The sequence below is a fragment of the Camellia sinensis genome, chromosome 3, assembly GCF_055761805.1.
Source record: "Camellia sinensis isolate YWXY chromosome 3, ASM5576180v1, whole genome shotgun sequence".
Taxonomy (NCBI): Eukaryota; Viridiplantae; Streptophyta; class Magnoliopsida; order Ericales; family Theaceae; genus Camellia; species Camellia sinensis.
The window spans coordinates 11,029,719-11,101,340 of record NC_138963.1 but is presented as its reverse complement, the minus strand read 5'-3'; the positions used below and the strand labels follow the sequence as shown (position 1 = coordinate 11,101,340).

The following is a 71,622-nucleotide window of genomic DNA, read 5'->3' as shown; positions in this document are numbered from 1 at the left end:
TAATTTTGAAATTTCAATCTCAATCACATAACCCTAAGGAGATAATTTCAGCGTTTCGTTCATCGGGATAACAGGTACTGTGCCTCTAATTTCATAGTGCAGGAGTTTCGAAATTGGTCCAAAAAAAAAACAGAGTTTTCAAATTGGTCCAAAACAGAGTTTTGATCCAATTCACATCGCAGGAGTTTCGAATACAAACCTGGGAAACAATTATGGTTCACGAAGCAGCGAATAGTAGGACTGGTCATCGCCGGTGCCGTCTAGGGGACAGCTCGCCGGTGAGGATGGGTTCGGTGGAGGAGGATGGCTTCGTGTGAGGCTGAGTGAAATATAGCTGAGTGATATAACTAGCAACGGGCGGGATTTGAATAGAAATTTCAAATTTTTTTTTTTTTTTAATCTCAACTATTGAATGTGCATCGACTAATCTCAACCGTTGCAAGAACGCTCGCACGTATTCCTTGCAAGGAGAGGATGTGCACTCGTTTCACTTTGGAGGAGTGAGGATTATTTTAAAACTCCTTGAAAGTTGAAAGTAGTGAAAGGAAATAATTAAAGTGGGATGTATGATATCATTGTCCTTGGACTCAGTTGTGTAACTCCCAAGTAACGATGCTTACACTGTTTGATAAAAATGGTCAATGGCACTGTTTGATAAAAATGGTCAATGGCACGATCTCAATAAACTATAAAAAAAGGGGAAAATATTTATTAAAAAAACTCAAGGAATTAATATCCTTGAAAGTTGAAAGTAGTGAAAGGAAATAATTAAAGTGGAATGTATGATATCATTGTCCTTGGACTCAGTTGTGTAACTCCCAAGTAACGATGCTTACACTGTTTGATAAAAATGGTCAATGGCACAATCTCAATAAACTATAAAAAAAAGGGGAAAATATTTATTAAAAAAACTCAAGGAATTTAATATCTTTAGTAGTGGACAAAATTATAAGAAAAATAGTTGAGAGCACTAAAAATGGTACTCTAATAGTATCATTAATGATGTGACAGTAAGTCTTTTTTATTTTTTATTTTTATTTTTAACATTCTTGATACATTAATGTTATTAGTGAGAACAAAGATTTGATTTGTCTTCCTGGTATGCAGGGGGTTTTTTTTTTTGAGAGTCAATGGAAAATTGCAAGTTGGAGACCTCTCTCTCTCTCTTCAAGTAATGCATATCTATTTTATTGAAAAATTTTTAAAGCACAAAAATAAATTACAGTATCATATATATATATATATATATATTTTAAATGAATGTGACTCATTCTCATTATATCTCATAAAAATAAGTTGTCTGATTCTATATTTAAATTTTTACACTTATAAATATGTATTTAGAAAACAGCGGATAATAAATTGTAAAAAAGATTAAAATTTTTCAAATTCACATAATGTATTATAATTTTATTATGAATACAAAAATAAAATGCACAATCAAACATAGAATGAACAAAATTTTAATAAATTCATTAATTATGTTTACTTGTTAACAAATTTGTCCATTTATATAGGTCCAACACGGGGAGGAAAAACTAGTGTCCATAGGATTGAGAACGAATGGCGCCTTTCAATGGTCTCATCGCAGCCTCTTAAATAATTTTTTATTTTTAATTCCGACTCAAATATAACATTATCATCTGTATTTGTGTGTATATGTACATAATGATATTTCATTGTGTGCTAGCAAGGAGAAATTTGATTGGCTATTTGTTAGTGGCACACACATGCTTCCTTTAGTGTTGATTTAAAAATTTAAAAAAATGCTATGTATTATTGCTTTTGTGTTATTATTTACATGAATATTTATGATTGATTCTTTTATTTAAATACGATTATTAATGAATTAATGAATGAAATTAGATAATAATTTTGATACATACTTTGGTAATATAAAAAGGTAAAGAAATAGATAATACATAACATTATTAAAAAAATTAATGAATATCAAATTGTGTTTCAATTTAATTTGTATACATTTCAAGTCGATTTTAAATGAGTTTAATTGAGTCAATAAAAAGTTGAGTATTTCAAATCAAATAATAAGTTGTTTAAATTTAACTTAAAATTTTAACAAATCAAACAATAAATTATTTAAACTTGATTTAAATTTTAATTAATTTTAAGATACGCTCAAATTTAATTTATTTAGAGTGAACTCAAAAATATAAATATATATATATGGACAACCACTAACCTTTTTTTCCCCCCCTAAATTTAGAGAAAGTGTGGGTCTACAATCTCCTTTAAAGTTTTAAATGTTAATTACACTAAATTCTCTTTTAACTATTAATAAATATTATTTTACATGAACTTTTCAACTATAAAAAATTGTATAAATACCTCTATTTTGAAAAATTTTTTAACTGTTAAAAGTGATATATTTTTATAATTGAAATATTAATATATACGAGTTTATATATAGAAATAGGTTGATATTCACTAATAATTGAAAGAATCTTAATATAATTAATTCAAATTTTAATTCACATAACATTTATTTCATTTTCATTATGAATAAAAAAATACTTTCATTTTTTTCACTATATATATATTTGTTTTTTTTTTTTAGAGAAAATTAGAAAAAATTGGTGGAAAGTCCATCCCAAAAGGGTACAAGGCATTAAATTCAAGGTAAAATCTTATTTGGTGATCAGGACATGCCGGAAAAGTCACCGCTGCCAGGATGAGGTAGATAAATATGTGATATTTAACAGATAGGGGTTGAATAAGGGACATGTGGAACATTCAACAAATAATTAGTTTGGTGAATTTCAATGAATAGACAAATTGATTGACTTCAACAAATAGACAGATATACAAATATTTAACAAATAATTATCCTTTTAGACAAATTGCATCATTTTGGCTCAAAGAGATTAGAGTATAGGTTTAATGGCCTAAAAGATTTAAAAATGTACTTATGGCATAAAACCTCTTATTATTATTATTAGTTCTTATTATTTTAATATTAATATAATAATAATCAGTGCTACATTTATACAATTTTTGCCTTACAAATCTCCCGTGGTAAGATTGGTTAGAGAGATTTGAGAGAAGAGAGAAGTATATAAGCATGAGTTATTAATTAATTAATGCTAGATACTCAAAAGATTTTTTTTTTCAAAATATTAGTCCATTATTTTATTCTTTATTGTCTTAAAATATTAGTCAATTTTAAAAAATTAAAAACTAAAATATCATGAATTTCTTATTTTGCTTTTCTTTTTATATACTTAAAAATATAATTATGACAATTGATATTCTAAAAAAAAGTCAAAGAACAATATTTTAAAATGTAATAATTATACTATTAAAAAAAGTTAATTTTTTTTATCAAATGTCTTACTATATAAGTTATTTGATAAACTTTTTAGGTCTCTAATAATATTAAATTACATTTCTATTGCCATGGAATTGGTGGGGGAAAAGAATTTGTGTATAAATTATTTTTTAATAATAGAATAAATTATAAATACACTCCTAAGATTTGATTAAAATATAAATGACTTTTGTAATTTTGAAAATTACATTTTGTGGGGACATATTTTTTGAGTACCAACACGTGGCTGAGGTGTCACCGAAATACCAGCCGAGGTGCCACGTGTCCTGATCATGACGCCGAGATAATCTCGGCTAGGCCGAGGTTATCTGCAGAAATACCGGAATTCGGGATAAGCGGATAAGGGACAAGAGTCCTAGAATAAGAGAGGATTTCAGTTTGGATAAAGATAAGACTCTGAGAGAGTTTATCGCAATCCTACTAGGAGTCCAATATTAGCAGTAATCCTAAGTCTATTAAAGCTAGGCTTCTATTGAGACTAGGATTGTGTTGGCTATAAAAGAGAGGCAACCCGGTTTAAGGTATGCTTTTTATGTCCTGAATAGTGAGTTAAGTACTTTTACTATCTTTAAGAGATAATTGATTTGATCGTCGGAGTGCCCCGGATGGACGAACCATCGCCGGAATGGACGAACCATCGCCGGAATCTCTTCTTTTTGTGACAGGTCGTTCGAGCTTAATCTATTCTACCAGTGTTCTCAAACTGAGTGTGTTCTCAAATTGAGTGCTTGATTGGCAGTGTGGTCGGAAATTCACACACACACATTTCACTCCTTGAAATTTTTAATTTCATAACAAATCGTCTCTTTTAATTATAAATTATGAAGTCAATTAATAATTTTTAATAATATTAAAAATATAATTAATAATTTAGATAATTTTATTATTATATAAAAGGATAATTATAAATTTCATTTTTGTAATTAATTTTATTAAATAAAAAATTTTAACAAAAAAATATTTATAATTTTTAAAATTAAAAAAAAAAACAATTTAGGTTTTAAACAAATCTCAATGATAGTGTTTAGTTTAAGTTTTCTGAATTAAGTTTTTTGAAAATTGAGTTTTTTATTTTTCGTGTTTTTAGTGAATATTTTTAAAATTTTAAACATTTTTTTAGTTTTTTAGATGCACCTTACTTAGATGTATTTAAAAAATAAAAAATTTGTGAAAAATATTTTAAAAAATTAATAAATACATAAAAATACAAAAAATATACTGAATTTTCATATATTTTTTATATTTTTGGTATTTAGTGAATTTTTAAAAAGTTTTTTTCACAAATTTTTTATTTTTTAGATATATTTATGTTAAATATATCTAAAAATTAAAAAAATTACTTAAAATATTAAAAAAATTCATTAAAAATAAAAAAAACACAAAAAATAAGAAGGCAGCAGAAAAACGAAACCAAACGAGCTACCACTGCTATTAAACTTGGCAGGAGCCATTCAAACGCCACTCTTATTTATATCACTCATTCCCCCACACCATTCGCTATCCCCATCTCTCTCTCTCTCTGTAAAAATGGCCGGAACCGGAGTAGTAGCAGTGTACGGAAACGGCGCAATAACAGAAGCAAAGAAATCCACTTTCTCCGTTAAAGTCGGCCTCGCCCAAATGCTCCGAGGCGGCGTCATCATGGACGTCGTTAACGCCGACCAAGCCAGAATCGCCGAGGAAGCCGGCGCCTGCGCCGTCATGGCGCTCGAGCGAGTCCCGGCCGACATCCGAGCCCAAGGCGGCGTGGCTCGGATGAGCGACCCTCAGCTGATCAAAGAGATCAAGAACGCCGTCACGATTCCCGTCATGGCCAAGGCTCGGATCGGCCACTTCGTCGAGGCTCAAATTCTGGAAGCGATTGGAATCGATTATGTTGATGAGAGCGAGGTCTTGACTCTCGCTGATGATGAGAACCATATCAACAAGCATAATTTTCGAATTCCTTTTGTATGCGGATGCCGGAATCTCGGTGAAGCCCTCCGGCGGATTCGCGAAGGGGCCGCGATGATTCGCACCAAAGGGGAAGCAGGTAATCTCAATTACAATGATTGTCTTATTTTACAGATTGTTTTTGTGTGGATTGAGTGATTTTGGGAAGAAAAGAAAAGAAATTTATTTATTATGTTAGTGCTAATTACATGTTTGATTTGTTAAAAACAGAGTAATGAGAAGAAATAGGGAAAAAAAAAAAAAATTAGGAGAATTTTTTATTTTTAGCGAACTCGTACAAAATTTTTAAAAGTATTTTCGATTTTTACATTTGGTTTGAACGAGACGAATAGAAAATTTGAAAAACTTTTAAAAAATTCAGAAAGACAAAAAGAAGTAAAAAATAGTAGATTTTTTTTTTTTGGTTGGCTTATTTTGGTTTCAATTTTGTTTGGGAGTTTTTTTTTAAAAAAATTATGTTTTAATTCGTCTCCGCAAGACAAGACAACACAAGATGAACTTGAAAAGTAAAAAAAATTGATATAATTTTGAAAAAAAGTCACTGAAGATAAAAAAAAATTGTAAAAAGAGGTCGCTTTTTAATGAGATCAAACACCCTCTTAGAATGGTGTCTTATTTATTTTACAGCTTGTTATTTCGATTGTGTGACTTTGTTTTGACTAAAAGAGAGAGAAATGAGGAGAAATAGGAAAAAAAAAATGAGAGAAATTTATTTCTTTTATAACTTGTGTTACATGGACTCTTCTATTTTCTTCATAATACTACCGTGTTCACATGATATGATATGACATGGATAAGGGTGTGAGATATGTGTCTAACACTTATATCTAATTTAGACACTAAAATCCTTTAATTTGTTAATATATGAGAAGAAGAAACTCATATTTGCTAGTAAAGTAATATTTTTAGCTCTCTCATTAATTAGATATAAAAATTTCATATTTTTTCCTGAATTCTATTCAATTTCAAGTAAATTTTGATATAATTTACAACATTTCATTTGAGAATATTATATAATATGTAATATATACGCATATATGACACGTCTCCGTACCCATATCAAATTTTGGATACGTATTTCAAATTTATGAGGGTCTGACGCTTGGATACACACTCGCACTCAATTTTGGATACCTATCTCAAGATCCTAAGATTAAAATTTATGAGGGTCTAATGCTTGAATACGCACCCGCACTTGATACTTGTACCTGAATTCATGTAACATAGCTTATAACTCACTTTTGAATATTTTCCAAAATTGGAGAGCTTGGGAAGAGAAAAGAAAAGAAATAATTGCAAATTTTATATAATACTAAAATTGTTCATCCATGCATTTAAAAAATAGTCTTAACTAATTTTTATCCCCTAAACTATTATTATTTTTTCTATTTCGTCATTAATTTATTAGTTTTGTTTATTTAATCCTAAAGATTCTGATTTTTGTCTATGCGATCCAATTGAATATATGATTGTACAAATTAGTAATGCTTAAATCCTAATTTGATGAGTAAAAATATAATTTAAAATTTTAAAAACTTAAATGATATAAACAAACACTCATCAAATTGGTTGTGGGGTGTTGATTGATCTAAATTATAAGAAAATGAGTGTTTTGTTGTATGATTTAAAATTGTTCAATAATCTTTGTTTTTAAATTAGGCTAAGTTTGGGAAGACTAAATAAGTGCACTTTTTGACTTTTTATGAAATATGGGTTGGATTTGGGTTGGGTTTGAAGTGATGTGTTAGAGAGGTGATGTGACTTAAATAAGATGATGTGACTTAAATAAGATAGTGACTTTTTGACTTTTTGAATTTTTTGGAGGATGCCAAACTATTGTCTCTAATTGGACCAATTGCATCACATGAACTTAAATTTGAAACTTTAGGCACCAAATAGAGGAAATTGATAGTTTATGGATGAAATGAAAAATAAAATAAGGGTAATTTAGTGGATAAAAGTGAAATTAATCCTTAAAAAATTGGAACTTTCAACAATAAAATCGGTCTTGAGTGACCAATTAAGTGGCCTAATGATTGAACCATCTCTGCAGGTACTGGAAATATAATTGAGGCGGTGAGGCATGTGAGGTCAGTGATGGGGGATATTAGGGTTTTGCGGAACATGGATGATGATGAGGTTTTCACCTTCGCTAAAAAGATTGCTGCACCATACGATTTGGTAATGCAGACGAAACAGCTAGGGCGGCTTCCCGTTGTGCATTTTGCTGCTGGTGGTGTCGCGACGCCAGCAGATGCGGCTTTGATGATGCAATTGGGGTGTGATGGAGTGTTTGTGGGGTCTGGGGTGTTCAAGAGCGGTGACCCGGCTAGGAGAGCTCGAGCGATTGTGCAGGCTGTCACGCATTATAGCGATCCGGAGGTGCTTGCTGAGGTGAGCTGTGGTTTGGGTGAGGCTATGGTGGGTCTGAATCTGGATAAGAATGTGGAGAGGTACGCAAACCGGTCTGAGTAGTGGAAATTGATGCGGATTGCTTGGAGGTGAGGGTAATTGAAAGCTCTTGTTTTTTCAAAAAAACATAAGACCTTTGATAGTATATGCTAGTCCACTCTATTGGAAGTGTGTTTCCAATGAGTTATTTAGGTTTTTTTTAGGTCATCTCATGCTGTAGAGAGTCAATGTTGTGATGAAATTAGTTTGTTTCAATGTTATGTTGAAAGTAGTTTGTTTTATGTCATATTATGGTTCAATGCAATTGGAGAATTTGTTACATTCATTAAGCTTTGGCTTCTCAATAAGCACAAATTATACTCAATTGAAGAATTTGTTGTATTAATTGTAGAATGTTGTGATCTTATTGTTTGGTGATGCGGTAAAGTTAAAGATATGTTTGATTGTGATGATTTTAAGGAACCACCTTCCCTGTTTCTTCTTTCATATTGTCAGGAGCATATACCATCACCAAAAATGTTTCAAGAATAGGTCTCTGGTCCATCAGCTGACAGAGCATCATCATCTAATGAGTTTTGACTCTGTGCAGTAAGAATGGAATGTTCTGATTAATGTAATAGATGTTTTGTATTCAACAATTTCAAATAGGTTGATTTTCGTAGGCCTCATCCCTCCAGTTAACCATTTGAATGGCAAACTCCCTACCTCCATAAACTAGGCTGAGCTGTGGTAATCATACGTCTGCTGATTCGGATTTTAGTTTTTACTTTTCTTTCTTCACAGGCTAAAATTCTGCATCAGCACCCCCCAAGCCTACATTTTTTTTCTCTCGTGTACTGAACAGCCAAAATGCATGTTTAGTCCAACTTTGTAGAGTCCGCATAAATCTACTAAGAAGCACAGATATAGATACGAAGATGGATATATTATAGTACTGATATGCCGGCATGACAATTTTAAAAAATCAGGACACAAGATATTATTCCCGATCTTTTGATGCTTATGGTCTTTTTGAGGTGTATTAAATGCTTGGGGGATGTTCACTGCCATGCTACCAGATGATATCCAAAATGATCCATGTAATTGTAGAAGATTGGTTTTCTCAGGAAATGGTTTCTCCTTTGAGGTTTTTTTCACAACTTTGTTAGATTTTCCTTTTTTTGGTTCCTTCCCATACAAAGTACAGTAGGCACTTCCTCTTGCTCTTGGGCACAAGTATTTACCATCCATTTGTGCTATTTCTGAGGCTTCAGAATGGAAATCAGCAGGAATCCATCATCCCTATGTTCCTTGTTCATGCAAACAACTCAGCGGCTCCATTCACATCTTTTCATTATTGAGTTGCAGACTTGCATTCATGTACTCTTCACTTTTAGAAGTCGTCATTATTATTAATCAGACATGTTGGCTTGGACCTAGGTTTAGTGCATATGAATGATGCCTAAGCCTCAAACACAACAGTGTGTTCTTTCTTTTCTTCTTTCTGAAGAGGGTACCAAAGCCAAAGTAGAGAGATGGATACTGTAAACAGAGAGTTGAGAGCATTAGAGACACTTGGTTGAAGAGCAACACTAGCATTTTGTTGAAACCCACAATACAGAGTCTGATGGATTGATGACTAAGATGGGACGAGTTCTCCTTTTATAGATGAGGAGTTTAAAATAATATTTAAATTGAGATGTCCCAAGAATAGGATCCCGATCAGTGTAAGCCTATTGTTATGACTAGGATAGAATTCCTTCCAAGATTATCTGATAATGATCTTATTGTCCAAACCCAATTAGTATGCCTTGTCAAAATGAGGAGATGCCCTTCGCCTCCACTGCCCAAGGTAGAGATTGGGAGACTATATTGTGTATATTCTATATTTGGCATGATTATGGTTGTACATATTATAGTCGTGATTGTGTATAGGCGTGATTGAGGTGTGATTGTGTTTTTCTTTTTTGGTTTAGGAGTTAGGACTATATAATCTACGGTCTTGTTGTAATCAAATACACAATTGAATATACAATATACAGAAATCTTACATGGTATCAGAGTCACGTTCGAAACCCTAGGTCTGGCCTTGATTATTTGAAGTTCTTTCTCTGCGTTCACGCCTGTTGTTCGAAGTCTTCTTTAGGCTTCTCTAAAGTCATGAAGGCCTCTCTGTTCTCTGGTCTTCTTCGAAGTCGCGACAATCCTTTGGTGCTTGGTCTGAAGTCACTACTCAGGGATCTATCGTGTCTCTCTCTATGGTTTGGATACTCGAACACACATTGTGGTTTGTCGGGTCTGTTCGACTGACAATTTGGTTTCTGATTCTAGTTGGTTGGCCTCTGTTTCTAGTTCGTTGGCCTCGATTTCTCTTTTGGGTCGATACATCATCACGGTCTTTCTGTTCCTTCATCTGCTGCATCTGGATTTGGTGTGTCTCTTTCTCTCTTAGTTCTCTCTGTATTCGTGGTAGTTATCTCTGTGTCTTAGTTTCTCTGGACTTGCTATTTGACCTATTACTTATCTTTTTTTCACACTTTAGCCCCTTGGTTTATGATTTTTTGGTTTTTTGGTATCAATTTTTTGAGACATTATACTTCGGCCCATCATCTTTGTTTTATTACAATGTCGGACACTAAAATCTAGGCCATCAAGTGCAAACTCACTAGTGACAATTATGTTTATTGAGCCAGTATTATGAAGAATTTTCTTCTTGGTCAGAAAAAATAGGGCTATGTATCTGGTTCTGTTCCTCGTCCATCGAACCCGAAAAATGAAGATTATTTGACTTCCTGTGACACTTAAGATTGTGGCAATTCTAACCTTGTTTCATAACTCTGTAAATGACCGAATTGGGGTGATCATGTCCAAATACTGTACTGCAAAAGAAGTATGGGAGTATATACAAGGTGTTTATCAGCAGTCCAATTTTGCCAAACGGTATGAATTGGAAATAGATATTCAGGGTGGTCGCAAGCGGGATACATCTATTCAGGACTTTTATATTGAGATGACAAGCCTCTAGGATCAGCTGGCTCTCATGAAACCGTCTAGCCTTAAGAGTCTCGATGCTTATGTTGAGTTTTAGGAGCAGGGTCATTTAGTACAGTTCTTAATAGCTCTCTCCCCTTAGTATGAGGCTGTCCGTGATGGCATTCTTCATCGGTCTCCTCTTCCTTCTGTAGATGATATTGTTCGTGAGCTCCTTTCTGAGGAAACCCGTCTCAAGACGGCCAGTCAGACCGTGTCCCCTTTGATTTTCTTAGCGCCTACACAACCACTCCTATTGGCGACTCCTTCTCAGCTTTAGCCTTCTGCCAAGCCAAAAAGAAAGGCCCTTAGTATCAGATGAGTGTGTTTTCTGCCATCAGAAGGGTTATTGGAAGTACAACTGTCCAAGGAAGGGACGTTCATCTTCTTAGCAGTCTCAGTCCCGAGTTCCTACTCAGAGTTCTTTCTAGCCTCCCTCTGCTTATACTGCATCCACTCCGGCTCCAGGTCCTGATTTGGTTTCCTTGAGTACTTAGCTTGCTCAACTTCAGCAGATCTTGTCCACCTCTCAGTCATCTTCATCTATCTCTGCTCTCACCTTTCTTCATTCAGGTTTACTTGGGTTCTCTTCAGGTATTCCTTCTTCTGTTTGGCTTTTTGATTCTGGTGACTCTCATATAATATGACTCCTCACTTTTCTTTTCTCTAAAACTGTATCCCTCATCCTTTTTCTATTACTATTAATACTGCTAATGGGTTTGGTATGTCTGTCTTATCCATTGGGTTTTTACCTTCTGCCATGTCTGCTGCTGTTATTCCCTCTGGCCCCGTTTGTTTTCAGAGATAGAATGAAGATGATTCATAGTGAGGGGATTGTTAGTGAGGGGATTGATAGTGAGGGCATTAAGTAAAATTGTGTTTGTTTTGATGATAGTTGTTAGTGTAGGAATTATTAAATTATTTTTATATAAAATAATAAAACAAATAAAAAAATATAAAAAAATTAAACATTAATATTTATAAAAAAATTCCCAATATATAAAAAATAAAAAAAAATTCTAATTCCCTCACTATTTTTCTAATACCATCTTCCCTAGGCTTATCCTAATCCCCTCCCCAAGGGGATTTGTAGTCCGGAGGGGATTACGAATTCCCTCTCCATCTCTCAAAACAAACATGATATTAGTGAGTCCCACCTCACTATGAATCCCAATCCCCTCCCTGTAACCCAAAACAAACGGGGCCTCTGTTCTTTATGTTCCTTAACTATTTGTCAGCTTTCTTTCTATCAGTCAACTTGATACTTCTGGTTTAGATGTTATATTTTCTTTTTCTGTTTATTGTGTGTAGGATTGAGCATTCAAAAAGCAGTTGCGATCGCCCGTAAAGTTGGAAATCTCATATGGTGGAAAGCCTGTATCTTCCTCTATCTACCTCTCCCGTTGCATTTTTATCGTTTCAGTTAGATTCTCAATCGAGTCAGTTTTATTTATGGCATTCTCGCCTCGGTCATTTGTCAGTTGATCGTTTACGGTCTTTAACTCAGTCAGGATTGTTGGGTAAAGTTTTTCCTAGTCATGTTAATGAATGTCGATGGTGTAAACTTGCTAAAATGATAGCTTTATCTTTTAATAAAAGTTTCTCTATTTTTATTTTCCCTTTTTCTCTTGTCTATACTGATGCCTGGGAACCTTCTCCTGTTCTTACTAAAGGGGGTTCTGCATATTGTGTTTCCTTTATTGATAATTGTACCCGTTATACTTGGGTTTATCTGATGGCTCATAAATCTGACTTTTACTCGATCTGCCATACCTTTCAGTCTATGATCATTACACAGTTTAGGACTACAATTAAAATGCTACGGTCTAACTTGGGTAATGAATACTTTAAAATCTAATTCTATGAGTATTTGGTCAATTTGGATACCCTTCATCAAACTTTCTGTACTGATATACCTGTCCAAAATGGTCATGTTGAGCGTAAACACCGTCATCTCCTTGATGTAGCTTGATCTCTCATTCTCTTTGCCTTTGTTCCGGTACCATTCTGAGGTGAGGCAGTTCTTACTGCTGCTTTTCTACTCAACTGCATATCGACTCCGTTTCTCTCTGGACGATCTCCTTATGAGGCTCTGTATTCCTAACCTCCTAATTATTCCCTTCTACGTGTTTTTAGGTTTGCTTGTTTTGTCCTTCTTCCCTGTAAAGATAGGACCAAACTAAGTGCCTGGTCTGTCATATGTGCCTTTTTGGGTTACAGTCTCAGTATTACTCAGAAATGCTATCGCTGTTATAACTCCATCTCTCGTCGCTTTTATGTCTCTCGCCATGTTGCTTTTCTTGAACTTGTGTCTTTCTTTCAGCTTCCCCATCTCACTGCTCCAGTTTCAAAAGAGGATTTGGTTCACATTGACCTATTTCCTTTTGAGGTCCCGTTTGATGAGTATATTTCCACTGTTTCTCTTGAGCTTGTTCCATTTTCTCCACCTTTCACCCCTCCTATTGAATACCTCTCCACTGACCCCCCTGAGGCTATTCATACTTTTCCTCCTGCTTCACCTCTAGCCATTTTTCCTCCTTCGGCTTCTCCTCCTCCTCCGTTGTTAGTCTATTCTTGTCGCAAGGCTTCCTTTCCACCAGTTGTCTCTGCCCCGGTTGCTCCTTCTTCTGCTTCTGACGACTCTGATCCTGTTGCCCACCAATATCCTACTTGAGTACGTTGTCCTCTAAACAGGTTGGGTTGGTCTAATACATGTTTTTCTGCTTCCTATTATACGTTTTTGTTTGTTATTCATTCTTTTTCAGAACCTCAGTCTTACAAGGAAACGTGTCAAGATCCTAATTGGATTCGAGCTATGGAGGATGAGTTGTCTACTTTATAGAAAACTAGTACTTGGGAGTTGGTTCCTTTGCCTGCTGGTAAGAATTTGGTTAGTTGCAAATAGGTCTACAGAGTCAAGACTCATTATGATGGTTCTCTTGAGTGTTACAAGGCTCGCCTGGTTGCCAAGGGTCTTTCACAGGAGTATGGTAATGATTATGAGGAGATCTTTACCCTTATTGCCAAGATGACTACTGTCTGTACTTTGATGTCTGTCGCTGTTGTTCGCCATTAGCCTCTTTATCAGATAAATGTTAAGAATGCGTTTCTTAATGGTCATCTCGCTGAGGAGGTTTACATGCGTCCTCCCCTGACCTTCACAATTTCTCTAGATAGGTTTGTTGTCTTCGGCTTACTCTTTATGGTCTAAAGCAATCTCCTCGTGCTTAGTATGATTGCTTTTAGACTGCTGTTACTAAGCTTGGCTTTCATCATTCTGCTTTTGACTTTGCTTTATTTCTGAGACATACCTTTGCTAGTTTTGTTGCTCTCTTACTATGTGTGAATGATATGATCATCACTGGTTCTGACTTTTTTGCTATCTTTCTGAGGTCAAGTAGTATCTCTTCTTCACATTCGAAATGAATGATCTGGGTCCATTGTGGTATTTTTTTATATTGAGGTTGCTTCTTCTCTAAAGGGCTATTTTCTGTCTCAGGCTAAGTATGTTAATAGGGTGATTCACCTTGCTAGTCTTATTGATACTAAGGTTTTTGATATACATATTGATCTTAATATAAAGCTCAACTCTACTGATGGTGTCCCTTTAGATGATACCATTTTATATTGCGAACTTGTGGGTTGTTTAGTTTATCTGACTGTCACTCTCCCTGATCTTGCTTATGTTGTTCATGTGGTTAGTCAGTTCATTTCTGCTCCTCGCTCTACCCATTGGGCTATTTTGGTTCGCATTCTTCGCTATCTCAGGTACCATCTTTCAGGATTTACTGTTATTCTCTACTTCTTCTTTGGACTTGGTGGCTTATGCTGATTTTGATTGGGCTGGTGATGTTGCTGATCGCAAGTCTATGTCTGGTTTCAATATGTTTCTTGGTGATTCCTTGCTCTCTTGAAAAAGTAAGAAACAATCACTACAACAAAACTGAATTTTTATGGCTTGCAATGCATGCCGTAAAAACTCTTTCACGACATGCACACAAATGCCGTTATATGACATGCCGTAAAAAGTTGAGCCTCATTTACGACAAACAAGTAAAGTTGTAAAAAGTAATAAATTAAACATTAATAACATAGTCTGTATGTCGTATATAATTTTTTACGACATTTTTGTCATGCCATAAATCATCATACTTTTTATGGCATAATTTTACATGCCGTAAAAGGTTATTTTGAAAATATTTATGGCTTACTTTGTATGCTGTATATAATATTTTACAGCATTTTCTTGCATGTCATAAATCATCACAATTTTCACGACATAATTTTGTATGCTGTAAAAGGTTATTTTGAAAATATTTATAGCATACTTTGTATGCCGTATATAATATTTTACGGCATTTTCTTGTATGTCATAAATCATCACACTTTTTACGACATAATTTTATATGCCGTAGAAGGTCATTTTTAATATATTTATGTATATAAAAATAACTATAAAAATAATTTTGTTTGCCGTATTTGCAAGGTAAATAGTGTAATTCCTCGCTTTGAAGGTATAGGTTGAACTCAAACATAAAAATAACTTTAAAAAAACATTCAAAAACCTACAAAACTATCATTTTCTTCTGTATTCAATTGTGTTGTGTATTTACTTATCTCAGGAAAATAACAACTTTGAGTACCACAAAGATGTGGCATTTTTTGCAAATAATTTGAAGGTCTTACATGTGTCAAAGCAAAATCTTGCTTGTCAAGAAAATCAAGCAATAACAAGCATTGTTGTGGCTCTCTGTCTCTGTTTGATTAGAAGTGTAACTTTTCGTGACTCCAAAGCAATTCTTTTGCAGAAGCCGAACTCTTGGATTATTTTCTCTTAACAAAATCTGTCAGTACTAGAGAGAGAGAGAGAGAGAGAGAGAGAGAGAGAGAGAACAACATTCATGATTAGTTCACATATTTTGACATAAATGAAAAAGAAGCTATGCATCTTCTAGATTTCAGCTCAAAACCAATGCTACCAATCAAGATAAAATAAGGCATGCAATCACTAACCTCGATTGTTACTGAGCATGTTCAATTCCAAGCAGTTGGAAAGATTCTGGGCCAACAAGGAATACATGTCTTGGGGTTTGGTACCGGAAAACTACTACTCCTTTGTATGTTGTTCTTGGCACACCATCCTGCGAAAAAAAGGAAATAATACAAGGAGCCATTTCTAGGAAGAGGGGATGCACACAAACAATTTTAAACGATGAGAACTACTGGTAGAACAAGCATGCAGTACATGTGGAAAATACCTTACTACTCTACATCATCAGGAAAACTATATTCTATATCTGCATGTTAAGTGCATCAGAGCATGGGCGAGAAAGAGGGGGGAAAGAATTTTGATATCAGTTACAGTTAGAAAAGAATTTCATGCTTAATTAACACAATCAAAACACCACACAACAGGATATTGCTTTACAAATTAGTCACTGGGAGGCAATAGCAACAATGTAACATTAAGATTTTCTTTATTTAATGGAGAAGAATAATGCCAAAAGTTTTAAATGACATAGGTTCCACTGATCATTTTCTAAAAGCCAACAAGGTGTGTGTAGGTTCAAATAGCTGAATTGAGATTGAGCTTTAAGTATTGTATCCAAAATAATGACCCAACTCTCTCATTGTAAAATTCCAATGCATTTTCATTGTTGATCTAGCAACAAAACCTGTACTAGATCCAAATCAAATCAATTAAAAACCACCTAGTTATAGTCTATGAAGCACGGACACAGACACGGATACGGATACGGACACGGACACGGACACGGTACACGGCAATTTTCAAAAAATGGGGACACGGACACGGCGGGGGACACGGCGAATTTTATTTTATTTATTTTATATATTTTTATGTGTTATGTAGATTCATATTACATTCATCCTAAATTAAAATTAATAAACACTAACATAGTAACATTAATTGAATAAACATAACTATTACATTTAAACAAATTAGATCATCCATTCACAAAAAATTCACAAAAAAGTCATAATAAACGATAACAAGAACTAAGACGAGAAGGGGAAAACATTCAACATCCAACAATATTTTTCACAAAAGCACTAAATAAGAGAGGCAAAAGATTAAAAAAATAAAAAAAAAATTAAATTAAAAAAAAATAAAAATAAAAATAGCCCTGCCGTGTCCCCGCCGTGTCCCATGCCGTGTCCCCATATGGACACGCGTGTCCCCGCCGTGTCCCTGCCGTGTCCCCTGCAAAAAAATCATTAAATTAAAGGGACACGCCATCTGGCGTGTCCCATACGTGTCCCCGGCGTGTCCCCGTGTCCCCGGCGTGTCCCCGTGTCGGACACCGCCACGGCACTAATTTTGGAGTGTCCATGCTTCATAGGTTATAGTTAGAAAAAAGAATATGAATTGAAGTACCTTTCATTCTTCAAAAATGCCAAATTGGTGTGAAATGCGTTCAAAATTTGCCTGGTCTTTGTAATGGACATGCACATCACCATCTATATTATATGCCTTCAGAACAGTATCAGCTCCATCAACAGGTTTTGCCTTTTTAACCATGTCAACAAAGTGCTTAAGATAATTATCCTACAAAATAATAACAAAAAAAAAAAAAAAAGGATTAGGCAAAAATATAGAAAAAACTGAGTTCATCTCAGATGATCATTTTTGCATATATCTTATTGGTAAGCTGCATGTATCTTATACCTCCATCATGTAGCTCAGATCCATCGACTTCCAATCAACCTTTTCAGCAAAATTAAAAAATCATTGACGCTGTAAGAAATTTATACAAACTAATACCAGATTTTTTTTATTTTTTTAAAATGCAGAAGAAATAGTCACATGCCTGGACATCGTTCAGCTTAATTGGCTCAAGTTTTTGTTTGAAAAACTGGCCCAAACTAGAACCCTGCAAGGAAAAACTGGCTCCCCACTAGTTTCACAAGAACTTCTAGAATGTTTCCAAACTGTTTCTCAGAGGTTTCCCTTAAAATTTCTTTAAAGTTGCCTTCTACATGGGTTTCTCTGGAACATGTTTCCAACCTAAAAGTAACTTTTCGGGAACTGCATGACCCAATAGTGTACACTGAGTTAGAAGGTCATGTCTATTATTTAGAGAATCGACGAAGTGTACACAACTGCACAAATCTTTGCATTGTCACTAGCACAACTGTCAGGAATCCACATATTATGATATGTAAAAGAATCTTTCACTGTGATAGCATTAGATGAGATTTGGTACACCGTGAAAGCAGTGAATATCTAGCTCGTTTCAACATACAGAGTTGTAGTTAATAAAAGAAAGCAAAAAATTAACTCAAAGACACTTTCAAGCAATCAAAACAATAAAATATTTATGTTTTCCTGTGAGCTTCTTGTTTCAAGAAAGAGTAGCAATTCTGGAGGTGCTATGAACACATACAAATATATAGACTTTTAGAAGTATACAATAAATAGTTCAAAGCATAAATTTTTCAATTTGAACACACAATAATCGCTTGGATAATAAATATTATGATACTGATACACAATTGTAGGTGTACATACATGCTCACCAAAATTATATGTTCTGCATACTTTAGGACGAATAAATTGTCGACCTTTGTGATTCTCTTTCAACCTCAACCAATCATCCCAGTAAGTGAAATTTTTTTGTCAAAGAAAATGTTTTAAAAGAGATACATCAAAATGATATGTAAGTTAGAGCAACAAACTATAACCCACTAAATCAATAAGGATATGATTTTGGCCACTTTGGAGAGAGTTCATCCCATATAGACTTAGACAACATCCCCTCAAGTCCAGGGAAAAAATCTGAATGGTAAAGCACATCTGCAGGGAATTTTAAAGCTGATCAGAGAGAGCTTTTCCAGGTTTACAATGCAACATTTGTCAAAGGAAAAATTTATAGTCGCCAGCCTGCCAGAATCAAGTATTATAATTTCCAGATACAAGTATAAAGGGATACAACGGCACACAAACAAAAACGTCCATAAAATAAGCATCTAACTGAAATAGAAACGATATGGATAAGCGAAAAGACTCTCTTAGAATCAGAAACTCATTGTTTTCATGGGAACTAACTGAAAATGTAAAGCAGTGAGAAGATAAAACGAGGACATGAGACTCAGGGGTCACGTCCATTGTCGCCCCTCTCCGCCTTCTCTCCTCCCTTGTTGTTTCTCTATAGGGGCGGAGACACATGAGACTCAGGGGTCACGTGTACTAACTTATCTAATTTTTATGAAGTACAAATTAAAAACAAAAACAAAAACAAAAATAAAAATAAAAAAATGTTACAATTTTTAGTCCTAATTGTTTCGAAACATGTTGGGATGACTGAATTGAACAATTGCAGTAGTCGCGCAACGAATTTTCCATATATATTAATAACAATCGAGCAGAAGGACATAAATTAGTCAGGGAGGTCAAACATATATATCTATGTGAATGAGGGGGAAGATGAAATTTTATTTTGTTGGGGGAATATATTGAACAGTAAGTAAGTAAGTAAGTAAGTAAGTAGTAGTACATATATATGTTGGAGATTGACATAAGTTTGCAACATCAGTGGAGACCACAGGGCAGCCCACTCACACACACACTCTGGCCATCTCTGTCTCTTTTCTTGTTCTATCCCCTCCTCTTCTGTTGAATGTGAATGCGAAGCACAAAGGGACACACATTGTTTAACCCTAGTGTCATTTTGTAGCTAGTCTTGGGCCATGCATGGCCATGCATTGATTATTTTGTACAGGAGAAATCAAGAAATAGAATATGCATATACCTTTTTAACTCTCAATTATGAACTCCACAGTGGCAGACAATGACTTGTGCAGGTATCCCCTAACTACGTCTACAGTTACCTAGGGAATGCAATTTTGTGTTTGAGATTTTGCATAAACCTGAGTGTTTCAACAAATGATTGTCAAATGGTAAGGAAAGAGTACCATATGAAATTACAAAGATGAATGCAAGTTTGATTTTCATGAGGAACTCAATAAGTCACAATTCGTACTCTAAATTTCTCCGGAGAACCAAAATGAAGACAAAACTTAGATCAGAAATGGTTAACAAACATTGAATGAAGACGCTTTCAAAATTAATCCAATCAAATCACAGAGAAACATCACAAAAAAATCACATAATTAATTTCAATCGATCATTGACAATCATTTCAACCGTCATTTAACCTAACACACCAATTGCATCAAATACGAACGCTTCTAGAATGAGAGGAAACTGAATAAGTTAGAAACTCACAAAGAAATCAAATCCGTGGAAAGGGCTCAGAATCAGAATCGAACTCCAAGCTCGAAATTAGAATCAAACGCCAAGCTCGGAATCAATCGATTGGTGCTCGTGTAACTAACATCACTGTGGCTCGGAATCAATTCTTGATTAAGAGCGAGCAAGAGAGAGTGAATTAAGAACATTGAAATAAAAATTGGAGGCGGAATTGAAGGAATCAAGAATTGAAGACAATGCTGATATTGAAAAATTCGACCTAATCAATCTATACTTGTGAAAATAAGTAGAGATTGAGATCAAAAAAATGAAAAAAAACATAGAATCAAGAGCGAAATTACCGAATAGAGAACTGAAATAGCAGTGACAGAGAGAGTCTGAGATGAAAAGACGATTGTCGATGAACTTTGTCCCTCTAAAAATGTTTGCGAATTTGGTTGTGAAAGTGACTCGTTTGGCCCGAGGCCATTTTAATCAATTAGTCAAAAAGTTATTAAATTAGTTAAAAAGTCAATAATTTATACTAAAAAGTTAAAGATTTTCTTTTCTTTCTATTTTTTGTACATCTTTTCGTAATTAGTCAAAAATCCAAACATACAAGTTTTTTTACCTACTTTTTTAGCCAAATAACTAAAAAATTATTAAATTAACCTAACTAAAAAATTACTAAATTAGCTGTTGCCAAACGAGGCCGAGTCTGGTTTTTAGTAAGCACAAGCTTTGGAGCTGCCGCTGAATTTTGGAGGAATTTAGGAGAGAGATAGAGATGACTATGAGGATAATAATAAATAATTAATATGTGTTTTTGGGTATAATTGAAATTAAATCAGGACACAATAGGTCAAAACATGGAAGGATATATCAAACGAAGTTGAAATTTATTTTTAAAATTAGACAAAAATGATACGTTAATCACATAACATAAAAATATTTAACTTATATAAAAAATGTCAAAAACTCTAAATAAATTATTAAATATTATACCAAATAGTCATATGGGAGTGAAACTCATATAATGTAAATTTTATATTATGTAGAATATTTAATAATTAAAATTCTTAATATTGTTTAACTACCCTCTCTAATATGAACATAAATTTTAATATAATAATATATATATTTATCATATAATAAGTATTTTTTATTTTTTATTTAATATTAAACAAAGATTAAATGTATTTCGTATACCTCAAATAATAATTAGCATATGTTCTGTGGGATGCAAACAAATGACAATATTAATAAATAAAAAATTTGGGATACACAGAAGGTATAATTTTAATAATATTAATAATAAAAAAAATAGGAGTAGAAAATTTTAGACAAAATGATTTAAATATAAGTTTATAAATTATTTTTGTATGAAAAAAAAAATTCTAGATTATAAATAGAATATCAAGTTCATTGGGGAAAAAAAAAAAAAAAATTCATATCTACTAGAAATTTATAAATATTTAAGAACATTTAGAATTTTTCATTATTATTTATAACTAAAATATAATTTCTCTAGAGAATGAAAGAGTTTGGGACCAAAACCTAGATAGATCTAGAATGAGCGGGAGTGTGGCGTAAGTTTTTAAATAAATTTTTTTTTTTGCTTTTTAAATTCAAATAATTTACATATACTTAGAAGGAAAATATTTTTTAATTTTCTAAAAAAATCACTAAATTCAAAAAAAATATAAAATTTAATATTTTACGACATGAAATGTATGTTGTCTTTAAGTGTAAATACTTTACAACATATTTTTGTATACAGTGAAAATATACAATTTTTTACGGCATACTTTTGCATGTCATAAAAAAATCGGATTGAATTTTTTTTTTTTTTTTTTTTGTAAAAGTTTTCATGACATTCATTTAGCATGCCATGTAAAGTTATAATATTTTACAACATGAAATGTATGTCGTCTTAAGTACAAATATTTTACGACTTATTTTTGTAAGTCGTAAAAACATATAATTTTTACTACATACTTTTGCATGCCATAAATATATGAATTAACGACTTACATGGTATGTATGCTGTTATTGACAAAACATTAACGGCTTGCAAAAAAAAAATGTCATAGAATGTACTAACTACGACATGCATTTAATGCATGCCGTAAACATAATGCCGCAAATAGTTAATTTTGTTGTAGTGAATCAGTTGTTGCTTGCTCTACTGCCGAAGCTGAGTATCGTGCGATAACTCATGCCACTGCCGAGATTGTTTGGTTTCGTTGTCTCCTGTCTGATTTGGGTGTCCCTCAGTCTTCTCCGACCTCTCTTTATTGTGACAACCGCAGTGCTATTCAAATTGCCCACAATACTGTCTTCTATGAACAAACGAAACACATTGAGATTGATTGTCACTTTGTTCGCTAGTATTTGCAGTTTGGCTCCATTTCGCTTCTTTTTATTTCTTCTACTTTGCAACTTGCGGACTTCTTTACCAAGACTCACACTACTGTTCGGTTTCAGTTTCTTCTTAACAAACTCTCAGTATTTTCTGCTAAAACGTCTTGAGTTTGACTGGGGGTGTGAGAATATATTGTGTATATTCTATATTTGGCATGATTGTAATTGTACATATTACAGGCGTGATTGTGTATAGGCGTGATTGAGGCATAATTGTGTTTTCCTTTTATGATTTAGGAATTAGGGTTATATAATCTAAGATCTCATTGTAATCAAATACACAATTGAATATACAATATGATGATACTGTTCGTTCCAAGCGGAACGGGTCGGACTGATCCACGCTCCTCAATCCTACGCTTGAATGACGAAGCCCACCGGGAAACCTACACACGAGTTCAACAAGGAACGAGGAGTCCCTCAGCGAACCCTCCGACGAGCAAGTTAGAAAGAAAAGTGGAGAGTAGTGATGGATTAGAGATAAAAAGTTTAACCTTCTTCTTGTCTTCAACGTCTACTTATATCCTCTAGTAATCATTTTGTTATCCCTTCAGACCTGCCACCTTAGTCGAAAGTCTATGCTGTAGCTTCCCTTGTTCAGGGTGAGGGTGTGCCGTCTCGATGGAGAGGGGTTATCGCAATAAATGCTGTAAGGGGGCCTCATTAATGGCGATGTGCCGTGGCAATAACTTTGCAGATCTTTGTCTGCTGATGTGGCTTGCCCTTCTCTTGCCATGTGTTTTGATGTCATTGGTTCTTATTGCTACATGGGGCTTCGGAAGTGCTGGGCCTTAGTATTTGAGTTATATATTGGGCCCTGAATGATGGGCTATAACCTTTATGGGCCTACCCGTGTCAGTAGTCCCTCATTCCTAAGTGCAGCTTTAGTCCAACGAAGGAAATAATGAAGAGAATGAGGGATGTGAGAGACCGGTAGAGTGAAGGCCGACCGAGAGGGGTGACCGACCATAAGGAGGGCCGACCGCGAAGGGTGGCCGAATAGAGAGACTGGCCATGAGGAGGGCCGATCGCGAAGGGTGGCCGAGCGGAGAGACCGACTACAGGGAGGGCTGACCGCGAAGGGTGGCCGAGCAGAGGGACCGACTACGGGGAGGGTCGACCGCGAAGGGTGGCCGAGCAAAGTGACCGACTACGGGGAGGGCCGACTGCGAAGGGTGGCCGAGCAAAGGGACCGACCATGAGGAGAGCCGACCGCGAAGGGTGGTCGAATGGAGACACAGACCATGAGGAGGGCCAACTACGAAGGGTGGTCGAGCGGAGGGACCGACTACAGGGAGGGCTGACCGCAAATGGTGGGATGGCGCGGGGTTCGAAAGGCGACGGGGCACGTGGTGAGGTGAAGTGGAATAGACAGGGAAGGGGAAAGGGGTAGTGGATCGTGATCATACACGTGGCAGAATCTCATAGTGGGGGAGATTAGGCGTTGAGCAATTAGTGAAACGATAGGTCATCATAGGGTGTTTGAAAAGTCAGTTTTGGCGGATTGTTGAAAATTTTCAAACTGGCGAAAATTAATTGTGACCCTTGGAATACAGGCAAGCCTTGGGCTTTTGGTATTATTCATTTTACCTTCATTTTTGCAAAAAATCAAAACATTCCAAGTGTAAACTCCTTCGTTGCTAATGATACACCCCTGCAACACTTTTTGAATTTTCTTGCGCCCGCATCCGAAGCGATTTGCATGCATACAAGAGAGATGGCCCAAGAGGAAGTAAGAGTTGATCCGTTGCGTGACGATGATGCGGTAGAGTTGGCGGAACAATACCGGACAGAGAGGCGAGTAGGAAGCGAGGGAGAGCCAGTGAGGGGACCTCGTTCGTCGACGATGATAGTGGCTGCGCAGCTAATCAGCCAAGTTGAGCCAGATCATTAGCATACGAAGGCCGATAAGTCGATCGTGACTGCGGAAGAGTTGGTGGGTATACGCGAGAAATACCAGATTCCCGCAGAAATAGAGTTAAAGCTGCCAACAATGAAGGAGAGGCCATCTGACGCCCGACCGGGGGAATTTTCCCTTTATGAGGAGGTGTTGAAGGGAGGGTTGAGGTTGCCACTCCCGCAGGTGGTAATGGATGTCTTAAACCGGTTGGAAGTGGCGCCGGGTCAACTAATGCCTAACACGTGGAAGATTGTACTGGCCTGTGCAAGCGCGTGGCCGAGGGCGAACGAGGGAGCGACTATGACAGTGGACGAGTTTTTTGCATGTTACAAGGCCTTGGGGCAGCAAGAAACGTGGTTCACTTTGCAGGCGGCGGCGGGGAGGGGCCTAGTGGTGGGGTTGCCATCATCAATAAAGGGGTGGAGGCCGCGATGGTTCTACGTGTCCGCAAACGGAGGAGTTGGAGTGCCCACGGTGTGGAGAGTGCCCACCAAGTCTGTAGAGCTAAAGTTGGGAGTGGCGGCTGAGGAGAGGGTGAAGAAAGTGAAGGCATAGAGGGAGAAAGAGGGTGTCAAATGGGACGAGCTCGTTCAGCCGTCTGCCTTGTTTGCCGTAGGGTTGGGCCCTCAACCGACCGGTGGAGACCTGAAACCAGTGGAATTGGAGGCGAGAAGAAAGGCGCAAGAGGTGGAGGATAGGACTATTCTCGCGAAGGCTAGTAATTTCAAAGAGGCACAGGCAGACCGGCCGCCAAAGCCGATCGCGAGGGAGAGGATCTGACCGCGTCCCAAACCGCTGGCGGAAAAGGACTTGGGTGGATTTGAGCCACGGCCGCCCCCAATTGATCCTTTGAAGAAAAGAGCCAGCAAGGAGGTGGAGGCTGTGGCGAAGAAGAAAAGGAGGGTAAGGGAGAGGGAGGAAGGGCCAGCCTTGAAGAGGAAGAAGGTGGTGATGGTGGAGGCTACTCCAGAAGAGGTGGCTGTCCTTGAGGCGCAGGGGGACAATGTTCAAAGTGAAGGAGAACCCATGAGTACCAGGGGCCCCAAGACGTAAGTGGATGGTGGGTCAGCTGGTCCTAAAGAGGGGATGGAGCAACAGCCCAAGGGGGGTCCTGCACCCCAAGGAGAAGGGGTCAGGCTGACGGCTGCCATCTATCATGCTCGCGCAGTGGCTAGGCGGCTGGAGGGAGAAGAAGGCCCAACTAGGGCGGCAGCAGATCATCTTGTGGGGGCAGTGGACGAAGCAGCCGTGCACTCGGTGGCCAGGTTTAGTGAGGCTGAGCTATTCAGGGGGTTGTGCTCTGCCCAAATGGAAGGGGCCACCTTAGCAGGGGCTCTGCTAAGAAAGGCGGCGACTGCAAAAGGTGAGGTGAAACCTGTGAAGGCAAAGTTGGAGGAGGCGAAGGCCCAACTTGCAAGTTTGAGGAGAGAAACTGCTGGATGGAAGGAGACCGCGCAAAGTGTGTGCGCTAGGGAGTTGGAGGAGGCTCAAAAGGCGAAGAAGATGGAGGTTTTGGCAGTCGTGCAGGGCAATGTTGCCGATCGTGCCCATGCTGAGCTGTGCGCAGCCAAGGTGGAGCTGGAGGATGAAAGTTACAAGGTGGTGTCGCTCGAGCTCCAGCTGGCTGGCGAGCAGAAGAAGCTGGAAGATGCTCAAAATGCCTGCACGGTCGCCAACGAGCGTTTTGAAGAGGCCATGTCCAACAATGGAGATCTGGTGCCCAGTGGATCAAAGAGAAAGATGAAGCAGACCTGAAGGTCGCTGGGTTGGAGCAAGATCTTGCGGACGAACGCGCCAAGGCTGCGGCAGAAAAGGTAGCGCTGGAGAAGGAGTTAGGGGAGGAGAAACCAAGTTAGCCTCGGAGAGGGCAGCATACCCCGATCTGTACATTGCAGCAGTAGAGTAGTTCAAGGGGTCTGCTGACTTTCAGATGGCTATCGATGCTGCGATCGCCAGTAACTTGGCGAGGGAGGCGTCTGGGGGGGTTGGTCCGTTGGGGGCGGCCGCTGGGAGCAGGAGTGAAGAAGAAGTAATCCAGAGCTTACAGCGGTCGGACTTCTATAAGCACGAGATGGCTGAGTACTGGGTCGTGACTGGAAGATGTTTAAGCGCAAAGTAGAAAAGTTGTTCCCAAACTTGGACCTCAGCGGTGTAAAGATTGATAAAGACGACGTAGCCCAGACCCCTCTAGACGAGGCCGTTGAAGAAGAAGATCTCGCCTCAAGTGAAGAGGAGTGAGTGGTGTGGAGAAAATTTGTACGCAGAGTTTTTTTTTTTGAATTGCTGTAATAAATTTATGTACAAGTTTGTGAATAAATAAAATCATGAATTGTGTTTGGCATACTGTTTTTTGTGTGTGTGTAATTCTGCAATGAATGAGAATGGTGACTTACACAAACTGTAAGAATGCAAGGATGTTAAAAATGTAATTGCTTGTGTACAAATCCTTGTGAGGCTTAAAATGTAAGAATGTTAAAAAGTTTGAAGGTTCAAATCATGACCCAAAGATGGAGTCAATCTGGCTTGTAAGGGTCCCCAAGAGTGAATTTTTTTAAATCATGGCGTTAGGGTGTTCATAAATGAAAGATTAAGTTGTGAAACGAAAGTCAAAAAGAAAAAATGTAAAGAGTGTTGTAAAAACATGGACCTGGAATTTGACTAAGTATGGCCACTATGCCATTGACTAAGTATGGCCTTGACCGAGCTCCTCATTCGCGCTCAGTTTGGGTTAAGCTATGATTAACTGATTCTTCAAGTAATTTAGTAGTTTTAAGTAACTCCGTCTGGTTGAGCTCTTCGTGCTCAGTCTGGCTGAGGCTTTAAGTAGCTCGGTCTGGCCGAGCTCTTCATGCTCAGTTTGGCTGAGGCTATAAGTAACTCGGTCTGGCTGAGCTCTTCATGTGCAGTCTAGCTGAGGCTTTAAGTCACGCAGCCTGGCTGAGGCTTTAAGTAACTCGGTCTGGCTGAGCTCTTCATGCTTAGTCTGGCTGAGGCTTAAAGTAACTCGGTCTGGCCAAGCTCTTCATGCTCAATCTGGCTGAGGCTTTAAGAAACTCGATCTGGCTGAGTTCTTCATGCTCAGCCTGGCTGAGGCTTTAAGAAACTTGGTCTGGCTGAGCTCTTCATGCTCAGTCTGGCTGAGGCTTTAAGTAACTCGGCCTGGCCGAGCTTTTCATGCTCAGTCTGGCTGAGGCTTTGCATGCTCAGTCTGGCTGAAGCTGCGATCAAAGCGTTACTGGAATACCACACAGATAACTGAGATGTAAGTTTGTTGTCATTAAAGTGTAGCCCATGTGATCAGAAATTTACATCATGTGGGAGAAGAACAAGAAAATTCAAGTGTGTAAATAGCCAAGAAGAAAATACAATAATTGATCAGTACAAGAATGGAAAATTATTAAAAGTAACGCTTCAACTGCTCGGCGTTCCATGGGTAGGGGAGATCTCGACCTTCCATGTCCTAGAGTTGGTAAGTGTCTGTCACGACCCAAACCCGCCCCTATAGGTTTAGCGTCGTAACCGGCCAGTAATCCTTGGATTACCGAAGGCCTCTGAACAGATTAACAAGATTAAGGGGCTAGCGGAAGCAAATACATAAATATAGTTGTCCAATGAGCTGTGCTAACTTACATGAAACAGAATATTTAAAACTTTATATACATAACCGGTAGTCAACCATACATTATACCCACACACATTACAGCATTTTAGGTGCAGCCAACGACGTCAAATCAAGTCTTAAATAAACAGAAACCACAGAACTTAAACACAAGACGCTTCGGGAACCTCCATGTGAGGCACAATGGTTGGCTGACAACAGAACACAGATCCAGACAAAAGTCTTCAAACTCGAACTCCAGAATACTCACCTATACATATATATACACACAATGAGCTAAAGCCCAATGAATAACATTAACGTAAAGGGGTTAGTGAACGAAATCCGAACATATCATAAGCGGAAAACAGATCATAACATAATCATCGTCATATCATAACATAATAATGGTATATCCCATAGAACACAGCACAGAACGTCTTCTGACTAGAGTAATCAGTTCCGGATACCGATTAAACACATATCACCACAATGATGTGACTAACGAGATCTCGTAATCACTTGTATGTCATGGACCCGCATTTTCATGTCGTTCCCCATGACTTGGGACTATCTATGGATGCCATAATAGATTTCAAACTTGGGATGTTCGTTCACGTAAACAGATATCATTTCAGAAATCATAGCTTATCACATTTCATTTGGAACATAATTCATATCAACATATCTTTACAGAAATGTTACTCACAGTGGTTCTAGTAAGCGGTCAATCAATCCTCAAGTCTTAGCCTACAATCACAAAATACATAACACAAGCATGTCTTATCATTACACATTCAAGTGGCCATTAAGGCTTAGCTTTCATTACATTGGTTCTTATTCTTTCTTATCACATTGCCTAAAACACACACACTTGCAGTCTCGGAACTTGGTACATTCTTGTCTTAGTGTTTTTCTAATCCATAACCTCATTACTATGGCTTAATTAAGGCTTTGGAATGCTTAAGATGCAATGAGGATACCAAATCATGCCTTGGAACACTTAGTCAAATTTTCTGAAAATGAGGTCCACCCTCGAGCGTAGCTTTCCTCGCTCGAGCGGACATGCAAAATGTGAATGGTCGCTCGAGCGCATATTCCTTCGCTTGAGCGATCTGTAAAGGACATGAAACTTCTGGGAGCTTGCAATTCACGCTCGAGCGGACTTTTGGTCGCTCGAGCGTAGTGCACGCACTCAGATTGGTCGCTCGAGCGTGAACTCCCACGCTCGAGCGTAGATGCAAATTCTGAAATTTCCAGATTGCACCTTCAAACTCAAAACTCGAATTCCAACCTTCAAAACACATCTCTTGGGTCTCAAAACTTGAGATAACATAGTAAACTTGTAAAACATGATGAATTAAGAATTATTTCATAAAATCATGGCCCAAGAGTTTGTTAAAAACTCACAATTTTAACTTAAAACATGATGAATGTTCATGAACACAACATGCATGAATTTTTCTTGTATCAAACTTCTCAAAACATGATCAAACACCACAAAACAACTTGAAACTTGATGATTCCCTAAATGAAGATGAATTTCAAACATGTAAGAGAGGATTCATGGAAATCATGCTCAATTTGTAAGAAAATGTACATGCATGCATGAATTAACTCTAAATTCAACATCTTTGGTCCAATTCTTGTACACAGTCACAAATTCTTCTTGAAATGATCTACTTAATGGTTAAAAATCATAATTATGTCTTAAATCCTTACCTAGAGTCTTGAATTACTCTTGTTCTAGCACAATCTTTGACTAATTCAAGCTATAGCCTTCAATTCTTCTTAATCTCTACCTTTCTCTCTCTAGAATTGTGCTCCCTCTCTCTCTAAAATGTTTCGCCAGATTTTTCCACTCAAGGGAGATGAAGAAAATGAGTTCAAATGAGCTTATTAGGCTCATATAAGCTTATGGTACTAAAACACATTAATTAGAATAATATGCTAACCAAACATGACTTAATTAATCGTTCGGAATCAATTTTTAATAAAACATGCCATATGGTTCTTAAAATTCCAAATAACATATTAACGTAATCAATTTCGGTTTCGGATGCCGATAAGACTTTCAATCTACATATTAAAGTGGAATTCCAAACGGATATTTCCATAAGTAACAGATAAAAGGCCAAATATCATGCAATTTGCATATTAATCCCATAATTCATTCGATCCACTCAATTAGCATCTTTAATCACTGACTAGTAGCTAATTACGGGGTCGGGGTTATTACAGTGCCCGGACGAGGTCTGGCTCTAACAACGTAAGGTCCTTCCCATTTGGGTGCTAGCTTGCCCTTAGCGGGATTCTTGGTGGCGAGGGTTACTTTGCGCAAAACAAGGTCCCCCACGTCGAACTCCCTCGGTCGGACTCTGTGGTTGTAGTGAGCTCTCATTTTCTATTGGTATAAAGCGCGTCTGACTGCAATGGTTTCTCGGAGCTCTTCAATTAGGTCAAGGTCTGTCCGACGCAGCTCTTTATTTAGTTCTGGATTGGGATGTAGAACCCTTGGGGTAGGCAGACCGATTTCCACTGAGATGACTGCCTCAGCGCTGTATGTTAAGTAAAAAGGGGTCTTCCCAGTGGGAGTTCGGGCAGTAATGCGGTAGGCCCAAAGTACATTTGGTAATTCCTCAGCCCAGAGTCCTTTAGCAGCTTCCAGCTTAGTTTTGATGATCTTCAAAAGAGAACGGTTGGTGACCTCAACTTGGCCATTGGCTTGGGGATGGCCTAGGGAGGAGAAACATGGCTGGATTTGAAGCTCGGCACAAAATTTTTTGAATTTGGCATTGTCAAATTGTTTACCATTGTCGGAGACGATGGCTTGAGGGATACCAAATCTGCAGACGATTGACTGCCAGATGAATCTAGTTGTGTTCCACTCGGTAATTGTGGCAAGGGGTTCTGCTTCCATCCATTTAGTGAAGTAATCGATAGCGACAATGGCGAATTTGGTTTGTCCCCGGCCAATGGGCAACGGGCCAATCAAGTCGATCCCCCATTTGGCGAATGGGTAAGGGCTGCAGAGTGTGATCAATTCTGCGGGAGGAGCATAGAGGATGTTCGCAAAACGTTGGCACTTATCACATTTGAGCACGAAGTCTGTCGCATCTTGATTAAGAATAGGCCAGAAATAACCAGTGCAAAGTATTTTGTGGGCTAAGGACCTGCCACCCGAATGATTGCCACATACACCCTCATGGACTTCTTTCATCACGTAGGTCGCCTGAGCAGGATTAAGGCATCTCAGGTATGGACGTGAAAAGCCCCTTTTGTACAAAAGACCATCGACAAGAATGTAATTGGACAACCGGGCTCTAACTTTGTCGACTTGTTGTTTGTTATCTAGCAGTTCCCCCGTTGTCAAAAATACAAAGATGTCGGACATCCAGGGGATAGGTTCATTTTGGAGGAAGTAGACTTGCTGCTGGTTTAGGGAGATGGTAGGGTGGGCCAAGTACTCGAGGCGGACACCGCGGCTGAGGTCTGACTGGTCTGCCGAAGCCAACTAAGCCATTTCATATGCCTTGGAGTTTTCTGCTCGAGGTATGTGCTTAATGTGAAAATTATTGAAGAGGCGAGCGAGGGGGAGTGCAATATCCCTATAAGCCCGCATGGAATCTTCTTTAGCATCGAATTCTCCCGTGATTTGCTCGACGATGAGCTGGGAATCGCTGAATACTTGGATATGGCTAACACCAATATCTCTAGCGAGGCGAAGACCTATAATCAATGCCTCATATTCAGCCTCATTATTGCTTGCATCAAATAAGAAACGGAGAGCACACTTGAAATATCCACCGTCGGGGGTAGTGAGGATGAGGCCAGCCCCACTGCCTTCCTTGCAGGATGATCCGTCGACGTTGAGGGTCTAAGAGTGGGGGTCTTCTGGCTCGGTAGGGGTTGGTGGAGGCGGAGGAGCTGTGGTTGGAGTGGGATTAGTGAATTCCAGAATGAAATCGATAACAACCTGCCACTTAAACGCTGTCCGAGACCGGTAGGAAATGTCAAATTGGCTGAGTTCGACCGACCACTGCATAAGTCTACCAGAAAGCTCTGGTTGTTGCATTATCTTCTTCAATGGTTGGTCAGTGATGACCACTATTGAATGGGCTTGGAAGTAAGGACGGAGCTGTTTGGAAGCGGTGACCAAAGCTAAAGACATTTTTTCTAACAGTGGGTAATTCTGTTCCGCTCTTCTAAGAGCCCAACTGATGTAGTAGACTGGCCGTTGGACAGAGCTGTCTTCCCTGATAAGAGCTGCACTGACTGCGGTGTTTGACACAGCTAAATAGAAGAAGAGTGGTTCGTCCATGATTACTTGAGAAAGGAGGGGGGGTTGGCCATGCACTGCTTCAACTGCTGAAAGGACTTTTCGGATTCGACCGTCCACTCAAAAATTTACCGAAGAACTTTGAAGAATGGGAGACACTTATCCGTTGCGCGAGAAATGAAGCGGTTGAGGGCGGCCACTCGGCCTGTAAGCCTCTGAACCTCCTTAACCGTTCTGGGAGACTGCATTTCAATCAAGGCCTTGATCTTTTCAGGGTTAGCTTCAATGCCCCGCTGACTGACCATGAAACCCAAAAACTTCCCAGATCATACGCCGAAGGCGCATTTTTCTGAATTGAGCTTCATTTGGTACTTTCGTAGGGTGGCGAAGGTCTCTCGTAGGTCGGCCATATGATCAGTGGAGAGCTTGCTCTTGACTAGCATGTCGTCGACATATACTTCTATGTTTCGGCCTATCTGGTGATGAAAGACAGCATTGACTAATCGTTGGTAGGTGGCCCCAGCATTTTTCAACCCAAACGACATCACACGATAATGGTAGGTACCTCGGTCGGTGATGAAGGAGGTATGTTCCTGATCAGACCGGTGCATCAGAATTTGGTTGTACCTAGAGCAGGCATCCATGAAGCTGAGCATTTGATGACCGGCCATGGCGTCAACCAACGGATCTATGAGAGAGAGAGGATAGCTGTCTTTGGGGCAAGCTCAGTTGAGATCGGAGTAGTCGACACAGAGCCGCCACTTACCATTATTTTTACGAACCAGGACCACATTCGACAACCATCTGGGGTAGTCCATATTTGTGATGAACTGTGCTTCAAGGAGCTTATCTACTTCAGAAGCAATAAGATTATTGCGCTCCGGGTGAAAGATACGTTGTTTTTGGCGGATAGGTCGGAAATGGGGCTCAATGCTGAGACGGTGTGTGGTGAAAGAGGGGTTAATACCCGGCATATCGGAGTGGGTCCATGCAAATACATCGTTGTGCTCAATTAGGAGGGCGGTAAGGTCGGCCTTGGCCTGGGGGATAATTGGCTGCCGATCTTGGCAGTTTTGGCCGGGTTGGTGGGATCGATGAGGACCTCAACAAGTTCTTCCACTGGTTCCCCTCTGACCAACTCGTCCTCGTCTCTGACGTCAAGTCCTTCAATGATCATAGCCTCCTTGAGCTTGATTTCTTTAAGTGAGGCGACATAACATTCTTTTGCCATGGTCTGTTCTCTCCTTACTGTGCCGACCCTAAGATCGGTGGGGAACTTGACAGCAAGGTGAAAAGTAGATGTGATAGCTTGGAAAACATTTAGGGCGGTGTGGCCAAGGATGATGTTGTAGGCAGAGGGGCAGTCGACCACAAGGAAGGTGAGCAACTTTGTGGTCTGTCGAGGGTATTCGCCGATTATGATGGGAAGATCGATGGAGCAATGGAGGTCACCTGGCCGCCCGTGAAACCGACCAAAGGTGTTTGGAGAGGAGACAGACTTTCTTCCCCGATCTTGAGCTGGCGGAAGCAATTGAAGAAGATGATGTCTGAAGAACTGCCATTGTCGACGAGAACTCGTCTGACCTTGTAATTGGAGAGAAGGGTAGAGATGACGAGAGGGTCATCATGGGGGTAACGGATGCCTGTGCAGTCGATGTCTGTAAAGGTGATAGGCTCGATCTACTGCTTAGGCTGTTTGGAAGGTCGGTCCAATGTGACAACTTCTTTATCTGAGCCCTGCCTTATTTTTCTAAGTTTTGCCTGCTAGGCCGAGCGAGATGGTCCTCCACAAGCAAGCCCACCGGAAATAATTCTGATTTCTCCAACAGGCGGGGCGGGGTTGCCCTGTGCTCGAGGTTACTATAGAGGGCAATCGTGACCTTGGTTAGGTTGTGCTGGTTGTCGGGGAGGAGTGCGCCGGCGGTTATTTCTGGTAGGTTCAATTCGTTACCTCTGTTGAGGGCGAGTATCTGTGAATCAACTGAGACGTCCTTTACGAATTAAGCCCCCGACCACCTGGTCCTTGAGGTTAACACACTCCTCGGTGTTATGGTCATGGTCCTGGTGAAAACGATAACATTTGGACTGGTCTCTCCGATTGAAAGGAGTCCGTGATGGTTGGGGCCACTTTAAGGGGTAGTCAGGCTGGATCTGATTGAGGACTTGTTCCATGGGTGAATTAAGGGGAGTGTACCGCTCGAACCGGTCGGGCGGACGAGCTGGTGCCGACAGGTTGGCTCGGGGGGGTCGGTCGGTATAATGAGGTGTTCGGTTATTGTATTGGGTGTTGTTGGTGTCTGAATCCTTTCTCTTCTCCCTGGTGGTGTGGTTTTTGGCCGCAAGGTCTTGGCGAGCGGCTAGGGAATCTTCGACGTTTATGTATTTTTGGGCTTTGGAGAGAAGGGCCGCCATGGAGGTCGGGGGGTTTTTTGAGAGGGAGAAGAGGAAGTCAGATGATCGCAGACCGGCCGTGAAAGTTGTAAGGACGACTTTGTCATCGTTTTTCGCTACCTGCAGGGCTTCAGTGTTGAAGCGGGTAACGAAACTGCGCAGCGACTCCCCCTCAGTCTGTCGGATGTTGAGGAGTTGGGTTGCCGGACGTCGCTGGCGCTGAGCTCCAATGAAATGGTTGAGGAATGAGGCACTGAGGTGCTGGAAGGTGGAGACAGAGTCCGCCGGCAGCTGACTAAACCAAAGTCGAGCTGACCCCTTGAGTGTCACGGGGAAAGCCCGACACATAATTTCGTCAGGGAATGCATGGAGGATCATAAGGGTTCTGTAGGTCTCCAAGTGGTCGACTGGGTCCGTCGTACCATTAAAAGAGTCGATGGTGGGCATTTTGAATTTGGGGGGTAGAGGTTTGTCCCTGATGGAGGCAACAAATGGGGAGTTGGCTGTTGTAGATGGTTTATACTGTATGTTCTGCATGACCCCTTGGAGCTGGAGCTTCATGGCTCGGAGTTCTGCGTCCCAGAGAGGGATGTTGTCATCATCGAAGGGCAGCGGGGGCTGGACGCTGCTGGCCTCTCCTTCGGGGGTCGGTGTCGGGATCGATGGCTGTGGGCCCCGTGGTGGCAGATTTATACCTGGGGGAGGGGGTTGTAAGCCTTCCAAGTTGGGTGGATTAGGCTGCAAGATAGTATGGCTCGAGAATCGTTCTTGGTTGGGGGGAATATTTGGAGGTGGTGGAGGAGGCATATGAAGGTTTCTTTGGAGAAGAGCATTAATTAGGGCTTGGTTTTGCTCGGCCAAGCGATTAATGCTGTTGGTGAGCTCGGTGAAATACAGTGGTGGGTTATTTGGGTTGGGGGGGTCGGCTTGATGATCGGGAACATTGGGGTGAGAAGCCATGGATCTAGTCGTGACCATATACCTTGGTAGGTGGTAGGAAAGGGGTTATCAGGGAAGGGTTCCCGGCGACAATGAGCACAACTAGCGCGCGAAGTAAGAGCTTCCCATAGACGGCGCCAACTGATGATATTGTTCGTTCCAGGTGAAACAGGTCGGACTGATCCATGCTCCTCAATCCTATGCCCGAATGACCAAGCCCATCGGGAAACCTGCACACGAGTTTAACAGGGAACGAGGAGTCCCCCAGCGAATCCTCCGACGAGCAAGTTAGAAACAGAAGTGGAGAGTAGTGATGATTAGAGATAGAAAGCTTAACCTTCTTCTTATTTTCAACGTCTGCTTATATCCTCTGGTAATCATTTCGTTGTCCCTTCCGACCTGTCACCTTGGCCGAAAGTCTATGCTGTAACTTCCCTTGTTCAGGGTGAGGGCGTGCCGTCCCGACGGAGAGGGATTATCGCAATAAATGCTGTAAAGGGGCCTCATTAATGGCGATGTGCCGTGGCAATAACTTTGCAGATCTTTGTCTGCTGATGTGGTTTGCCCTTCTCTTGCCATGTACCTTGATGTCATTGGTTCTTATTGTTACATGGGACTTCGAAAGTGCTGGGCCTTAGTATTTGAGTTATGTATTGAGTCCTGAATAGTGGGTATAACCTTTATGGGCCTACCCGTGTCACAATATATACAGAAATCTTAGAGAGACATCATTGATGCCTTGACTGGCCTTTACTCCTAGCCACCAAGCCTCGTGTTCCCAATATCCTAACATGGACTATGGACACAAACAAAACCACAATGGACCCCCATGGTTCCGTCAACTGATTGAGGTAGACATCTCAATCTGGGTGTGTGAGAGCCGAGAGGGCTTCTCTCTCTTCTTGGGATAGTAGGAGGTCAAGGCAGATGTTTCTGCTTTATTGTCATGCGCACTTTTCCCAGTGCAGTGCTTGTGATGGAAAGCACTAGCTAAGATTCTAGAGTGCTGCTGCTCTTGACGTATTCAAAAAAATGGTACAACTTCTTGAGTAGTTAGCTTTCCAGAAGTGTCAGCGAAAGTTTTCGTGTGGCGCTCTTGATGGATTTAGATAAAACATAAGATTCTGGAGCAGTGTTTTTGAAGCAATTGTAAAAAATGGAACGGCTTCTAGGGCGGTGCTCTTGACCGAAACCAGAATATTATCAAATTGGGAACCTCCTTGGAGGGATTTACCCTCGAGGTGATAATTAAGTCTCGTTTGACAACTCAATATTTTAGTTTAAAAGTCAAAAGCTCATTAAAAAAATTAAAAAGTCAACAATTTATATTAAAAAATCAAATATTCTTTTTTCTCTCTACTTTTTTTCATATATTTTCGTAAAAAATTAAAAAATCATTCTAAGTATATTATTTGTTACCCCATATTTTAGTCAAAAAAATCAAAAAAAGGTACTAAAATGTCATAATAGGCTAGTCTCAATGTCTTCATGAAGCCATTGAATCATTGGAGAGCTTTGCTGTGGAAATCACCATTGAGTTGAGATATGACACCACCTAAAGATTTCTCAGTCGAGGTGGTCGCGGAGAGGCTCCTTTTCTGCAACCCCTTCTGTTCTCAGTCGAGATATGACTACTGCAGATAAGCATCTGTCCAGTTTATACCATTTTAGATGCCTATTGGAATCTCTACGAAAATTCATGAATGAGAATTAAGCACAAAATTCATTTATGGTGAGGTCATAAAACGCAGCAATAAATGGTATAAACATTGGTTGTTGCAAGTCTCAATCATATATAAAAGTTTGTCCCTCCCCCTCTCTCCCTCCCAAATTAATTATCTGGCTCCACCACTGATCGGTTGCCTTAACTTTGGCGTTAGCTATTCAATGCACGGAGTTGGTGTGCGTAATAAAGGAATTGGTAATATTTATGATGATAATTTCCATTGTTATTTAACTTTATTTGCAGGTAGATATGATGATATGTCAAAGATGGGCTCAATGTGGGGTTGCTGTGGCTTTGGAAGAAGAGGTTTCATGTTTTTCCTGTAGTTTTCAACGTTTTTAAAGTGAGGTATAATTGCTAGATGGTCCAGGTTGGGTTACATCACTGACTAGTGACTAGTTACGTTTAAAGTTTTGTGATGATAATTTTGATATTTGATTAGGTATTGTTGTTATGGGTTTGGTGCAAGTTGTCATGCGTTGATGATAGAGACTAAAGATTTAAATCTTGTATTTTTATTTTTTAATCTACAATTAGTCATAGTTATGGAGCAGATAAACTGCTTTATTTATTTCCAGAAAACAGAAAGATGGTTTGTGAATCAAGTTTGTGCTGCATCTTCTTTGCTTTCCCCAGTTGTATTTGAGTGAATTTTTGGAGAATAATAAACAGGATAGTGCCTGGAGAATCTTTCTGGATTGGAGCTCATCAGATCCCAGTATGGGTCATATTTTGATGATTCGAATGATTTGTATCATTCATAAAAAAAAAAAAAACTAAATCTATCTGATAATTATAATGTTTTTATTTTATTACGTTTATTTTCAAAAAAGTAGAAAATAAGTACATTTTTAAAAAAATAAATCATCTATTTTTTAGAAATAAATATAATAAAATAAAAAATTATTATTATTAAATTAATTTAATTTTTTTCATAAATAATATATATAGAGTGTTACAAAATGAATACCTCAGATTCATAAGGAGACTCACGCCATGATAGGCCTCACTTGATGTAATAATTTATATAAAGGGTTTGTTCTAACTCAAAATTAATCAAAATATATATAAATTAATCCTGACATTCAATCATAAAAAATTAAAAAAACTACGCTTTTTGGTATAAAAATCCCCGCCCACCCACCATTTTTTTGTTGGTATGTCGGCCAGACTTGACTTAGACCTCTAGCCGACGTGAAGCCTCAGCTTTGTGTAGTGAGTGGTGGTGGTGATCCTCATTTTTGGTACATGGCTCTCCGATAGAATCATTAAAGATGGTTTGGAAAAGTCAAAAAGACAAGGACAAAATATCCATTGTGAAAGTGTGGTATCTCTTTCACTCCTGTTGGGCCATATTTAACACACGAGATAAGCATGCTTACATGATTTCCCATTTTTTATATCCTTCAAATTTTACTATTACTCTTGTTGCTGTTATTGATGATGGAGCCATTTAACACGTGAGATAAGCATGCTTACATGATTTCCTATTTTTTTTATATTCTTCAAATTTTAAAACAATATTTTTACTCGTTAAATTAAATTTTAAACATTATTAAGGGTTAGTTTGAGGTGTCTTAAAAAAGTGTACTTTTTGTCTTTTTACGAAAAGATGTACAGAAAAGTAGAGAGTGATATGATAAAAAATAAATAAAAAGATAAAAAGATGGATTATATAGTCTATGTCAAACCAACCCTAATTTAGGTACATATAAAATTATATATGAGCTAAAATTAGGGACAAGTTTCGTTGAGACCCACTATCACTTTGCGTAAAATCAACACAAAGCTTGTGATTGTGTTTGATAAAATTATGAATATTCTTAACATTTCCCATTATTAGAAGGTGAGATATCATATTGAAATTATAATTTTAATTATAATTATAATTTTTTTTGTTATATAGACTTTTACATGTATGTGCAGAAAAAAGACAATATCTCACAAATGAATGAGGCTCACGCTTCATTGTGAGGCATTTTGTGTTTTTTATGCAATTTTTTTTTCTTTCTCGATATTACTATATATGTTCAAAAAATTTATTTATGAATCACAAACATTCTAAATGTGACTTACATTTCACTAATTTTATATTCATGGTACATAATATTTTTGTTTATTTGTTTTTTTTTTTTTTTTCTTTTATTACTTCGGGTGTTGCTGCACATTGACTATATCATAATTATTTCAATTCTAATTTTATTTACACACTTGATAGTGGGAACAAAACACTTTTATAAAAGAAAAATCCTATACTTCAAATGGAATCCATCATATTTTAAACAAGATCCATCACTCTATTAATAATTATATTTTTTTCTAACAAATCCTTAAGTAATATGTATTCTAATTATTGTCTACGTGTGATATTCCCGGCAAACGAAGAATCATAAAGGGAATGACTTTCCTCCGGTCCGTAATCGAATTAGAGAGTATTGTTGAGCCGGTAGGCGCCTACCACGGGTCCCATTTCGATAATCCGAACTGTTCAATGTGTAGAACTCATCGAGTACTATATATTTATAAAAAATTAAGTTGATAGGATATCGATAATTATGTGATCAAATCAGATTTTTATAAGTCGTTTATTTTTCACCGTCTATTTTTTTCAAACAAAACTAATTTGATCACATAACTATCGATATCCGATCAATGTCATTTTTTACAGGCATATAATACTCGACAAGTTCTACACATTAACAATTCAGATTATCGAAACGGGACCCGTGGTGAGCCTCCACAGACCGAACAGTATTTTTCAATCCATGATTGGACTGGAGGGAAACCATTCCCAATCATAAAACACACTAAATAAATTTATCAATTATTTTTTTTATTACTTATCAAAAGTAAATCAATATTGAAAAATGTTTGAAACTCCCATTAATCTTCCACAATTCAACTCAAAATTATTTGATTTGATAAGTGTTAATTTTTGATTAGTTATAAATTCAATAATATGGGACCTACCACCCCTGTCATATCATTGTAAATGCGTGAGTGTAAAATGTGAGTCTATAACGTTATTAATCAACATTATCTTATCTCTAATATTTTCCACTACATAATTAATTGAGAATACTACATAACATTCTAAAACTATTAAGTAGTTAAAAATAAATAAATACAGATAATTCAATCACAAAAACAATTCTTTCACATGAGACCCTAATTAATTAAATATAGGGCAAAATATAAATACATATATAAAATTTATTTAAAATATAATTTGCCCTTTGTGATTTTAAAAATTATAAATATCTATTTCTTAAAAAAATTTATTTAACAAAAAGAATAGAAAAATTAATTTTTTAATTACTCTCTTATATAATAATAAAATTATTAAATTGTTAATTAAAATATATTGTTGATGTCATTAAAAACTTTTTTTTTTTTTATTAAAAAAAAAGACATTTCCAGGAGATATCATAGCATCTGTAGAGATATCATGTCAATTAAAAATTATTAATTAACTTAATAAAAAAGAGTCATTTATTGACGAGATGTAATTTTTAAAATTATATGTAGAATTCATATTTTAAAACAATGTCAAAAATATTTATTATAATTTGGATTAATTATCTACACGTGACATATTTGAAATGATTAACAGTGATCATATTAAATAATAATTAGTTAAAGAATTTAAATACGTGATATTTCAAGAATATTTAATAACTTCACTTTCGTTTTTTAATTTTCCACTTAGAACTAAACAAGCATCATTTTGCATGGTAATTATTTAGTAATTTTAGAATATAGATATATGACATTTTATAATGTTATGATTAGTAGGCAAAGTGAATATGTGAAATATTATGTTAAATGATTAAAAAATATGAAAAAAATATTAAATAATAATTAATTAAGAAATATGTGAATATCGAATAATTTCCAATCCTGCAGTGAGAGCACTAAAATGATAGCTAATTGGCCCGAACCTTGCTTGAGACCTCCCGTGGGAGTCCGACTCCCAAGCCATTCGCTGGATAAAAAAAAATAATAATAAATAAATTTTTTTTTTTTTTTGGCCAATCTGGACTCGAAACGCACGACCCCAGCAGCAGGGGTCGGAAGTTTTATTCCGGTCTTGTTTGGGAACAGGTTAATTTAATAATTTTTTGACTATTTAGTTAAAAATATAGGTAAAAAAAATTTGTATGTTTGAGATGATTTTTTAGTTAATTACGAAAAGATGTGTAAAAAATAAAGAGAAAAGAGAATCTTTAACATTTTAGTATGAGTGATTGACTTTTTGACTAATTTAATAACTTTTTGACTAATTAACTAAAATAGCCTCTTGTGAAACGAGGTCTCAATTCGCCCTCATCTACTCTCTCTCTCCTCTCTCCCTCTCTCTCTAGCCAACACCACCATAACTAGCCATGTCTCGTCTTCTTCTCTTTTTAAAAAAGTCTCAACGTAGAAACACTCATCTTTTATCACACTCACACTCACACTCACACTCACACTCACTCTCTCTCTAACATGTCGAAGCAAACATACAGAGTGTGCTTCTGTTTCACGCGAAGGTTCAAGCTGACAGTAGCCGAAGCGCCAGCGGAGATCAGAGACCTCTTCGACCGTTACTCCGAAAATGGAATCATGACCGTCGATCACCTTCACAGGTTCTTGATGGAGGCTGAGGGAGAAGATAAAGCCACAAAAGAACACGCAGAGTCGATCATGGAGTCTCTCAATGAACTCAAACACCTCAATATCTTCCATCGCAAAGGTCTCCATCTCGAAGCCTTCTTTCACTACCTCTTCAGCGACTCTAATCCTCCTCTCTCTCCTTCTCCTAAGGTAATTCAAACAAAATCATTCTTAATCTTTCTCGCTTTCGTAACCGCTCGAGTCAGATCCATTTCAGAGAAATAGTATATAGTGTTTGAGTTGAGAATTTGAAAATTTTAAGGACGCTGAAAATGTATTTAAGCTTTACTTGTTTACTGTTCAAGTCAATCTCAAACGAACTTTAATTTAGTTAAATTTTAATAGTAGATTGTTGAAATTTAATTTAAAAAACTTGACGATATTTAAACTGTATTTAAGCTTGAGTTGCTTATTGATTAAGTCAGATCTCAAATGAGCTTCAATTTAGTTAAATTTAAGTAAATTGATATTTTTTTTTTTTTATTATGTGCTGATCTGGAAAAAATGATTAACGAAATCTAAAATATATTTAAGTTTAACTGTTAAAATAAGTTGGGTACAATTTAAATTTGAGTAAATTGGTTTATTTTTTATATTACTTTAATGCAACCAACAAGGCTGTGGATTCGTGCCTATATATATATATATATATATATTTATACAAATCTGCCGCACCAGCATGGTGGCTCTGCTCACGTAAGCTGCCATGAGGTTTAAGTCCTGTTGTTTTTTGTTGTACTTAACTTTTTCTAGGGCTCTGCAATTGTAATTTTCATTAGGGCTCTGCAAAATATTGCTCAATCCGTACTGATCCGCTTGCTAACCATGGGTTGTTTGATCAGCGGTTTGAAATTTATAATCCACTTTCAAGACTGGCTTGCCCCGCCATAGTTGATACACTTATTTTTTAATTCCAATGAAATATCAAAGTAAAAATTAGTATGAGAGAGGTCTGACATGTGAAATTTGGTGCAAATTAGTGTTATATATATGAAAAATACTATGCAAATTAGTTATATTATGCAAATATGTGATAATTGTTTAAGGTTTTTCTTTAATCCGCTATCCATAGTTTGGTTTTAATTTTATTTTCAAACCACACTGCACCGCACCGCACCGCACACTCTCCTAATTTTCATGATGTATGTATGATATGCACATTACATTTATACATGGAGATTAAAATTATTGAACACTATTGAAGGTTAAAAAACAAGACCTTGCGAGAAGTAATTTTGGAAAAGGAAAGTGACCTTACGTTTTACCTTCAATTTGTAGTAACAAAAGTTACTTCATAGCTATAAAAGATTTTTTTTTTAAAAAAAAAAGAAAAAAGAAAGTAATTAATAGTTACCACTTGAGCAAACTATCTCATTATACCATATTGTGCACCCAAGGTTTTGGTGTTGAAGGGCCTTTATCATACAAGTGCCAATGACACTGTATATATATATGTTGTGACTGTGTCTTGAATTCAATCTAAATTTTGCTTGTGACCTTCATGACCCGACAAATCTGCAAATGACAAGGTTTCTTTGCATTTGATCTTGTGATTATTTTTAAAGTACATGTTTGTTATGCTCAAAATTTTATCACTAACCACATTTTTTGTGTTCTGTTTCTTTTGTTTCAGGTGCACCATGATATGACTGCGCCCTTGTCCCATTATTTCATATTTACGGGACATAATTCCTACCTAACGGGAAATCAGCTCAGCAGCGACTGTAGCGATGTGCCCATCATAGAAGCTTTGCAGAGAGGTGTAAGAGTAATTGAACTTGATATGTGGCCGAATTCCACCAAAGATAATATTGATATTCTTCATGGAAGGTAAATTGTGTGTGTGTGTGTGTGTGTTTTTTACATGCTTTTGATTTAAATGGTGAAATATCCAACAGAGTTTAGAAGAGATATGTGAATAAAATATACATGCTGAGGAGAAGAGAAGAGAGACTTTTTTCAAGATATGCCAAGAATGAACAAAGAGCAAGCGAAAGAGATTGATTTCAAACTACTTAACTTTATACTAGTAATGATAAACTTTCTTTATTTATGTAGGACACTTACTAACCCAGTGGAACTCATCAAGTGCTTGAGATCTATCAGGGAATATGCCTTTGTTGCATCTGAATATCCTCTCATAATAACTCTAGAAGACCATCTTACACCGAATCTTCAGGCTAAAGTTGCCGAGGTGAGTTTATGCTTTTATTTCAAACACGAGCCTTTTGTCATGGTTGGAAAAGTTTTCATTCTTATGACTGCAAATGAATTCCATTTCATAGATGGTCACTCAAACATTTGGAGATATACTGTTTTCCCCTGGGTCAGAATGCTTATTGGAATTCCCTTCACCGGAATCATTGAAGAAACGAATTATTATCTCAACTAAACCACCAAAAGAATATCTTGAAAGTAAGAGTAGTGTTAAGGAGAACAGCAATGATTCAAAGAACAACAATGATTCAAAGAAGTCAAAGGATTTGTCTGAGGAAGGAGCTTGGGGAGAGGAAGTTCTTGAGTTCAAAGATAAAGTTGAAGACTTTGATAAGGTACCTTGTCAATAACTTGTGTTCTGGCTAAACTTTAGATGAAACTATTATATTTGTTTATCGAGTAAATACATCAAGTCTATATCTACACTATAGATTCAAATTCTAGGCAATTTTCGGGGTATGTGTTTTTCTGGGTACATAGCATTTCTGTTGGGCAAATCAAGTTTTGTCCTATGATTGCTGAATTAATTACATTACCATATGGGAAAGAATGACACAGAGGATGCAGAGTGTCCAGATGAAGAATGTGTTGATGACGGGGATCACAAGTTGCAGCAGAATACTGCACCAGAATATAAGCGTTTGATTACTATTCATGCTGGCAAGGCGAAAGGCGAGATTAAAGAATGGCTAAGAGTGGATACTGATAAGGTTAGACGTATTAGCTTAAATGAACAAAAGCTGGAAAAGACTGTCAACACTAATGGAACAGATATTGTCAGGTAATTGTTAAGAAACTTTTAAGGTTTTTTTTTTTTTTCTCATTTCAGTAACATTATATATATTTATTGTCTCTTGTGATTATTTGTAGCATTAAAATCTATCAAATTATTTTGCACAAAGTCTTAGATTTATAGTTGAGTCAAGCATTTTGTCATCAGGAAGTATAAATATTCTCCTAATTGTCTAAAGTTGATTGTCCCTTCTGTGAACATTTGTTTGGCTAATTGTTTCCAGAAACCTTTTTTGAAAAAAATCCTATAAAAAATCCCCAGCTTTTAGGAAACACCAAAAAGTTGATTTCAAATTTAAAAAAAAAAACTGTTTTCGCACAAAAATGAAAATGATGTCTGTTTTCAAACTTTTCATTGCTTTATTTAGAAAAACACGATTAAAAAAAATTAAAAATACAGAACCAACCGGGAATTTTAGCACTTCAAATATTTATGAATCACTAGTCTTACTGTTCTTGCTCTAAACTGGGATATTGATACAACACATGCTGTGTTGAATCACAAATTTAGAAGGTCTCAATTCTTTCAACAAAAAAAAAAAAAAAAAAAAAATTAACCCCATTGTGACTCCAAGTTATTTTATGAATTTGGTGTCCGCTAGTAAACAAGAGGTCTACATATCCTAAGGGAATTTACATTTTAGTTAGCTTTATCTTTTCTTGATTTCTTGTTCAACAGCAATATGATTAAAAACCTTCATGACGAATTGTTACCAAGTCTCGTATTCTTCTGTTTCCAACCCCTGGTGACTGGTTTCTTGTAGGTTTACCCAGAGAAATATATTGAGGGTATATCCAAAAGGTACGCGGTTTGATTCATCAAATTACAATCCATTAATTGGGTGGACGCATGGAGCTCAGATGGTCGCATTTAATATGCAGGTTTAATTACCATAATGTCTCTAATTCTACATCATTATGCTTTCAAAGATATTTGGAATTGTTTTTTGGGTGAATAATTTGGAATTGTTTTGCTATGAAGTGTGCCCATAAAAAAGATACAGTATATCTAACATCAACAAAGTCATTGTGAAAATAATAGCTATGTAAATAGGGAACCTAAGTAAAAATAGGAATTTGATATGATATTGAACACTATGTTAATGAATATTCCTGATTTTGTGACAGCAAAATTCAATGCATTAAATTAAGTTACATTCTTGGACAAGACACTTCTGAAAGAAACTTGTAATTAACATAAGTTACGTTTTTCCCTTCTATATTAGTTTTTGTATTGTAGTGTATGCAATATACAATGTAGTTGGCTTCCTCCTAGCATTTGTATAATAAAAAAAAATGCAGGGACATGGAAGCAGTAGTTGACTACTTACAGAAATTATCAAGTATCCATGATATAGGACAACTTCAGGAAATTTGAAGGCTATATAAAATTGGATTTGTGGCAGATTTAGCTTTCGAAAATCATTTAGGATTAGGGTTTAAAAGGTAGAATAGAAATTCAAGGGTTCATAGAAGGAAAAAGGCTTAAATTAGCTAGAATTCAAAGTTGACGTTGCTGTAGGTTGCTGCACGGATTTCAAAAGGCTTAAAAACTTCACCAAAGATGATTTTAAAAAGACAAAAGAAAAAAAACGGAAAAAAGAGAGACAACTTTAAGCTGGCATCCAAAGGCGGTGAATTCCTGAAATTGAACTCATACGTGGAAATAATCATTTATTTTGACGGAACGTTAAGTGCCTATTAGTTTTTTCACCTTATCTTCTATGATTTTAGGTAGGGTACATTAACATGCCATCAATTTTATTGTACTAACTATAATTATGTTTGGATAACAGGGTCATGGCAGGTCACTTTGGTTGATGCAAGGATTGTTCCGAGGCAATGGTGGGTGTGGATATGTGAAAAAACCAGATATTTTACTGAAAGTTGGTCCTGATGATGAGGTATTTGATCCTAAAAAGAAATTACCAGTGAAGAAAACTCTTAAGGTGGGAGAAACTTTTACCCATTTTCTTTCAATTTATATAAGCCATTGAAAGTGCCTTTTGACTTAGCTTTGATGTTGCCACACAGGTGAAAATATATATGGGTCAAGGCTGGTATTTGGATTTCCATCGCACACACTTTGACTTATATTCCCCACCTGACTTCTATGTAAAGGTGTGCCTCAAAAAAGATCTTCCTGCTAAATTTTCTGTTCACCCTCTTCTCGTAAAGATCACTGAAATTGTCATGATGGAAAATGAAAGAAAAATTTATTTTCTAGTATGCTTTTGTTTTATATGACTTTTTTGTGAGAAAGTTATACCAGTTGGCTACTTCATGAGAATATTTTTATTGTAGCTTTTGCAAGAAAGTGGAAGCCAAGTTACCAGCTGATATGGGTTGTACAAGAATTTTTCGTTTCTTGAATTTTTCACCACTCCGATGCTTACACAAACACGGAAAATGTTTTCATTTTTTCTCATTCCTACACTTTCCATCACTTTTATCCTAAACAAACTCTGCGTTAGAGTAATAGGGATAAGGAAATGATGCTCAAAAAGATTTGTTTTTACTCTCTCTCTCTCTCTTGTGATTGTGTGACTAAATGGTTTGCCAAGCAGGTTGGAATTGCTGGAGTGCCAGCTGATTCAGGTATGAAGAAAACAAAGGCGATTGAAGATAATTGGATACCAACATGGGAAGAGGAGTTTGAATTTCCATTGACGGTTCCAGAGCTGGCTTTGCTTCGGATTGAAGTTCATGAGTATGACATGTCTGACCAGGATGATTTTGGAGGCCAAACATGCCTTCCTGTTTCAGAGTTGCGAACAGGGATTCGAGCTGTACCACTCTATAACCAGAAGGGAGAAAAGTACAGGTCTGTGAAGCTACTCGTGCGTTTTGAATTCGTCTGATGTTTCTCTGCCTGTAAAAAATCATCTCTTGTTCAGCTCCATCTTTGGTTTGTATCTATTCAGTTGTTTTCTACATCACCTAATTGTTGCTGCTGCAACAATTTGTCGAGAAATTCATAAAACTATCATTGTTGTCTGATCTTTAGCACCTTTCATCTTGTGCAAGTAGTTAATGTTTACTGTACAAAAAGCTGAACCTTGGGATACTGGTGTTATGCTTGAATTTTTACATTTTATCATCTTTGCTGTTGCAACTTATATGCATTCTCTATTCTTCTTGTTTAAGTTTGATTTAACTTGTCATGTGATTTGTATCCAATGACCAGAAAAGCAACAATTTTTTGACTTGTACAAAATTCGATTATAGAATTGGCTCGGTTCCCATGTGACAGAGTTATGTCCAGTCCTCTAATCGATTTCTGTGTTCTTAGATTTCTTCTAAAAGCAATAAAATGAACTGTCTTTCATATGGCCTTTGAAAAAATAACCCTCTCTTTATTGGGTAGTGGCGGAAGTGTTACCAAGAATCTTTCAAAATCAGATAAAACGAAAACAATATTACGTACCCAGAAAAATATCTCGAATTTGGAATGTATAATCATATTTTTTTTGGGATGTGGCATACACCATCCAAGTTTAAATCTACATCATAGATTCAAATTTTTGGACACTTTTTTGAGTTTTTTCTAGGTTGCATAGTGTCTATGTTCCTCAAATCACATAAGCTAAACATGTGGACAGGAATACTTGGATAATCAGCTGAATTTGTATGCTCAAAATGCATTATTACCTTCTTCTGCTTAAATGGACAAGGACACACCAGAAACAAAACAAAATATGATGAGAAACTAATCACAGCCACCATCAGAAGGTTTAAGCCTTGTTTCCCACAGCTTGTAACAGTACAAGCAATTGAAGGAAGTAATAGGACACCCCCCCTATTGTGGCATACTGCAATTTTTCAGTCCCTTCAACATTGGGGAAATCATCTTCTCCGGCACGATTGAATCCTCCAGCCAACCATCCCAAGTTCCCATATCCTCCTTCGTGCAGTTTTGAAACCGCCATTATAGACCTGTACGAGCAACAACTGAATCTCAATATTTTGATTATAGTAAATACTTTGCTGACGTGTATTGTTATGATTAAAAAGAGCTGCCAAAAAAAATATATATATATATATATATGATAGAAGATCCTTTATCCTAGTATCAATAATTTCATTTAAATGCAGAAATTCTGAAGTGAAAAAGTACATTCATTTTAGTCTTCATTTGATGAAGTCTGAGAGTGGTAGATTGAGGCATACTTAACCTTCGACATAAATATGTACAAAGTATTGTCTTTTAAGTTCGAACCCACAGCCTCAAAGTTAATAGGTTGAGTTTGAAAAGCAAAAATTTTATAGAAAAATAACTATAAATAGAAATTAGGCTGCAAAATATATAATATGGAAATTTCTCAAGAATTTTAGTGCATCCACAGGTTGAGGATCATGTTTGAAGTCAAAATTGATGTTTATGTTATGGAAAAGAGGAAGATGAGAAAAGTTAAAAATACAACACATACAAACACAAAAAAATTTACGTAGTTCGGCTAAAGACTATGTTTATGAAGAGATTCCTTATGAATGTAAAGATTATAATAAGTTGACTCTCTCCCTCTCAACATCCCTTTTACAGAAACTCACAATATAATCATAATCTTAAAACCTAAAATAAGCTAGTATATAAAAATTAAAAAACAAATCGGGTCCAAAAATATACCTAAATACAAATAATGGGTCAGATAATTAATCAGGCTGTGCAGATCTCCAATGTGTAATAAGCATAATCTAAATTGAAATTAAGACACACACAATAATTAAGATACAAGTCTTTGTCTATTTATTAACATACTATAAGATTCTTGAAATAAAAAAAGGCATTCAAGATTAAATACTCAACCCCCCCAAAAAAAAAAAGAGGAAAAAAGAAAGAGCAAATCAAGTTGTCTCGCCTAAGTCCTTCACCACAAGCTACAAGGAGCTTAGTGTCCTTATCAGGGACCTCCATTTCCACTTTCTCAACAAACTCTGGATTTATCATTGTGAAATTTTGGCCAGTCCATAACCCAATGTACCCAAAATGAACCCACTTCTTCAGCAGAGTTAGAAGACTATTGTCCATGTCCTTGACAAAGAGTGGCACGTGCAGTGACCCTTTCACACGTGCCTTCTCTCTCTCCCACTCAGGCCTTATGTCCAGTAATATGTAGCCTTCAGACTCCATGGCTGAGGCTGCATCTTTGGGCCTTATGGGCCGGACCGTGCCGGACTGTAAGAGTTGTTGGGCTTTCCCGGAAACTGCATTTACTTGTAGAGATGATAACCGGTGGTGATTGGTGGTGGTGGTGGAGAGGGGTGGCTTTGGTTGGGTGTCATGAGTTAAGGTGTGGAACTGTATCAGTTGAATTGCCATCTCTCTCTCTTTCTCTCTCTTCCTCTCTCTCCTTATCTTTAACCGATTTTCAATATTGGAATTTTTGCACCCATATTTAAAGTGTATTTGTATGTTACTACTACTTATTTTGTAATTTTACATTTTAACCATGAATTTGTAGAACTAGTTGCAAATACACCCCTACTCTGAGTTTGTGACATAAATGTTTACCTTGCCCACTCTTTCGTACAGATTATTTATGAAAGAGGTAAAATTGATTGGATTGGTAATTGTAATTACATAATTTTATTATATTATCTTTAAAAAAATAGACAAATTATGTTTAAAAAAATACTTGCCATTTATTTTTTAGAAGTAAAAAATAAAATGATACAATGCATCCAAATTCTTGTTCCAGATTATGGGCTTACTTTTTTAATGAATATAATTGTTGGATTTAGATAAGTTCCATTACATGATTGAAATTGAGGTCTCTAATCTAATCCATTAGATTATGTAAATTAATTTTTTTTATAAAAATAATCCCTTAATTGTGTTTAAATTTAAAACACAAACAAACACATGATTATGAGGCCTCAATACTTGACTAGCACTATCAAATCCAAAACATGAATCAATACAAACACATGATGAGATGGTGATAAAAAAAATTATATAAATTTCACAAATCAAAATACACCTTCCTGGACAGGCACCGATAAATTTTGACAACTATTCCAAAACCTTTTCTGCATTCACCATACCAAATTAGGACGAAATGAATTGAAGTGAACCTTGCAGTGAAATTAAAGAATTTTGGTCAGTGGAGAACCCTTTACTCAGCAATAACATGTGACGCTTGCCAGATAAACGCAACGACGCAGACCAGCTCGGTTGCTTGAGAACATTCACTGCTTGTCGTTACTAATGTTTGTCTCACACCCTCAAGTTGGATGCAGGAATTCCGTGCAATTGAAACCACTCGGGCATGTGGAACTTTTCATAGAGTACAGGCTGGACATCTTTCTGAAGAGATAGCTGTCTGAGGAAAGGAAGGATGACCTCCAATAACTACATAATAAGCCACACCGAAAAAAATAAATTAAAAAATAACAATAAACTGAAAATATCATTAGAAATTAAAAATTCATTGCATTGGAATAACCATATACCTGATCATCCTGTGGTTGTTCGGCAGAGAATGGAACACATGGTATTCCATTCATTGGTTGCAACAAGAAACTGAATGGGTTGTTGTCAACAATAACTACTCGACTAAACTGTTTCGATAAACAAGACAAATCCTTGACATGTTCTCGATATTCCCTGTGATTTATGCAATGAAGAATCTTTATCAATGCAGCTTGACAATATTTGGAATCAATGAAAGTTCAGTTACATTGATAATGAAAGTGGAAAACAGGCTCCATTTTGTTTGTATGCACGCATGTGTAATACTACAGATAAATGCATTCGTACATGTGTAGATTGTGTAGATTGCATGCACACAACCAGATGCAAATGCCTAGAGAGAAGAGATGCATAAAAAAGGACTCATGCGGCCGACCCTGCTTGATTGGGACACAATGCTTAGTTTGGTTTCGTTTGAATTTCAACAATATACCATCCAGATGCCATTGTATGAACACAGATTGAAATTAACGTCAGCAGAATCTTGAGCACAACACTCTCACTGAATACAAATTAAGCCTAAGGTCTTCAACAGCTTGGTTTGAGCCTTTACCATATGGATGATCAAAAGGCCAATAAAAAGGAAATCGCAGCATCTGAAAGTAGGCATTAATGGATGATATTTTGTTGTTTTGGTGTGCTTTACTAGTGCTGCAATTTTGTTTAGCACGGAACAATTCTCAAGAAAGAAACCTTGTAAACAAAACCTATGTCACAGAAGCCTGTCTATCTGTTTCCCGACACTTTGCCTCTGAATTCAGAAGAAAAGCCCTTGTAGAAGAAACAATGTTGAATGAGAGGAAGGACGCTCATCCATAATTACCAAATCTTTTTTCTCCCTTCTCTCGGTTCCACACCCATTCACTTTCTTCATAGATTTTCTTCCTTTTCAATTGTTTCTAGTCCTCTCTTTCCCACAGCAACAAAAGTTTATAGATCAATTATTCACTCAACCAACTTAGGAAAAATGGGTTTTTTAGAGATTCATACATCAGCTTTTTGTCAAATAGCAATATTAGATACACATAACACAGCCAACAATTATTGACAGGTAGCAGGAATGCTTACAGCCAATAAATATTGTCAGGTGGAAGCAGTACTTACGTGCTAACTGTTGAAGGTCGATATAGACGAAGGCAAAATTGCTTTTCCACATCTATTTTGTCAACAAGTGGTCTGGCATAGTCTGTGTGGCTCACAAAGAAAATAAGCAATAAACATGAGAAAAAATCGGAGAGCAGTAGCAGGAAGAGAAGGGGCTGGGGGGTGAGCTATGTCATGAAATTGGGAATAGCATGCACACCTTCAAGACCAGCAGTGAACAGAACAATATCAGCAAATTCACCAATCTGTTTTAAGAACTGGTGTAAACCTGGCCGCTCAAAGACTGTCACATAACTGACCTTAGGATTTCCATCACTTTCCTTCAACTGGTAACATATTCAAATTATATAATTGTTTAACTAAGAAATAAATATATTATAACAAAAATTCAAAGCAGGAGAGAGAGAGAGAGGGTGATCAAGACTGACCTCTGAACATACACATTCCAATTCAAAGCACTTCAGTCCTGCTTCTACTGCCAGAGTACGAAGAGCAGCAGGCAAGCTAGACGTTTCATAGGCACATACTAGGGTTTCATCTAAGTCGAGAACCACCTGTACCAAGGGCACAAACAGAGATTTATTTTTTCTGTATCCAGCTTTTCTAACAATAGATTTAGGAGAACTCAGCAAATAAATTTAAGGAGAATATAGTTCTAGATATAGCATATGGCCACGCGGCTACCAATTTTTTGTGTTAAGTTCAACCCTAAATTTAGCAAAATAGCATATAGGCAAGGATTCATGTGGATAATCTCAATAGGTTTGGGGTATTTTCATCAAAGCATGGCATACATACAAAATTATCTCATTTGTTATATATATCATAGGTGCTGTAATTTTGATTAGGGACTGCTTCTTTATTGTGCACAAGGAGACCATATTTCTTGTGCATCGTATCCAGTTAACCTAATCAATTCATCAAACCAAAATTTGTTTTAGTGCAAGTTTCTGGATGCAAGGGATTTCTGAACAAATTACGTGGAATATTGAATTTATGCCCTAAAATATATGGTGCATAGTTGCAAACTAAAAGACTAAAACAGAAACTAAAAGATCTACATTCCAAATACAATGCAATTATATAAAGTAAAAGACAGTTCCTTTTTGCAAATCCATGTAAATAGTTTTTGGCCTTTTTCACCTCTTAAGATAGTCCACAAATCAAGTTGATATGTAAGTGACAGATCAAACATTCATGGCACCCCACTTGGGTTTATTATTATTTGTTTGTTTACTTCAGAATATTTTCCCTCAGCTTCAGATTCTTACAGAGTCCTTATAAATTGTTGAGTCTTTCTGAATTTCCAGTGTTCAAGCAAATTTCTGAAAGTTATAACTCATATTTTGTTACTCTTCCAAGTTCCAAGTCAATTTTTTTATTAAAAAAAAAACACAACACATAACACAACACAACACAACACAACACAACAAGTTGGTCATTGTTATCCATAAAACTTGAATGCATAGTTTTGTTATCACTTAGCGGTAGCAATCAAATGAGTGAAAAGAAAAAAGAAAAGAAACCTAATGATTGTCTCGTAAGGTATGTTATTTTCTAGTAGAAATTATGACATATATTCAAGTTAACTCATATCTGTCAATGTAATCAGAGCCTGAAAACCACTCATGCAAAAACTTTCATTCATCTTTCATAATTAGTCTACATAAGATTTGAAGACATACCACCGAAGGCATATGTAAAGCAATTTATTTTTTCAAAAAAATAAAAAATAAAAAACTTCATATAGATAGTAGAAACTCAAAATTTAAACACTAAACTGGTGAAGTTCATCAGCTCGATACAACTCACAACAAGAACACATTTATTTATTTATTTTTATTTTTCAAGGGACAACAAGAACACAATTGATTAACAATGATTAGCACAAAATAGATGCTCCATTTAAACCATTATAACACAACTTTAAAAGGGCAATTTGAATAATTTCCAAATCCAAACTTAAAAAGTACTTGATTTATAGACGATTAACATTAAGCTAATGTAAATTAATCACATAACTCCCAAATTAATTTCAAAACTAAACCATAAAACGAACACAAAATCACAAATTCAAAATTCAATAGTACCAAAAAATCATAATCAGCCAATTCACATGATATTCAAAATTCAAAATCGGAATCACCGATCTGCAGGCATTAATATTACAATTCAACAACATCAAATCAAACCTTCAATTTCTCGATTTGGTGATCATCGCCGCCGCCGTGGTTTTCGACTTTGTCAACGAAAAAGTGCGCCGGAGACAACGTAGGCGGCGACGGCGGAGGCTCGCCGAGGGGGAGCTCGACGACAGGCAAGGGCTTGAAGGACGGTGAAGAAGAAGAGAGAAGAGAGTGTTGAAAACCTATGAAAGAGAGAAACTGAGCCATGGAAGGTGTGATCGTGAAGATCTGGAGAAGGATTTGGAAGAGAAAAGCCAACCAATTCACCAGAGCTCTCCATAGTTGCAGAGACCAAGGCACGCACACTTCTGCCTGAGCAAGCTGATGCGCCATATGGAGAGAGAGAAGACAAATCTCTCTCTGTATATATATATATATATGTAGGGAGAGAGGAGAAATCTGTATCTATCTGTATATATATAGATAGAGAGAGAGAGAGAGAGAGAGAGAGAGAGAGTATTATTGATGGCGTTGATTGGATTAATCGTTGGCGAGCAGAGAGAGAAAGAGTTGGGGATCTTTTTTTCCCCTTGCGGACAATAATGGGAACGAATCTTCTATTGGCGTATGTGAATTGGAATATGCTGTTTTTGCAATATTGGGTTAACTTTGCAATGGCTTACGTGGCAAGCTACTAGTGAATATTTGCAAGATTTCAATTGTTAATTACAAGCAGGGTGGGCCTCAGGTCAACAATGCTACGTACCACTAAATTCTTACCAGTAATACCACCACTAATAATGTGACAAGTAAAAAAAAAAAAAAAAACTAAGATACAAAACACATGTGGCAGTGGATGACCTACTGCCACATCCCTAGTGCAACCGCTAATTAGTGGTCTGCATCATTTTTTGGCCTCAGGTTTAGGAAATGAAACTCCTCTTACATTGAAAAAAAAAATTATAAATAAAAAGATAAGTTATAACTTTTTTATTTGTTCGTAGTCATAAAAAAAATTTACTTGCACGTATAATTATTAAAATTATAAATAAAAATTTACTTTCATATATTAAGATAGGAAACAATCATTACAAATACTCAAAAAAAAAAAAAAATCTGATCTTGTTGCTCTATAGTTTAGCAATATCCAATTTATAATTGAACCAACTATCACATAAATATTACTCTTCTCACATTTTTAGTTGCAAAATCAGTAATGAAGCTTTCATAATCGAATTTATCCACCATATCATTTTTAATGGATAACAAAGCTAATCTATTCAATTTGTGGACTGTGTTTTCATTTTTTATTTTTTTGGACCCTATGTTCAATTGGGCCTTTAGTATTTGAGTTTTTTTTTTTTTAATATCTAAAACACAAAATTATATTTGAGGCTCCTCTATTTTTAACTCAAATTTGGGGGCTCAAGGCGCAGGCCTCTCTTGCTTGCCCTCAGGGCCAGGCTTGATTACAAGAACTATTTGGGATTATCATTTTATCAATAATGTTTGGAAGCTCTAATTTGAGAGCTCTAATGGTGAGTCTCACATGGTGATGTAATGTTTTGGTTTGTGTGTGTGTTTTTTTTTTTTTTTTTGAGTCACATCACTAGAACTCATATTAGAGCTCTAGTTTTAGAATTCTCTATCACTACCCATCATTTTATACTCTAGTTCATGAATTTGTATATATTGGGGGTGTTTGTTTCAGCTTTTCAGAGCTAACTTATGGCTTTTAGCTTTGAAAAAGTTATTTTGGACTATTTAGTTCAGCTTATTTCAAACAGCTTATTTTAACTCAAAAAAGCTGATTCTGAGAAGCTGCTCACCCCTTACTTTTGATTATCAGCTTCTGCTGTGGACATGTTAAGTTTTGGTTCTATTCTTAAATTTTTTTATTTTTTATTTTTTTAAAAATAGAAAAAGACCAAAATAGACTATAGATTATTATTATTATTATTTTTGAGAAATGTAGACGAACAAAAAATAAAAATTAATTGAAAAAGTTATTTCACAGCTTATTTAACAAACACTACTCAGCAATTTAAATCTATAATCCAACAGCTACATCAAACAGATTAACAACTTCTGATTAAAATCATAATCTATAATATGTTAAGTTATAATCTATAAGCTGTTTTAACAGCTACACCAAACGGGGCCATTGGGAGTGGTTGGTGTAACTGTTGAAATTATACCTTAATAGATTATAAATCATAACTTTAATAAAAAGTTGTTAATCTATTTAGATTATGTTTGGCATAATTTTTTTGACTATTTTAGTCACAAAAAGATAAAATATGCTAAAAAATTAATAAGATAAAATGTCATATCCAAATCATAATCATTTCATTTTTTTTCTTTCACAAAACTTTAAAAAATCAAAAAACTTATCCCAAACGAGACTTTTTAACCCCAGGCTAGAAAAGTCAAAAGGTCAACTCACATCCCGAAAAAAGACTTAGTGAGGTTTCTAAATTATAAATTTAAGTTACGGAGTAGTATTTGGTAAATAAGTTGTAAAATAGCTTTTTAAATTGACTTTTATTTTTTTTATTCGCTACTAGTTTACAATTTTCATATAATAATAATAATAATTCATAGTCCATTTTGATATTTTTTATTTTTTTAAAAAAAATCTAAGGGTGTAATCGTAAATTAATATGCCTACAACAAAATCTCATAATCACAAACAAGGAGTAGACTACTTTTCAAAATCAGTTCTTTTGAGTTAAAATAAATTATTAAAATCATAATCTATTTGAAATAAATTTAACTAAGCAGTCCAAAATAATTTTTTCAAAATTAAAATCTATAAGTTGACCAAAATAAGCCACACCAAATACCCCCTCCCAATTGACTCCCTCCATTATGAAAATTATAGGGCGCATTACACTAAAGGTCCCTATAGTTTGGAACTTGTGTCACTTTAATCCATAACTTTTTGATTGTCACACATTTGACCTTGAATTTTGAATATTATTTCAAATAAGGACAATTGAATATACCATTGCTCAATTTCAAGGATAAAGTCGTCAATTTGATAAAATATAAACTAATTTGACAAAAATGAATGTCAAAAAAATATTTTTAAATTTTTAAAATTATTTCTATACACCAAAGATAAAATTATATAAAATTGATAAATTTTTTACACGTGTATTTATTTTTTTACCAAATTAATTTTTATTATGTATTTGGATGATAATCATGTAATGGGTGATTATTTTTAGGGAGATTGACCAATAAGTCTCATATTTTAGACTTATAATTCATATAGTCTCATATTTTTTTACTTATGATCCATTTAGTCATTTTTTATGTGTAATGACTTATTTACTCACCACATTGAAGTGTCATATTTCAAAAAGTATACTAAGGAGTTTTGTTAGTGTCGCATTATACCTGCTATTGGAATGTCAAATTTGAAAAAAATATATTAAAGATTTTTTAATTTTTTGTAGTGTCATATCATACCCGCTGCGTTTAAGTGTCATATGTCACGTTTGAAAAAAGTGCACTAATACGTTTTTAGTGTTTTTGGAGTGTCACATCATACTCGCCACGTTGTCCCATTTAGAAAGTTTTTAATTTTTTTGGAGTGTTACATTATATCCGCTACGTTGTCACATTTAGAAAAAGTATATTAAGGAATTTTTAGATTTTTTTTAAGTAAAAGATTTAGGTTGCGTTTGGTAGAGTTTTGTAAATATGATTTGAGAGTATGAGTTGTATTTTGAGTTTGTGAGTTGTGGAATTATGATTTGAGTGTAGAAAATTTGTTTGGTTATGATTTTTGAATAGAGTACTGAATTGAGTTTTGAATTATATGTGGAATTGAGTTTTGAAAGTTTGATGTGACATGTGAAATAGGAAAATTTGTTTGGTGATGAATTTTCAAAATAGTTTTCAAAACTTAATTCAACCTATAATTGATAATCAAACACACAACCCATATATCGATATCTGTGTTTTTGATCAACAGTCATAACCAAATTATTTTTAAAATACTCAAATAAAAAAATAATTTTTTTTTCAATTAATTGTTTTTAAGTATTTTTTTTGAATAATTTTTTTTTCAAATAATTTTTTTTAAAAATAATTTCTATGTCAATTATTTTGTGTCAATTAATTTTTAAAGCCTGTACAAACATTTTGTACAATACGTTTTTTAATATTTTTCAAAAATTTTGTTGAAGTCATCAACTTTGGAGATTACATATTGATAAAAATTAACAAAAATCAATGTGTTTAATATTTTTAAATACAAACCAAAACGTAAATATTGCTAAACATTATCAATATTTTTTCATTTGTTAAATTTTATTAATTTAATAAAAAAATCGTTTCTTTTCGTTGGTGCATTATTGTCACCTACCTCTCACCCACCCGTGAAGGTCATATAATTAGGGGCAAGAGTGATATTTGTGTACAAAATGACCAATACGCCCCTCTTGATTTGAATGGCAGGTTGTTGTGTAAGAACAAAATGAAAAGGGTAATACTGTAATTTCGCTCATCCAATTGACCCACAGCATGTCAGTTCATTTAGTTCATCACTCAGGTGTGATAAAGGAAAAGAAAGAAGAAGCCAAAACCTGCACACATAGTTAGTAATGAGTATACAGCAAAAATTAAAAATACATAAGGAAAAAAAAAATAATCAGCAAGAAAAGAAAAGTAAATAAGAAAAAAAAAAAAAAAAAACCCCTTCTGGACTTTCTGAACCTGAGCCTTTATATAAGTCATTATCTATGCATTCATTTAACCACACCATCTTCACCATCTCATTCCAACAACTTCAACAACTCCTTCACCGTACAATATTAACTACATTCAGTGTAGATATCCGTGTGAAGGAAGAGAGAAGAAGTTAGTTTGAACCACAGTTCATATTCTTAATAGCTTCGGAGCTGAGTTGCAAGAAGGCGAAGAATCACCATATGGGACAACCGGTTGGTCATCCCGCCAGTCAACCGGCCGGTCATCCAGTTTTAGCCCCAGTTCGCCTTCTGCGCTCAATTTCGATATCTGTTGGTTGCTTTTTAGCAAAGGCTCAGTTTGCCTATCTGTTCCTTTTTTTTTTCACACCAACATCATACATTTACTATACATTTTTCTTAACTTTTGCAATTATCATGCCGAGAACAAAAAGAGAGAGGCCTGAACGTAGCGAAACCTCTAACCCTGTACAACGTCAACCACAGCAACAACATCATCACTATCCAATTGTTGATTTTCTCACATATCATCACGAACAAGCTTATTCAAATTTTGCTAATCGACCAATTGTTACAGGAAGAAATGTAAAGCTACATTCTCAATATGATCCACTATTGCTTGGCAGACTGGATATGATGGGATGGTTACCTTTAACTAATTTACCACATAAGGTATATCCCCGTCTTGTATATTTATTTTACCTTCACTTGACATCTGCTGAGGAACAAGTGGAACCGTTCAGTCTGACCTCTTATGTGAAGGGAGAAGTAATCACACTCAACCCCCGCACTTTAGCACAAATTATTGGAGTTGAAACAGGAGATTTGCAATGTCATTTTCAAACTGAGGCTCAATTAGCTAACATTGTTGGTGATCTAACTGAGGTTTATACCACAATTTGTATGAGCCGATTCACCGGCACTAATTTACAAGCAAGACATTTAAAACCCTACCTTAGTATTCTTCATCGATGGATAGTTGAAAATGTCACTTCCAAAAAAGGACATTTTGATGTTGTTCCATGTTTTAATGTTTATTTGTTATATTGTTTTGAAATTAGACAAAAATTAGATTTATGCTACATATTACTGAGAGAAATGATGGTTGCAAAACTTGGTACTCTCAGTGGCCGGTCACTATATTTTGGAGCTTTGTTAACCAAAATTTTCAAAGCGCATCACATCAACCTTGAAGGTGAAGTAGATGTGAGAATCACTTCATCAATTTCTGAGTACACACTGACCCGAGCTGGTGGTGCTGAAAACTTACTGGGCTCTATTAATTTTGAAAATAAACCAATACCTGATGATGAAGAACCCAATAACAATGCCATGCTACCAAATGAACAACCCCAATATTGGACTGATTATTTAGCGTTAGAACAAGAACGGTACAATCAGCGCCTACAATGGGAATAACAAATGGCTAATCAGGTCAATACATTGGGTACTCGGTTCAATGAATTTGCCGCCGCTCAGAACTCATTAATTTAAAAATTTGGTGAGTTTCGTGTAGACTTAGGGAGACGTGATGACGTGACAATGAACCACATTGATCAGATTGACCATTGAGTCACTCAAGTGTACCATCATTACTTCCCTCCACCTCCATCACCACCTGACAATGATGCTTAACTTATTTTGATGAGCAGTTAAATGGTTCACACATGCTGTGGTTACGTTTTGTTTTCTTATTTTGTTGTGGTTATTTTGTTTTCTCATTTTGTTGTGATTATTTTATTTTGTTATTTTGTTGTAATCTTTTGTATTGACGTAATAAATGGTAAATTTTTTTTTTCTGCACTGTAAAATTAACCAGTGACAATATTATAACAATTTGTGAGTTATTTTGTGAAATTAAAAAAAAATCATACAAAAATTAATAACAAAGCCTTCATTTCAAAAAAATGAAAAAATTAAAATTAAAAAAGTCTACGAATTAATAAAAAAATTAAAATTAATAACAAAACCATTATTTTAATAAAATGAAAAAAACAAATTAAACAAAATAATCGGCTCAAATGAAATAAAACAAGTTAAAAATTAATAATTATTAATAATTATACTTTTTTTTAATAAAAATGAAATAAAAATTAATAAAAACTTGTTTGGTATAATATCTGAAAATAATAAAACTATTATGTTAACATTAACAAAAAAATAATAATAAAAAGAAATTAAAATTAATAACAAAGCCTTCAAATTGTTTTAAAATGAGAAAAGTAAATTAATAAAAATATGTCGTCTACAAATTAATTTTAAAAATTTTAAATTAATAACAGAACCATTAATTTAATGAAATGAAAAAAACAAATTAAGAAAAAAAATTCGGCTAAAATGAAATTAAAAAAAAGTTAAAAATTAGTAATTACACATTTTCTTTAATGAAAAGGAAAAGAGAATTAATAAAAACTTGTTTGGTATAATATCTGAAAATAACAAAACCATTATGTTAACATGAACAAAAAAATAATAATAAAAAGAAATTATAATTAATAACAAAGCCTTTAAATTGTTTTTAAATGAGAAAAGTAAATTAAAAAAAATATGTTGTCTATAAATTAATTTTAAAAATTTTAAATTAATAATAAAACCATTAATTTAATGAAATGAAAAAAAAAATTAAGAAAAAAAATTCGGCTAACATGAAATAAAAAAAGTTAAAAATTAGTAATTATATATTTTCTTTAATAAAAAGGAAAAAAAATTAATAAAAACTTGTTCGGTATAAAATTACTAGCAAAACCATTATGTTAATAGCATGAAAAAAAAATTAATAAAAAGACATTTAAATTAATAACAAAGCCAAAATTTCAATAAAATGAAAAAAATTAAAGTAATAAAAAAATGTCGTATGCAAATTAATAAAAAAATTAAAATTAATAACAAATCTATCCACGGCCAACAATGTTTTTTTAATAAAAAGTTAATGAACATCATAAATTGAATGAATATCATAAATTATAATTTTTGCATTCATCATTCAACCATCAAATTCAATAAAGTGTTTGACCCTGCATATTATACATTGCATCAACAACATATTTAAGCGTCTTCATTAACGTAATAACAATTTGTTGATTGACCATGTGATGATCTTTGCGTTCCCTTTCCTTTAATTGCCATTTAGCCCAATCGTTGTCCTCATTGTTAGTTATCTTACAAAAAGAGAAAAAAAGTCATTAAATTCACAGTTACGTAAAGTGGGCGAAGTTATGTAATAAAGGTGTCATAATGATTGAAACTAGTAAAATAATTATACATTTAAAACCATTAGTCACTACGATATTCACTTGCCTTGTTGACATCACAAATCTATCCATGGCCAACATGATTTTGTCACATAGCAGTAGCAATTGCATCCCTAAAGTTAGATTGGTACGTCAACCCATGTTGTGACATGTCAACATAGTCAGCTTGGTCTCCAACAAGCCCGTCTACTTCTGCTTCTGCTGCCATTTCATTATCAGCTTCCATGAAGAATGCGTCCATATCTGCATGTAAACGGATCCAATTGTACAGTACACAACATGCAATCACGAGAGGGCCTTGTCTTGTTATGGAGAAGTGGTTTGGAAATACTCTTCTGATCCTAGAGAACGCTTGTGATCCTCTTCTGGTCACCTGAAAAGGAATAAACACTCCGGTCGGGGGTGCCGGAATTAGCGCTCCGACGGACAAGTTAGAATCCACACTCAAGAATACTTGTATTCTAAGTTAAGCACAACAATTCTCACATACCTTTTTTAGTTTGTTGTTCCTTTATTTATACTTGTTTCCTGGGCCTCGTGGCTAGGTCCACTTGTCACTCATTATCCTCTTATTTACTCAGCTCCATAGTTCGGTATCTATTCGGCCTATTTATTATATTCGGCATCCTTATCATGTAGGATAGAGCCGTGTAACATCTGTCTTCTATAGTACGCTTCTGATTATTCCAATTATCTGGCTCCCACAATTGCCCCCCAAACACCTCGCTAGCATCAGTTAGTCGGTGTGTTTGGCTAGAAGTCAAAAATTCGGTGGTTAATCTTCTTCCCGATGCGCGTCAGAATGCGTACGCGTTTTTTGGTCATTGTGACACTTTCCCGCCCCATTCATGCTTCTCTCGCGTTTATTATGATTTGAAACTTAAGTCCTTTCGAAAACATACTTTTTCGAATATTTGAACCTCCTGGACTGCCAGTCGGTATCTCTTCTTCGACGCGTTTTCTGCAACTCCTATCCGCTCTCTCCTTGTCTCCTTTGCCTTTCGTAAGTTTTCTTCTCTTCTCCTTGCAATCCTATTTTTCGCTTTTATTTCTGATTTAGAATATCCTTGAGTCCTTCCTTGAATAGCTAAGCATTTGAAAGACCTCCTTTCCGATGGTCGAATTTCTGGGTTCCGAAGACATTTTTCTATCCCTGAGGATGTCCATCTTTCACTGGTAACGGACAGTACCCTTGATATGGAGAGGGACGACCAAAACACAATCGTCTTCCCTTTCCTGTCTATTGCGGAGGGCGGAGTTCGCTTTCCCCTACACCCATTTCTCAAGGCCATCCTCCGCTATTGGAGTCTGATTCCTTCGCAACCCAATGTGAATTTTTTTTGAATCGTAATGGGAATCGTAGAGTTGAACCGGTGTCTTAGGATCAACCTTGGCATTCCGGCGATTTGGCATTGCTATGCTTTAGTCAAATCCTCCGGTCGGCTTGGGCGCTACTTTCTCAGGGCCAAGGACACCGACCATCATTTGGTAACGATGTTTGCCAGCTCTGGCAAACGAGTTGACGATGTAATGGTCAATGTCCGAGGCAACTGGGAGTTCGGCGAAGGCGAAGATCGCCTAGACCCTATTCCCAAATGGAGGGGTGAACGAGGTCGCCGTATAACTCCTTGTTTGTTGATCTTTCTTTTATGTGGCTTTTTCTCCAAACCTTACCCTTTGTTCTTGCAGGCAATAAGTTGAAGAGGATTTTGACCTTGGCTGACGACGCAGTCTTTGCAGAAATTAAAACTGTACTAAAGTACTTTGGCCGTCCAAATGTACAGAGGCAAGGAAGGGCTGCCCATATTCTCCTGTGGTACGAGCCTACCTACACTATGTTCTCGGCCGTGGGCGACATCCCGATCCCAACCGGCGAGCAACACCTTACAGCTCTTGTCTTCCCCAGTTTCAAGATCCTCAGGAAAATTGGTCTCGAAGCTTCTGATTCGGAGCAAGGCTTAGAGCCGGTTGTCAAGGTAGATGCCGAATTAACGAGGGCGTTCACCGTTGAGGCCGAAGAGGTCGATAAAGCTCTGAAATCAGTGATTGAGGCAGCCGGTCTTAACCAGCCTAACTCACCGTCCACTTCGGGTCGGGCAGAGTTTTCCTTTGGAGATATTTTTACAAACTTGGGAGACCTTCCCGGTACTTTTTCAAAGGGCATGGCTGGGGAGAATCTCACGCAGATGGCGAGAAAGAGAAATGCCAAGCAAATGGCCGCTCGAAAGAAAGCCGAGGCCGCTCGTTTTGAGTCTGCCCCGATTAAATCTTTACAACCAGTTACTGGAGAAGAAACGGCGTGAGTTGTTGTGGCCGAGACGGAGGGGGCTGAACAGTAGGTTACGGAAGAACGACTGGTTTCAGAAGAGCGAGGCGAGACGAAAGGAGCTGAACAGCGGGGCGAAAAACGTTCCGCCGAGGAGAGGCCGGTTCGGAGGATAGTCCTACTAACAAACGACCTCTCTTAGAGGAGTCCGACGTGGTTGTTCCCTTCGTTGTTTAACCAAATATCAAAGACACGCCAATCTCCTCTGACGCATTTACCATGAAGAATCCAGCCGTGGCGTTGAGCTTAGCCGCCTCGGTTTCGCTACCGGCTGACAAGGCCACATTTCGAGAAGAGCCGGATTTGGTAGCTATAGCGTTCGCTGCCCAGTCGGCCCTTCTGGTATGTATACGATAATTTTCTTTTTTGTTCGTTTGGTTTGGTTTGCATACGATGTTGCTTGATATGGTGATCCAAACTTGTTTTGCAGACGGTTGGAAGGATAGCCAAACTAGGCCGCCGGCAGCGTGATGCCATTGAAAGAATTGGCCGCTTGAAGTTTGAAGCTGAAGGTGAAAGAAGCAGGGCCGAGTTCGAGGCGATGAGGGCGGCAATGGAAAGTGCTCGAGCCGAAGCTGAAAAGGAGAGGGCTCAGACTGTTGACCAGCTTAGATCCAAAGCCGAGGATAGGGCGAACGCGAGCGAGGAGTCGCTCAAGTTAGCCCAAGAGGCGCTTTCCAAGGCAGAGGCCGAGTTAGAAGAATTGAAGATGGCCAAGGAAAAAGCCGAATCTGTAGCTTCTACGGCGCTAGAAGCTGGGAAGAGCGCCGCCTTGAAGGAATATGTAGATGAGGTCCCCAAATTCGAGAATCAGGGATTCAAACATGGGTGGCTCAAAGCCCTTGCTGCCGCTGGAGTTACATTGGCCTTGCCAATGCCATACGAGCAAGTGGACGTTGAGCCACTTGAGTCTGATCCCGAGGATTGATCTGGGAGACATTCTAGTTTTATTAGGTATCTTTAATTTCAATGTACGTTTTTGTTTAGTGGATTCAAGGTAATTTTCATGTATAAATTAGTTACTATCTGTACTCAATTTATTAATGAAAATTTCCTTTCCGTTTCACTATTACTTGTACGTAGTTGTTGAATTTAATGAAGGGTTTTGCCTTCCACTACTTTGGATAACAGTGTAATCTTGGCCATTATATTAGTTTAATTTCAATTTATCCGAACAAGTAAATCGATTCATGAAACGACTTTCAGGCCGAATAGATTGATGAATCTGCCCTTGCTCCAGCTGGTTCATGAATTTCAAATGCCGAATCACACAATATTGATGAGTCGATTCGTGAAGGGGCTGCGGCACTCAGACCGAATAGATTGATGAATCTGCCCTTGCCCCAGTTGGTTCATGAATTTCAAACGCTGAATCACACAATATTGATGAGTCGATTCGTGAAGTGGCTGCGGCACTCAGGCCGAATAGATTGATGAATCTGCCCTTGCCCCAGTTGGTTCATGAATTTCAAACGCCGAATCACACAATATTGATGAGTCGATTCGTGAAGCGGCTGCGGCACTCAGGCCGAATAGATTGATGAATCTGCCCTTGCCCCAGCTGGTTCATGAATTTCAAATGCCGAATCACACAATATTGATGAGTCAATTCGTGAAGCGGCTGCGGCACTCAGGTCGAATAGATTGATGAATCTGCCCTTATCCCAACTAGTTCATGAATTTCAAACGCCGAATCACCCAATATTGATGAGTCGATTCGTGAAGCAGCTGCGGTACTCAGGCCGAATAGATTGATAAATCTGCCCTTGCCCCAACTGCTTCATGAATTTGCCCTTGAGGAAGTTAAGACTGCCTAAATCATTATTTGATGGGAGCACGACTCGGTCGGCTTCGGGCTGTTGAGGTTTCGATATTAGTGAGATTGCCTTGGAGGCGTTGCCCTCGTTAGAGAATCAATGAATGAAGGTCCTATTTAAGTGCTTAGTGAGCAACTCAGTCTAGGTCTTTGACGAAGGATAAACAAGCACAAATGTCGAATAGACTCTTCTTTAACAACAAAGGGAAAACGAGGACGCTAGCTGAGTTGGGAGGAGACATGAATCGAAGTGGCGAACCTTCGCGCTCGGGAGGTAGGATTTCGAGGGATCAGGAGAGACGTCAATCTCCTCGTCGTCGAAGTAGGTCGCCTAGGAGGGGCAAGAAGCAACAGGGTAAATCCCCGTAACCCCATTCTAGAAGGGAGCCCAGTGAGAACCCATGCCCATTGAGTTTTGCAGTCTTCGTGGGGAATAGGCCTATGATAGATGCGGACTCGATCGTTCGAGATTCAAGTGTGGCAGTCGAATTTGCTCGACAGATTTTTCCTCCCGAGGTCCAGCAGTCGATGGTAGGTCGACAGGATTTCGAAGTGTTTCGTGATAGCATTCACGGTGCGGTGAAGGGCCTCTATACCGCCTACGAAATCGGCATGCGTCTCTGTGCTTCCCGCCGAGAAATAGAGAAGAGTGATGAACGCATTCGAAGTTTGGAGGCTTGCGCGGAAGCGACTGAGCGTGAGCTAAAGAAGATCAAGGCCGTTCAGGCACAACTCGTCGGACAGGCTAACCTAATCGTAGAAGAAAGGGTTACCCAGCGGCTTATCAGTACCGCGCTCGCTGATCGCGATACGGCGAGCATGTTCGCGATGGAATCCGCGAAGGAGAGGGCCTATGAAAAAGGCTTCCATGATGGCCGGAAAGTAGGGATACAAAAGACCAAGGAAAAGCTCGCCGAGGAAGTTTACCGATGCGAAAATCGTGAATTTAAGCATGGTTGGATCAAGGCGCTTCAGGTGGAAGAAGCTCTCCGAGCAGCGAGCGTTGACTTGGCATTGCCACTGTACCAACCTAACCATTTTCCGTTTTCTGCCTTTAAAGTCGAGCAGAGTGAGGATGAGGGCGACACCGTATAAAAAATATTCAATGTAACGTTCGAACGCAGATCGCGTTCATAATTATATAATTATTGCCTGATTGAATAAAACGTTCTATTTTAAATATTTCAGTGTAATTTTCATTCGGCACACGCGTGTTTGCATGCGTTTCATTGTATAAACATTGACCGGCTCGAATCAACTAGGCGTTTTAATTCCGAACGGTTATATGCCGGCTTGTCATGAGCATTCTTCACTAAATATATTTTTGGCGTGTCACGCAAGGTCAATTGCGCCGATGAGGTTCCAAATTCGGAGGCTTAACTGGCCCAAAGGTGTCATGCACCAGGGGCTCCGAATCCGAAGACAGTCAGCCCATCTATAATTGTTGTTTATATAATTAGGCCATTTTAGCCAAAGATTGATACATGGAGTGGCTGTGGCCAATATCGCTCGGCGTCTATCTTTTGGAGTTCAATGTTAATGAAATCGCCTCGGGGCCACTGCAAGGATTGTAGAAATAAATTGCCTCAGACTTTTTGCTCCAGTGACTTCGCTTACTGTGCTCAGACTCGATTTAAAACGATTTTGTTACGTGGAGTTAGATAGGTGTGGATGTCGAATGGAGTTTTTCTTCAGTAGCAGAGGAGAAGCTCTGACTCTGGCTGAGCTTGACATTGCAATGAATCGCGGCAGAGAACCCACTCGCGCGGGAGGTAGGACGTTCAAAAAATGGGAAAAATGTTAGCCTCTAAGTCGCCAAAGCAGATCACCTTGAAGGGAGAAACAGTAATGGCGAAGTTCTCCGCAATCGCGACCGAGAAATGAGGCCGACGTAGCGCCGCGACCGTTGAGCATTACTGTTTTCGTAGGGAATTCCTTTCTTGTCTTGGATCTTGGCCTTGACGTTGTCGATGGCGTCAAAGGTCCCCGCCTCAAAAATGGTTATATCGTCGTTGTGAATCATGGATTCAAGCACGGTCAGATCAAAGCATTTAAAGTTGCGAGTGCTCTTTGATCAGCGGGCATTGATTCGGGGCTGCCGCTTGTACCAACACGATGCCGTATGAGAATAGACATTGTAATGCTTTGAACACAGATTGCATTTTTTGTAATTATTGTTTGATCGAATAAAATGTTTCATTCTAAAAGTTTATCTCATTCTGAATTTTTGTATGCTAAATTAGGCATCTTATTTTGAATGCTGGAACGTTTTGACTTGTTCATGCGGTTGTACTGGTTGAACCTACATATCCCTGCTTCGATGTGTAAATGTTTTCATTCTGGAGGGCGCTCCGAATTTGGAATATTACTCAGCCTTGAGCGTCGCTCGGTGGCACTATTTGGTCAGCCGAATTTGGAGGCTTTATCGGCCTGATGACGTCATGCGCCGATGGGGCTCCGAATCTGGAGGCTTTATCGGCCCAAAGACGTCATGCGCTGATGGGGCTCCGAATCTGGAGGCTTTATTTGACTAATCGTGACATCCACGAAGGGCGCTCCGAATCCGGAGGCTTTATCGGCTCAAAGACATCATGAGCTGATAGGGCTCCGAATTCGGAGGCTTTATTTGGCCAATTGTGACATCCACGAAGGGCGCTCCGAATCCGGAGGCTTTATCGGCCCAAAGACATCATGCGCCGATGGAGCTCCGAATCCGAAGGCTTTATTTGGAACACTTTTGAACTGGATTGCACAGTGAGTAAACATGAATCTTTGCATTACAGAAGTGGAAAGTGTACATGGCGAGCCATTCAGAACCAAAATCATTTTTCCATCAACCGGCCTCCATTTAGAACCAAGTGCGTTAGGAGCAAGGCCGCGTGCCTAATTTTCAATCAACCGGCCTTCTATCATCCGGAAATACCTTCGGGAGCAACTTTTTCGGTGTGTAGCGGCGTAGCTGGACGCGTTAAACATAAGTCTTGGGAAGCTGCTACTGGTATCGCCTAGAGCTTCCATGGCTTTTTTTTAGGGAGCCGTCCGACATCGTCGAGACTGTCTCGATTTGACACTTCAGTGGAGTTGACCTGCGTCTTCATTGGTGTCTTTCCAGAAAGGAGATAGCATGCTTGTGCAGGTTGCCGGGAACCACGGATTTGCTCAATGCCGTGTTTGGTCAGGAAGCGTAGCAGCTAATGATAGGTTCTTGGCACGGCCTGAATAGTATGCATCCACGTTCGCCCCATGATGAGGTTATACGACCAAGAATTTCGCATCCACTGTTTGGGAGCCCGCCTGAACGGGTAACGTGATTTTCCTTAACGGGTACTCTAGATTTACGTTGAAGCCGAATAATGGATGAGGAGCCTGAGACAGGTCTGATTGGTTGAAGCCAAGTTTGATGAAGGTCTCGTAATACATGACCTCCGAAGTGCTCTCCTGGTTTATAAGGACGCGTTCAACGGTAAATCAGTTCACGTGTAGTTCAATGACCAATGGATCAATATGGGGGAGCGTTATGCCGATAAGATCGGAATCGTCGAAGGTAATGCTTGGAGCTTCGTGGGGCTGTTTTGTTTGTGTGCGTTGCTTCGGGGTGGCTGAATGAATTGCGTGTATGGTATGTGGCGTTGGAAGACTGTATATCATATGTATAACGCCGAGGGAGGTGACTCCTGCCTAAGGGCGACAGTTTTGATTGTGCTCTTCCGGACGTGTTGCTAGAGCCGATCATCTTGCCTCAATTCCTCAAGGTGGTCTTTCAAGGCATAGCAACTGTCCGTATCATGACCGTGATCTTCGTGATATTCACAACGTCTGTCCCGCCTTCTCGTGTCAGGAGGTCCCACCATCTTGGACGGCCATTTGAAGAACGAAAGATGTTGGATTTTGGACATAATCGAGTTGATTGGCTCTGACAGCTCTGTATATTTATTGTCGGTGCGCTTTGTGCGCCTGCTATCGACCTGCAGTTGCTTATTCGCTTGGTGTGAGCATTGATCGCTGGATCGGCGAGAATCCCGTCTCTTGTCTCGTTTAGCCAGCTGTCGTGGTTCAGGGCTCTGAGGTGGTGCAGAACTTATCGGCTAAGCAATTTTGAGAGGGGCCGTTTTGTTGGCCACGTGTCCGGCTTTAACCCGCAAGGCGTCATCTTCCACTTTGCAGTATTCCTCTACTTTCTTCATTAACCCCTAATCAGTTTTGGGGGGTCTTCTAGTCAAGGAACTGCGGAGGGCACTATCTGGGTCTAATCCCATTTTAAAGGCGGTGATAGCCATGGAGTCGTTGCAAGCGTCATCAATAAGATTAATGCATTCCCAATATCGCGCTAAATATGCTCTTAGTGTTTCTCTTGGTAGGATTTCTATAGTTGGTGGAAGGTTTTGATCGAAGCTGGCTCCAGTTTATAATACCACCTGACCGCCAATGGTCCCAAACTGCTGGGAAATATTCGGCACAGGAGGGCCTCGTCGTCTGCATACAATGTCATGGCCTGCTTGTAGTGGCAGATGTGGTCGGTGGGGTCTGATTTTCCATCGTACAAGGTGAACGACGGTGCTTTGAATTTCTTGGGTAGTGCAGCCTTTGCAATCCGTCGTACGAAGAGATCGTGTTGGTCTTCGTTCGAACTGTTCCTTATTCGCTTGTGCGTTGTACGGGGACTTTCTTCGGAAGAACTGATGGTTTCATGTCGTCCCTTCTTCCCGGGCTCCAGGGATAATGAGTCGGAGTCGCTATCAGTGTCTTGTCGTGCTCGAGGTTGTTGACCATCTGCCTTCGGAGATCGTTCCGGATTTAGGCATGCAGTTTGCTTGGACTTTGCCATTTCCAAGGCCAAATCTTCACGAAGACGTTCATTTTCAGCGATCATGTTCTTCAACCTCTGTTCATTTTGCTTTGCTTGTTCCATGATCACCTACATTGTCTCGTGCTTCGAAGTTGAGGGTGAGGCGA

The 71,622-nt window shown here is 37.4% G+C and overlaps 4 protein-coding genes, 1 long non-coding RNA gene and 1 pseudogene across 6 annotated transcripts; 2 read left to right on the top strand and 4 right to left on the bottom strand.

Annotated features, from left to right (window-relative positions):
* Positions 1-4,740: 4,740 nt before the first annotated feature.
* On the top strand, positions 4,741-8,083 carry RSR4 (Aldolase-type TIM barrel family protein). Its single transcript, XM_028226703.2, has 2 exons — positions 4,741-5,378; positions 7,353-8,083. Exons 1-2 carry the CDS (start codon positions 4,874-4,876, stop codon positions 7,772-7,774), a joined length of 927 nt encoding a protein of 308 aa, XP_028082504.1. The 5' UTR covers positions 4,741-4,873; the 3' UTR covers positions 7,775-8,083.
* A 7,216-nt stretch (positions 8,084-15,299) lies between these two features.
* Positions 15,300-17,891, bottom strand: LOC114283843 (alpha-1,3-mannosyl-glycoprotein 2-beta-N-acetylglucosaminyltransferase-like; annotated as a pseudogene). Its single transcript, XR_014363322.1, has 6 exons — positions 17,844-17,891; positions 17,551-17,637; positions 17,409-17,447; positions 17,118-17,288; positions 15,734-15,861; positions 15,300-15,573 (listed from the first exon to the last, which is right to left on the bottom strand). The product of XR_014363322.1 is annotated as an alpha-1,3-mannosyl-glycoprotein 2-beta-N-acetylglucosaminyltransferase-like (transcript).
* Positions 17,892-18,205: 314 nt separating this feature from the next.
* Positions 18,206-20,404, bottom strand: LOC114283832 (uncharacterized). Its single transcript, XR_014363434.1, has 3 exons — positions 20,294-20,404; positions 19,968-20,100; positions 18,206-18,536 (listed from the first exon to the last, which is right to left on the bottom strand). It is a non-coding gene; the product is annotated as an uncharacterized LOC114283832 (long non-coding RNA).
* Positions 20,405-41,487: 21,083 nt separating this feature from the next.
* Positions 41,488-47,953, top strand: LOC114283833 (phosphoinositide phospholipase C 2). The gene is made up of 9 exons (XM_028226704.2): positions 41,488-41,994; positions 43,478-43,674; positions 43,903-44,038; positions 44,130-44,396; positions 44,610-44,842; positions 45,618-45,735; positions 46,650-46,802; positions 46,888-46,974; positions 47,421-47,953. Exons 1-9 carry the CDS (start codon positions 41,677-41,679, stop codon positions 47,712-47,714), a joined length of 1,803 nt encoding a protein of 600 aa, XP_028082505.2. The 5' UTR covers positions 41,488-41,676; the 3' UTR covers positions 47,715-47,953.
* Positions 47,954-48,289: 336 nt separating this feature from the next.
* LOC114283835 (Rhodanese/Cell cycle control phosphatase superfamily protein) lies at positions 48,290-50,229 on the bottom strand. Its single transcript, XM_028226707.2, has 2 exons — positions 49,713-50,229; positions 48,290-48,789 (listed from the first exon to the last, which is right to left on the bottom strand). Exons 1-2 carry the CDS (start codon positions 50,171-50,173, stop codon positions 48,588-48,590), a joined length of 663 nt encoding a protein of 220 aa, XP_028082508.1. The 5' UTR covers positions 50,174-50,229; the 3' UTR covers positions 48,290-48,587.
* A 561-nt stretch (positions 50,230-50,790) lies between these two features.
* LOC114283834 (uncharacterized) lies at positions 50,791-55,184 on the bottom strand. Its single transcript, XM_028226705.2, has 6 exons — positions 54,622-55,184; positions 52,858-52,983; positions 52,629-52,755; positions 52,430-52,511; positions 51,307-51,460; positions 50,791-51,205 (listed from the first exon to the last, which is right to left on the bottom strand). Exons 1-6 carry the CDS (start codon positions 54,946-54,948, stop codon positions 51,071-51,073), a joined length of 951 nt encoding a protein of 316 aa, XP_028082506.1. The 5' UTR covers positions 54,949-55,184; the 3' UTR covers positions 50,791-51,070.
* Between the last annotated feature and the right edge of the window lie 16,438 nt (positions 55,185-71,622).

Coding starts and splice junctions, on each gene's coding strand:
- RSR4 (XM_028226703.2), top strand. CDS start 4,874: ATGGCCGGAACCGGAGTAGTAGCAGTGTACGGAAACGGCGCAATAACA. Junction 5,379..7,352: donor TCGCACCAAAGGGGAAGCAG/GTAATCTCAATT, acceptor CCATCTCTGCAG/GTACTGGAAATATAATTGAG.
- LOC114283833 (XM_028226704.2), top strand. CDS start 41,677: ATGTCGAAGCAAACATACAGAGTGTGCTTCTGTTTCACGCGAAGGTTC. Junction 44,843..45,617: donor AATGGAACAGATATTGTCAG/GTAATTGTTAAG, acceptor GGTTTCTTGTAG/GTTTACCCAGAGAAATATAT. Junction 46,975..47,420: donor CACCTGACTTCTATGTAAAG/GTGTGCCTCAAA, acceptor TTTGCCAAGCAG/GTTGGAATTGCTGGAGTGCC.
- LOC114283835 (XM_028226707.2), bottom strand. CDS start 50,173: ATGGCAATTCAACTGATACAGTTCCACACCTTAACTCATGACACCCAA. Junction 48,790..49,712: donor GCTTGTGGTGAAGGACTTAG/GCGAGACAACTT, acceptor TTGCTCGTACAG/GTCTATAATGGCGGTTTCAA.
- LOC114283834 (XM_028226705.2), bottom strand. CDS start 54,948: ATGGCGCATCAGCTTGCTCAGGCAGAAGTGTGCGTGCCTTGGTCTCTG. Junction 51,461..52,429: donor CGACCTTCAACAGTTAGCAC/GTAAGTACTGCT, acceptor CATAAATCACAG/GGAATATCGAGAACATGTCA. Junction 51,206..51,306: donor AACAACCACAGGATGATCAG/GTATATGGTTAT, acceptor CTTATTATGTAG/TTATTGGAGGTCATCCTTCC.